The 70,929-nt window shown below is 45.5% G+C and overlaps 3 protein-coding genes across 7 annotated transcripts; all 3 read left to right on the top strand.

The window, feature by feature from the left end:
• The first annotated feature begins 38,153 nt into the window (after positions 1-38,153).
• pias2 (protein inhibitor of activated STAT, 2) lies at positions 38,154-62,691 on the top strand. 5 transcript variants are annotated; one of them, XR_009528034.1, is made up of 15 exons: positions 38,154-38,263; positions 39,455-39,952; positions 40,040-40,127; positions 40,278-40,328; positions 41,329-41,419; positions 41,499-41,633; positions 41,840-41,945; positions 44,471-44,544; positions 44,625-44,785; positions 46,855-46,988; positions 51,224-51,428; positions 59,018-59,385; positions 60,233-60,270; positions 60,604-61,244; positions 61,323-62,691. XR_009528034.1 is itself a non-coding variant. In XM_060064996.1 (14 exons), the coding sequence occupies exons 2-14, from the start codon at positions 39,841-39,843 to the stop codon at positions 60,823-60,825; spliced, it is 1,557 nt and encodes a 518-aa protein (XP_059920979.1). In that variant the 5' UTR covers positions 38,154-38,263; positions 39,455-39,840; the 3' UTR covers positions 60,826-62,691. The 5 variants fall into 5 exon arrangements, 4 of the variants coding, with proteins under 4 accessions (XP_059920979.1, XP_059920977.1, XP_059920978.1 ...); XM_060064996.1 differs by having other exon boundaries at positions 59,018-59,157; positions 60,604-62,691; XM_060064994.1 differs by having other exon boundaries at positions 60,604-62,691.
• Positions 62,692-62,975: 284 nt separating this feature from the next.
• On the top strand, positions 62,976-65,118 carry LOC132467599 (ubiquinol-cytochrome-c reductase complex assembly factor 3). The gene is made up of 2 exons (XM_060065001.1): positions 62,976-63,304; positions 64,519-65,118. The coding sequence occupies exons 1-2, from the start codon at positions 63,188-63,190 to the stop codon at positions 64,639-64,641; spliced, it is 240 nt and encodes a 79-aa protein (XP_059920984.1). The 5' UTR covers positions 62,976-63,187; the 3' UTR covers positions 64,642-65,118.
• A 145-nt stretch (positions 65,119-65,263) lies between these two features.
• On the top strand, positions 65,264-68,251 carry sub1b (SUB1 regulator of transcription b). Its single transcript, XM_060065000.1, has 5 exons — positions 65,264-65,415; positions 66,093-66,162; positions 66,888-67,034; positions 67,534-67,642; positions 67,918-68,251. The coding sequence occupies exons 2-5, from the start codon at positions 66,094-66,096 to the stop codon at positions 67,995-67,997; spliced, it is 405 nt and encodes a 134-aa protein (XP_059920983.1). The 5' UTR covers positions 65,264-65,415; position 66,093; the 3' UTR covers positions 67,998-68,251.
• Positions 68,252-70,929: the final 2,678 nt, after the last annotated feature.

Here is a 70,929-nt window from a genome sequence, read left to right as displayed (position 1 = left end):
ATGGGTTCCAGGCCACTACGGTGCCCAAACCCCCCACGTTATATAGTATACCGGTACATGACAATAATCAGAACTATCCCAATCCATGCAAGCTTGTTGACAGTTTTCAGTTTTTAATTTATTTTAGTTTTTAATTTCTATTATTTACTTATTTTTTGAAATGTCATTTTTTGAGTTTCATATTTTTATGTCATATATTTTGAAATGCTTATTTCCAATGCATGCTGAAAATACTGTGTTATGTGTGAATTCTAGTTAGACATGTTAAACATTTGATAGATCTTTTTTGCCTTAAACCAGGTTGAGACTCCTGAACATGTTTAAAGGTTTTTTAACGATGATCAAATGTAGTGTAGAATATGACCCAAACGACTGTTACGTTTCTGTTATGTTTTTGTTATGATCTTATTAGATCATAAAGGGGGGATGTGTGGTAGAAATTAGTGAGTATATTCTATAGTAAACCATGATTATTAATAGGCTTAATATTTTAAATAGTGGAAAGCACATGACGCCTGAGTCTGGGTTCAGAGCAGATGGTAGGCGCACAGAAATGTCCTGGGAACTGCGGGGTCAAGTCATGTTGACCTCCACCTTTCAGCCTTGGGTCATTTTGGCTAACAAGGCTAATCCCTGCAGACCTCAGACCGGGGCACGGTTGATAACACGCTGAGACGAAGATTGACTAGGCGGAAACCTCATTAGGGACAAGGGAACCTCCATTGTATTAAAGAAGTTCCTGTATGTGTATAAAGGAAGGCTGGGACCGAAGTTCAAGCAGTGACTTTGCAAACCCACTCAGGCTGTTGTCGTTGTTGTTTTTCTGCACGATAAAGTCTTTTGTCAATTCTTGCTCCGGACCCCTCGATTTCTTTTGCACTCTCTCTCTTAAATTAGTCGAAGTGTTTCAAATCTCGATTAATCTACGTTAGGAGTCGCCACAATATTTACCATCTTGTAAACATGTCATTGTGCAGTGCATAACAATTGTAACAACAGCAACAACATTGCTGACATATCTGAAGAGGCCGTGTCAAATTCAACTACGCATAACCTGTAAAAGCAGCTGTGCGGCTTACAACACAGTTCCAACATGGAACTGGGATGAGTCGGTCGCGACCGATTCGATCGAACGAATCCCGAACGTGAACGACAAGAACTGGTTCCCCAAAAAAAGAAGAACTAGTTCCTGTGAGATTCCCTGTCAAATGACGTAATCTGACGTAACGAACAAATCAAAACGAACGAATCAAACAAACGAATAGTTATAGTGAACTGAACTGAAAGAACTAGTTCCCGGAAAATAATCATTTTGCCATCCCTATACGTAGCGAAGACCCACGACGTGCAGGAATTTAGGTGAAACCCCTGAAAATTCCGTTAGGAAACCCTGTTTTTTCCAAAGTGTCGAAATGCGCATGTGCACCGTAGTTGGCCCAGCCTCAGACAGAGTCTGACTTAAACCCGTGTCTTGCTAACAAAGATATTACAGTGAGCCCAACTCTTGACCCAAAACTCAACGTTGCTGGTTGGACTAAATTGCATTGCACAGCTGACATGAATACTGTTTTATATTCATTTTACTCAGAAATCATAATGAGACCAACAATTTTAAGTTTTCGTTTTTACAGTGTATTGCTGTCTGGCATTCAGAAATGTAAAATGGAAGTTTCCAATTATTAAACTTAAAACTTGTTTTGCATTCTTTGAAATGTTTTTTTTTTTAAATGTTATTAACCTTCATTTGAAATATTAAGTTAACAACCCTGACTTACTTTTTGAGTTTTGTAAAATATAAAAATCTTAGTTGGTATAACTCTCACTTTCAAGTTTGTCTAAAGAGGAAAATGTAATTATACAAACAAAATAATATTAGTTGATGGAACTTTTTTAAAACTCAAGATCTTTTGTTGGGCTCAAAACTCAAAAATTGATTGCAGTAAGTTGCCTTGCAATTTTGAGTTTTCTCAACTTTTTGTTTTCCAGCATACCAAAGTGCAGAACAAGTTTGACGTTATGGTCAAACTTGTTCTAACCAACGGACATGCAAGTCTCGGTAACGGTGGCGGCAACACTACACACAATAAACAACACACAAACAATAAAGACCCCAAACCCGTTATACGAATACCCAGACTCCCCGGGGGGTAGGAGTCGCCACAATATTTACCATCTGCAAATTCCGTTAGGAAACCCCGTATTTTCCAAAGTGTCGAAATGCGCATGTGCACCGTAGTTAGCCCAGCCTCAGACAGAGTCTGACTTAAACCCGTGTGTCTTGCTAACAAAGATATTACAGTGAGCCCAACTCTTGACCCAAACTCAACATTGTTGGTTGGACTAAATTGCATTGCACAGTTGACATGAATACTGAATGTTTTATATTCATTTTACTCAGAAATCATAATGAGACCAACAATTTTAAGTTTTCGTTTTTACAGTGTATTGCTGTCTGGCATTCAGAAATGTAAAATGGAAGTTTCCAATTATTAAACTTAAAACTTGTTTTGCATTCTTTGAAATGTTTTTTTATTTTAAATGTTATTAACCTTAATGTGAAATATTAAGTTAACAACCCTGACTTACTTTTTGAGTTTTGTAAAATATAAAAATCTTAGTTGGTATAACTCTCACTTTCTAGTTTGTCTAAAGAAGAAAATGTAATTATACAAACAAAATAATATTAGTTGATGGAACCTTTTTAAAACTCAAGATCTTTTGTTGGGCTTAAAACTCAAAAATTGATTGCAGTAAGTTGCCTTGCAATTTTGAGTTTTCTCAAATTTTCATTTTTTACAATGTGTGAACAAACTGCATATGTGAGCTCCACGTGCCATTTACTGATCTGCCCTCGTATATGGCTCGTCAGCCCGCCCGAGAGGCATCCGTCGAAAGGACCTTCCTCGCCAGGACAGTTCCCATGGTAACGCCTGTAGTCAGAAAGGTCGCGCGTCCCCAAGGGCGCAGCGCCGAGACGCCATGGAGATCAAAACCCGGCGATGGCCATGGCACGTCGGGTTCAGTCTGAGTGATGCAACCCATCGCTGAACCGGCCTCATATGGAGGCGGCCAAGTGGGACCACTACCAGCGCCGACGCCATCAGACCCAACACTGTAAAAAAACAAAAAGTTGAGAAAACTCAAAATTGCAAGGCAACTTACTGCAATAATTTTTTGAGTTTTGAGCCCAACAAAAGATCTTGAGTTTTAAAAAAGTTCCATCAACTAATATTATTTGGTTTGTATAATTACATTTTCCTCTTTAGACAAACTTGAAAGTGAGAGTTATACCAACTAAGATTTTTATATTTTACAAAACTCAAAAGTAAGTCAGGGTTGTTAACTTAATATTTCAAATTAAGTTTAATAACATTTAAAAAAAAAAACATTTCAAAGAATGCAAAACATGTTTTATGTTTAATTATTGTAAACTTCCATTTTATATTTCTGAATGCCAGACAGCAATAGAACAAGCAACATGTAGCTAGTTCAGCAGCAGAGAATCGCTGTCTAAATGCAGGAAACCAAAGTGCAGAACAAGTTTGACATTATGGTCAAACTTGTTCTGCACGAGACGGGAGCCCAGGTTAAACGGTGACGCAACTCTCGTGCGTCATACACCGCACGATCCCGAGAGCTGCCTTTATTTAACACACACCCGCAACACACAGCGCACCGCACACCCAACCAACGGACATGCAAGTCTCGGTAACGGTGGCGGCAACACTACACACAATAAACAACACACAAACAATAAAGACCCCAAACCCGTTAACCCCACTTAACCTAACAGAAACAAATTGACAAAAGGCAATAAACCCCTTTTTCCCAACCGGCATCACGAATACCCAGACTCCCCGGGGGGTAGGAGACGCCACAATATTTACCATCTTGTAAACATGTCATTGTGCAGTGCATAACAATTGTAACAACAGCAACAACATTGCTGACATATCTGAAGAGGCCGTGTCAAATTCAACTACGCATAACCTGTAAAAGCAGCTGTGCGGCTTACAACACAGTTCCAACATGGAACTGGGATGAGTCGGTCGCGACCGATTCGATCGAACGAATCCCGAACGTGAACGACAAGAACTGGTTCCCCAAAAAAAGAAGAACTAGTTCCTGTGAGATTCCCTGTCAAATGACGTAATCTGACGTAACGAACAAATCAAAACGAACGAATCAAACAAACGAATAGTTATAGTGAACTGAACTGAAAGAACTAGTTCCCGGAAAATAATCATTTTGCCATCCCTATACGTAGCGAAGACCCACGACGTGCAGGAATTTAGGTGAAACCCCTGAAAATTCCGTTAGGAAACCCTGTTTTTTCCAAAGTGTCGAAATGCGCATGTGCACCGTAGTTGGCCCAGCCTCAGACAGAGTCTGACTTAAACCCGTGTCTTGCTAACAAAGATATTACAGTGAGCCCAACTCTTGACCCAAAACTCAACGTTGCTGGTTGGACTAAATTGCATTGCACAGCTGACATGAATACTGTTTTATATTCATTTTACTCAGAAATCATAATGAGACCAACAATTTTAAGTTTTCGTTTTTACAGTGTATTGCTGTCTGGCATTCAGAAATGTAAAATGGAAGTTTCCAATTATTAAACTTAAAACTTGTTTTGCATTCTTTGAAATGTTTTTTTTTTTAAATGTTATTAACCTTCATTTGAAATATTAAGTTAACAACCCTGACTTACTTTTTGAGTTTTGTAAAATATAAAAATCTTAGTTGGTATAACTCTCACTTTCAAGTTTGTCTAAAGAGGAAAATGTAATTATACAAACAAAATAATATTAGTTGATGGAACTTTTTTAAAACTCAAGATCTTTTGTTGGGCTCAAAACTCAAAAATTGATTGCAGTAAGTTGCCTTGCAATTTTGAGTTTTCTCAACTTTTTGTTTTCCAGCATACCAAAGTGCAGAACAAGTTTGACGTTATGGTCAAACTTGTTCTAACCAACGGACATGCAAGTCTCGGTAACGGTGGCGGCAACACTACACACAATAAACAACACACAAACAATAAAGACCCCAAACCCGTTATACGAATACCCAGACTCCCCGGGGGGTAGGAGTCGCCACAATATTTACCATCTGCAAATTCCGTTAGGAAACCCCGTATTTTCCAAAGTGTCGAAATGCGCATGTGCACCGTAGTTAGCCCAGCCTCAGACAGAGTCTGACTTAAACCCGTGTGTCTTGCTAACAAAGATATTACAGTGAGCCCAACTCTTGACCCAAACTCAACATTGTTGGTTGGACTAAATTGCATTGCACAGTTGACATGAATACTGAATGTTTTATATTCATTTTACTCAGAAATCATAATGAGACCAACAATTTTAAGTTTTCGTTTTTACAGTGTATTGCTGTCTGGCATTCAGAAATGTAAAATGGAAGTTTCCAATTATTAAACTTAAAACTTGTTTTGCATTCTTTGAAATGTTTTTTTTTTTAAATGTTATTAACCTTAATGTGAAATATTAAGTTAACAACCCTGACTTACTTTTTGAGTTTTGTAAAATATAAAAATCTTAGTTGGTATAACTCTCACTTTCTAGTTTGTCTAAAGAAGAAAATGTAATTATACAAACAAAATAATATTAGTTGATGGAACCTTTTTAAAACTCAAGATCTTTTGTTGGGCTTAAAACTCAAAAATTGATTGCAGTAAGTTGCCTTGCAATTTTGAGTTTTCTCAAATTTTCATTTTTTACAATGTGTGAACAAACTGCATATGTGAGCTCCACGTGCCATTTACTGATCTGCCCTCGTATATGGCTCGTCAGCCCGCCCGAGAGGCATCCGTCGAAAGGACCTTCCTCGCCAGGACAGTTCCCATGGTAACACCTGTAGTCAGAAAGGTCGCGCGTCCCCAAGGGCGCAGCGCCGAGACGCCATGGAGATCAAAACCCGGCGATGGCCATGGCACGTCGGGTTCAGTCTGAGTGATGCAACCCATCGCTGAACCGGCCTCATATGGAGGCGGCCAAGTGGGACCACTACCAGCGCCGACGCCATCAGACCCAACACTGTAAAAAAACAAAAAGTTGAGAAAACTCAAAATTGCAAGGCAACTTACTGCAATAATTTTTTGAGTTTTGAGCCCAACAAAAGATCTTGAGTTTTAAAAAAGTTCCATCAACTAATATTATTTGGTTTGTATAATTACATTTTCCTCTTTAGACAAACTTGAAAGTGAGAGTTATACCAACTAAGATTTTTATATTTTACAAAACTCAAAAGTAAGTCAGGGTTGTTAACTTAATATTTCAAATTAAGTTTAATAACATTTAAAAAAAAAAACATTTCAAAGAATGCAAAACATGTTTTAAGTTTAATAATTGTAAACTTCCATTTTATATTTCTGAATGCCAGACAGCAATAGAACAAGCAACATGTAGCTAGTTCAGCAGCAGAGAATCGCTGTCTAAATGCAGGAAACCAAAGTGCAGAACAAGTTTGACATTATGGTCAAACTTGTTCTGCACGAGACGGGAGCCCAGGTTAAACGGTGACGCAACTCTCGTGCGTCATATACCGCACGATCCCGAGAGCTGCCTTTATTTAACACACACCCGCAACACACAGCGCACCGCACACCCAACCAACGGACATGCAAGTCTCGGTAACGGTGGCGGCAACACTACACACAATAAACAACACACAAACAATAAAGACCCCAAACCCGTTAACCCCACTTAACCTAACAGAAACAAATTGACAAAAGGCAATAAACCCCTTTTTCCCAACCGGCATCACGAATACCCAGACTCCCCGGGGGGTAGGAGACGCCACAATATTTACCATCTTGTAAACATGTCATTGTGCAGTGCATAACAATTGTAACAACAGCAACAACATTGCTGACATATCTGAAGAGGCCGTGTCAAATTCAACTACGCATAACCTGTAAAAGCAGCTGTGCGGCTTACAACACAGTTCCAACATGGAACTGGGATGAGTCGGTCGCGACCGATTCGATCGAACGAATCCCGAACGTGAACGACAAGAACTGGTTCCCCAAAAAAAGAAGAACTAGTTCCTGTGAGATTCCCTGTCAAATGACGTAATCTGACGTAACGAACAAATCAAAACGAACGAATCAAACAAACGAATAGTTATAGTGAACTGAACTGAAAGAACTAGTTCCCGGAAAATAATCATTTTGCCATCCCTATACGTAGCGAAGACCCACGACGTGCAGGAATTTAGGTGAAACCCCTGAAAATTCCGTTAGGAAACCCTGTTTTTTCCAAAGTGTCGAAATGCGCATGTGCACCGTAGTTGGCCCAGCCTCAGACAGAGTCTGACTTAAACCCGTGTCTTGCTAACAAAGATATTACAGTGAGCCCAACTCTTGACCCAAAACTCAACGTTGCTGGTTGGACTAAATTGCATTGCACAGCTGACATGAATACTGTTTTATATTCATTTTACTCAGAAATCATAATGAGACCAACAATTTTAAGTTTTCGTTTTTACAGTGTATTGCTGTCTGGCATTCAGAAATGTAAAATGGAAGTTTCCAATTATTAAACTTAAAACTTGTTTTGCATTCTTTGAAATGTTTTTTTTTTTAAATGTTATTAACCTTCATTTGAAATATTAAGTTAACAACCCTGACTTACTTTTTGAGTTTTGTAAAATATAAAAATCTTAGTTGGTATAACTCTCACTTTCAAGTTTGTCTAAAGAGGAAAATGTAATTATACAAACAAAATAATATTAGTTGATGGAACTTTTTTAAAACTCAAGATCTTTTGTTGGGCTCAAAACTCAAAAATTGATTGCAGTAAGTTGCCTTGCAATTTTGAGTTTTCTCAACTTTTTGTTTTCCAGCATACCAAAGTGCAGAACAAGTTTGACGTTATGGTCAAACTTGTTCTAACCAACGGACATGCAAGTCTCGGTAACGGTGGCGGCAACACTACACACAATAAACAACACACAAACAATAAAGACCCCAAACCCGTTATACGAATACCCAGACTCCCCGGGGGGTAGGAGTCGCCACAATATTTACCATCTGCAAATTCCGTTAGGAAACCCCGTATTTTCCAAAGTGTCGAAATGCGCATGTGCACCGTAGTTAGCCCAGCCTCAGACAGAGTCTGACTTAAACCCGTGTGTCTTGCTAACAAAGATATTACAGTGAGCCCAACTCTTGACCCAAACTCAACATTGTTGGTTGGACTAAATTGCATTGCACAGTTGACATGAATACTGAATGTTTTATATTCATTTTACTCAGAAATCATAATGAGACCAACAATTTTAAGTTTTCGTTTTTACAGTGTATTGCTGTCTGGCATTCAGAAATGTAAAATGGAAGTTTCCAATTATTAAACTTAAAACTTGTTTTGCATTCTTTGAAATGTTTTTTTATTTTAAATGTTATTAACCTTAATGTGAAATATTAAGTTAACAACCCTGACTTACTTTTTGAGTTTTGTAAAATATAAAAATCTTAGTTGGTATAACTCTCACTTTCTAGTTTGTCTAAAGAAGAAAATGTAATTATACAAACAAAATAATATTAGTTGATGGAACCTTTTTAAAACTCAAGATCTTTTGTTGGGCTTAAAACTCAAAAATTGATTGCAGTAAGTTGCCTTGCAATTTTGAGTTTTCTCAAATTTTCATTTTTTACAATGTGTGAACAAACTGCATATGTGAGCTCCACGTGCCATTTACTGATCTGCCCTCGTATATGGCTCGTCAGCCCGCCCGAGAGGCATCCGTCGAAAGGACCTTCCTCGCCAGGACAGTTCCCATGGTAACGCCTGTAGTCAGAAAGGTCGCGCGTCCCCAAGGGCGCAGCGCCGAGACGCCATGGAGATCAAAACCCGGCGATGGCCATGGCACGTCGGGTTCAGTCTGAGTGATGCAACCCATCGCTGAACCGGCCTCATATGGAGGCGGCCAAGTGGGACCACTACCAGCGCCGACGCCATCAGACCCAACACTGTAAAAAAACAAAAAGTTGAGAAAACTCAAAATTGCAAGGCAACTTACTGCAATAATTTTTTGAGTTTTGAGCCCAACAAAAGATCTTGAGTTTTAAAAAAGTTCCATCAACTAATATTATTTGGTTTGTATAATTACATTTTCCTCTTTAGACAAACTTGAAAGTGAGAGTTATACCAACTAAGATTTTTATATTTTACAAAACTCAAAAGTAAGTCAGGGTTGTTAACTTAATATTTCAAATTAAGTTTAATAACATTTAAAAAAAAAAACATTTCAAAGAATGCAAAACATGTTTTATGTTTAATTATTGTAAACTTCCATTTTATATTTCTGAATGCCAGACAGCAATAGAACAAGCAACATGTAGCTAGTTCAGCAGCAGAGAATCGCTGTCTAAATGCAGGAAACCAAAGTGCAGAACAAGTTTGACATTATGGTCAAACTTGTTCTGCACGAGACGGGAGCCCAGGTTAAACGGTGACGCAACTCTCGTGCGTCATACACCGCACGATCCCGAGAGCTGCCTTTATTTAACACACACCCGCAACACACAGCGCACCGCACACCCAACCAACGGACATGCAAGTCTCGGTAACGGTGGCGGCAACACTACACACAATAAACAACACACAAACAATAAAGACCCCAAACCCGTTAACCCCACTTAACCTAACAGAAACAAATTGACAAAAGGCAATAAACCCCTTTTTCCCAACCGGCATCACGAATACCCAGACTCCCCGGGGGGTAGGAGACGCCACAATATTTACCATCTTGTAAACATGTCATTGTGCAGTGCATAACAATTGTAACAACAGCAACAACATTGCTGACATATCTGAAGAGGCCGTGTCAAATTCAACTACGCATAACCTGTAAAAGCAGCTGTGCGGCTTACAACACAGTTCCAACATGGAACTGGGATGAGTCGGTCGCGACCGATTCGATCGAACGAATCCCGAACGTGAACGACAAGAACTGGTTCCCCAACAAAAGAAGAACTAGTTCCTGTGAGATTCCCTGTCAAATGACGTAATCTGACGTAACGAACAAATCAAAACGAACGAATCAAACAAACGAATAGTTATAGTGAACTGAACTGAAAGAACTAGTTCCCGGAAAATAATCATTTTGCCATCCCTATACGTAGCGAAGACCCACGACGTGCAGGAATTTAGGTGAAACCCCTGAAAATTCCGTTAGGAAACCCTGTTTTTTCCAAAGTGTCGAAATGCGCATGTGCACCGTAGTTGGCCCAGCCTCAGACAGAGTCTGACTTAAACCCGTGTCTTGCTAACAAAGATATTACAGTGAGCCCAACTCTTGACCCAAAACTCAACGTTGCTGGTTGGACTAAATTGCATTGCACAGCTGACATGAATACTGTTTTATATTCATTTTACTCAGAAATCATAATGAGACCAACAATTTTAAGTTTTCGTTTTTACAGTGTATTGCTGTCTGGCATTCAGAAATGTAAAATGGAAGTTTCCAATTATTAAACTTAAAACTTGTTTTGCATTCTTTGAAATGTTTTTTTTTTAAATGTTATTAACCTTCATTTGAAATATTAAGTTAACAACCCTGACTTACTTTTTGAGTTTTGTAAAATATAAAAATCTTAGTTGGTATAACTCTCACTTTCAAGTTTGTCTAAAGAGGAAAATGTAATTATACAAACAAAATAATATTAGTTGATGGAACTTTTTTAAAACTCAAGATCTTTTGTTGGGCTCAAAACTCAAAAATTGATTGCAGTAAGTTGCCTTGCAATTTTGAGTTTTCTCAACTTTTTGTTTTCCAGCATACCAAAGTGCAGAACAAGTTTGACGTTATGGTCAAACTTGTTCTAACCAACGGACATGCAAGTCTCGGTAACGGTGGCGGCAACACTACACACAATAAACAACACACAAACAATAAAGACCCCAAACCCGTTATACGAATACCCAGACTCCCCGGGGGGTAGGAGTCGCCACAATATTTACCATCTGCAAATTCCGTTAGGAAACCCCGTATTTTCCAAAGTGTCGAAATGCGCATGTGCACCGTAGTTAGCCCAGCCTCAGACAGAGTCTGACTTAAACCCGTGTGTCTTGCTAACAAAGATATTACAGTGAGCCCAACTCTTGACCCAAACTCAACATTGTTGGTTGGACTAAATTGCATTGCACAGTTGACATGAATACTGAATGTTTTATATTCATTTTACTCAGAAATCATAATGAGACCAACAATTTTAAGTTTTCGTTTTTACAGTGTATTGCTGTCTGGCATTCAGAAATGTAAAATGGAAGTTTCCAATTATTAAACTTAAAACTTGTTTTGCATTCTTTGAAATGTTTTTTTTTTTTAAATGTTATTAACCTTAATGTGAAATATTAAGTTAACAACCCTGACTTACTTTTTGAGTTTTGTAAAATATAAAAATCTTAGTTGGTATAACTCTCACTTTCTAGTTTGTCTAAAGAAGAAAATGTAATTATACAAACAAAATAATATTAGTTGATGGAACCTTTTTAAAACTCAAGATCTTTTGTTGGGCTTAAAACTCAAAAATTGATTGCAGTAAGTTGCCTTGCAATTTTGAGTTTTCTCAAATTTTCATTTTTTACAATGTGTGAACAAACTGCATATGTGAGCTCCACGTGCCATTTACTGATCTGCCCTCGTATATGGCTCGTCAGCCCGCCCGAGAGGCATCCGTCGAAAGGACCTTCCTCGCCAGGACAGTTCCCATGGTAACGCCTGTAGTCAGAAAGGTCGCGCGTCCCCAAGGGCGCAGCGCCGAGACGCCATGGAGATCAAAACCCGGCGATGGCCATGGCACGTCGGGTTCAGTCTGAGTGATGCAACCCATCGCTGAACCGGCCTCATATGGAGGCGGCCAAGTGGGACCACTACCAGCGCCGACGCCATCAGACCCAACACTATAAAAAAACAAAAAGTTGAGAAAACTCAAAATTGCAAGGCAACTTACTGCAATAATTTTTTGAGTTTTGAGCCCAACAAAAGATCTTGAGTTTTAAAAAAGTTCCATCAACTAATATTATTTGGTTTGTATAATTACATTTTCCTCTTTAGACAAACTTCAAAGTGAGAGTTATACCAACTAAGATTTTTATATTTTACAAAACTCAAAAGTAAGTCAGGGTTGTTAACTTAATATTTCAAATTAAGTTTAATAACATTTAAAAAAAAAAACATTTCAAAGAATGCAAAACATGTTTTAAGTTTAATAATTGTAAACTTCCATTTTATATTTCTGAATGCCAGACAGCAATAGAACAAGCAACATGTAGCTAGTTCAGCAGCAGAGAATCGCTGTCTAAATGCAGGAAACCAAAGTGCAGAACAAGTTTGACATTATGGTCAAACTTGTTCTGCACGAGACGGGAGCCCAGGTTAAACGGTGACGCAACTCTCGTGCGTCATATACCGCACGATCCCGAGAGCTGCCTTTATTTAACACACACCCGCAACACACAGCGCACCGCACACCCAACCAACGGACATGCAAGTCTCGGTAACGGTGGCGGCAACACTACACACAATAAACAACACACAAACAATAAAGACCCCAAACCCGTTAACCCCACTTAACCTAACAGAAACAAATTGACAAAAGGCAATAAACCCCTTTTTCCCAACCGGCATCACGAATACCCAGACTCCCCGGGGGGTAGGAGACGCCACAATATTTACCATCTTGTAAACATGTCATTGTGCAGTGCATAACAATTGTAACAACAGCAACAACATTGCTGACATATCTGAAGAGGCCGTGTCAAATTCAACTACGCATAACCTGTAAAAGCAGCTGTGCGGCTTACAACACAGTTCCAACATGGAACTGGGATGAGTCGGTCGCGACCGATTCGATCGAACGAATCCCGAACGTGAACGACAAGAACTGGTTCCCCAAAAAAAGAAGAACTAGTTCCTGTGAGATTCCCTGTCAAATGACGTAATCTGACGTAACGAACAAATCAAAACGAACGAATCAAACAAACGAATAGTTATAGTGAACTGAACTGAAAGAACTAGTTCCCGGAAAATAATCATTTTGCCATCCCTATACGTAGCGAAGACCCACGACGTGCAGGAATTTAGGTGAAACCCCTGAAAATTCCGTTAGGAAACCCTGTTTTTTCCAAAGTGTCGAAATGCGCATGTGCACCGTAGTTGGCCCAGCCTCAGACAGAGTCTGACTTAAACCCGTGTCTTGCTAACAAAGATATTACAGTGAGCCCAACTCTTGACCCAAAACTCAACGTTGCTGGTTGGACTAAATTGCATTGCACAGCTGACATGAATACTGTTTTATATTCATTTTACTCAGAAATCATAATGAGACCAACAATTTTAAGTTTTCGTTTTTACAGTGTATTGCTGTCTGGCATTCAGAAATGTAAAATGGAAGTTTCCAATTATTAAACTTAAAACTTGTTTTGCATTCTTTGAAATGTTTTTTTTTTTAAATGTTATTAACCTTCATTTGAAATATTAAGTTAACAACCCTGACTTACTTTTTGAGTTTTGTAAAATATAAAAATCTTAGTTGGTATAACTCTCACTTTCAAGTTTGTCTAAAGAGGAAAATGTAATTATACAAACAAAATAATATTAGTTGATGGAACTTTTTTAAAACTCAAGATCTTTTGTTGGGCTCAAAACTCAAAAATTGATTGCAGTAAGTTGCCTTGCAATTTTGAGTTTTCTCAACTTTTTGTTTTCCAGCATACCAAAGTGCAGAACAAGTTTGACGTTATGGTCAAACTTGTTCTAACCAACGGACATGCAAGTCTCGGTAACGGTGGCGGCAACACTACACACAATAAACAACACACAAACAATAAAGACCCCAAACCCGTTATACGAATACCCAGACTCCCCGGGGGGTAGGAGTCGCCACAATATTTACCATCTGCAAATTCCGTTAGGAAACCCCGTATTTTCCAAAGTGTCGAAATGCGCATGTGCACCGTAGTTAGCCCAGCCTCAGACAGAGTCTGACTTAAACCCGTGTGTCTTGCTAACAAAGATATTACAGTGAGCCCAACTCTTGACCCAAACTCAACATTGTTGGTTGGACTAAATTGCATTGCACAGTTGACATGAATACTGAATGTTTTATATTCATTTTACTCAGAAATCATAATGAGACCAACAATTTTAAGTTTTCGTTTTTACAGTGTATTGCTGTCTGGCATTCAGAAATGTAAAATGGAAGTTTCCAATTATTAAACTTAAAACTTGTTTTGCATTCTTTGAAATGTTTTTTTATTTTAAATGTTATTAACCTTAATGTGAAATATTAAGTTAACAACCCTGACTTACTTTTTGAGTTTTGTAAAATATAAAAATCTTAGTTGGTATAACTCTCACTTTCTAGTTTGTCTAAAGAAGAAAATGTAATTATACAAACAAAATAATATTAGTTGATGGAACCTTTTTAAAACTCAAGATCTTTTGTTGGGCTTAAAACTCAAAAATTGATTGCAGTAAGTTGCCTTGCAATTTTGAGTTTTCTCAAATTTTCATTTTTTACAATGTGTGAACAAACTGCATATGTGAGCTCCACGTGCCATTTACTGATCTGCCCTCGTATATGGCTCCCCAGCCCGCCCGAGAGGCATCCGTCGAAAGGACCTTCCTCGCCAGGACAGTTCCCATGGTAACGCCTGTAGTCAGAAAGGTCGCGCGTCCCCAAGGGCGCAGCGCCGAGACGCCATGGAGATCAAAACCCGGCGATGGCCATGGCACGTCGGGTTCAGTCTGAGTGATGCAACCCATCGCTGAACCGGCCTCATATGGAGGCGGCCAAGTGGGACCACTACCAGCGCCGACGCCATCAGACCCAACACTGTAAAAAAACAAAAAGTTGAGAAAACTCAAAATTGCAAGGCAACTTACTGCAATAATTTTTTGAGTTTTGAGCCCAACAAAAGATCTTGAGTTTTAAAAAAGTTCCATCAACTAATATTATTTGGTTTGTATAATTACATTTTCCTCTTTAGACAAACTTGAAAGTGAGAGTTATACCAACTAAGATTTTAATATTTTACAAAACTCAAAAGTAAGTCAGGGTTGTTAACTTAATATTTCAAATTAAGTTTAATAACATTTAAAAAAAAAAACATTTCAAAGAATGCAAAACATGTTTTATGTTTAATAATTGTAAACTTCCATTTTATATTTCTGAATGCCAGACAGCAATAGAACAAGCAACATGTAGCTAGTTCAGCAGCAGAGAATCGCTGTCTAAATGCAGGAAACCAAAGTGCAGAACAAGTTTGACATTATGGTCAAACTTGTTCTGCACGAGACGGGAGCCCAGGTTAAACGGTGACGCAACTCTCGTGCGTCATACACCGCACGATCCCGAGAGCTGCCTTTATTTAACACACACCCGCAACACACAGCGCACCGCACACCCAACCAACGGACATGCAAGTCTCGGTAACGGTGGCGGCAACACTACACACAATAAACAACACACAAACAATAAAGACCCCAAACCCGTTAACCCCACTTAACCTAACAGAAACAAATTGACAAAAGGCAATAAACCCCTTTTTCCCAACCGGCATCACGAATACCCAGACTCCCCGGGGGGTAGGAGACGCCACAATATTTACCATCTTGTAAACATGTCATTGTGCAGTGCATAACAATTGTAACAACAGCAACAACATTGCTGACATATCTGAAGAGGCCGTGTCAAATTCAACTACGCATAACCTGTAAAAGCAGCTGTGCGGCTTACAACACAGTTCCAACATGGAACTGGGATGAGTCGGTCGCGACCGATTCGATCGAACGAATCCCGAACGTGAACGACAAGAACTGGTTCCCCAAAAAAAGAAGAACTAGTTCCTGTGAGATTCCCTGTCAAATGACGTAATCTGACGTAACGAACAAATCAAAACGAACGAATCAAACAAACGAATAGTTATAGTGAACTGAACTGAAAGAACTAGTTCCCGGAAAATAATCATTTTGCCATCCCTATACGTAGCGAAGACCCACGACGTGCAGGAATTTAGGTGAAACCCCTGAAAATTCCGTTAGGAAACCCTGTTTTTTCCAAAGTGTCGAAATGCGCATGTGCACCGTAGTTGGCCCAGCCTCAGACAGAGTCTGACTTAAACCCGTGTCTTGCTAACAAAGATATTACAGTGAGCCCAACTCTTGACCCAAAACTCAACGTTGCTGGTTGGACTAAATTGCATTGCACAGCTGACATGAATACTGTTTTATATTCATTTTACTCAGAAATCATAATGAGACCAACAATTTTAAGTTTTCGTTTTTACAGTGTATTGCTGTCTGGCATTCAGAAATGTAAAATGGAAGTTTCCAATTATTAAACTTAAAACTTGTTTTGCATTCTTTGAATTGTTTTTTTTTTTAAATGTTATTAACCTTCATTTGAAATATTAAGTTAACAACCCTGACTTACTTTTTGAGTTTTGTAAAATATAAAAATCTTAGTTGGTATAACTCTCACTTTCAAGTTTGTCTAAAGAGGAAAATGTAATTATACAAACAAAATAATATTAGTTGATGGAACTTTTTTAAAACTCAAGATCTTTTGTTGGGCTCAAAACTCAAAAATTGATTGCAGTAAGTTGCCTTGCAATTTTGAGTTTTCTCAACTTTTTGTTTTCCAGCATACCAAAGTGCAGAACAAGTTTGACGTTATGGTCAAACTTGTTCTAACCAACGGACATGCAAGTCTCGGTAACGGTGGCGGCAACACTACACACAATAAACAACACACAAACAATAAAGACCCCAAACCCGTTATACGAATACCCAGACTCCCCGGGGGGTAGGAGTCGCCACAATATTTACCATCTGCAAATTCCGTTAGGAAACCCCGTATTTTCCAAAGTGTCGAAATGCGCATGTGCACCGTAGTTAGCCCAGCCTCAGACAGAGTCTGACTTAAACCCGTGTGTCTTGCTAACAAAGATATTACAGTGAGCCCAACTCTTGACCCAAACTCAACATTGTTGGTTGGACTAAATTGCATTGCACAGTTGACATGAATACTGAATGTTTTATATTCATTTTACTCAGAAATCATAATGAGACCAACAATTTTAAGTTTTCGTTTTTACAGTGTATTGCTGTCTGGCATTCAGAAATGTAAAATGGAAGTTTCCAATTATTAAACTTAAAACTTGTTTTGCATTCTTTGAAATGTTTTTTTATTTTAAATGTTATTAACCTTAATGTGAAATATTAAGTTAACAACCCTGACTTACTTTTTGAGTTTTGTAAAATATAAAAATCTTAGTTGGTATAACTCTCACTTTCTAGTTTGTCTAAAGAAGAAAATGTAATTATACAAACAAAATAATATTAGTTGATGGAACCTTTTTAAAACTCAAGATCTTTTGTTGGGCTTAAAACTCAAAAATTGATTGCAGTAAGTTGCCTTGCAATTTTGAGTTTTCTCAAATTTTCATTTTTTACAATGTGTGAACAAACTGCATATGTGAGCTCCACGTGCCATTTACTGATCTGCCCTCGTATATGGCTCGTCAGCCCGCCCGAGAGGCATCCGTCGAAAGGACCTTCCTCGCCAGGACAGTTCCCATGGTAACGCCTGTAGTCAGAAAGGTCGCGCGTCCCCAAGGGCGCAGCGCCGAGACGCCATGGAGATCAAAACCCGGCGATGGCCATGGCACGTCGGGTTCAGTCTGAGTGATGCAACCCATCGCTGAACCGGCCTCATATGGAGGCGGCCAAGTGGGACCACTACCAGCGCCGACGCCATCAGACCCAACACTGTAAAAAAACAAAAAGTTGAGAAAACTCAAAATTGCAAGGCAACTTACTGCAATAATTTTTTGAGTTTTGAGCCCAACAAAAGATCTTGAGTTTTAAAAAAGTTCCATCAACTAATATTATTTGGTTTGTATAATTACATTTTCCTCTTTAGACAAACTTGAAAGTGAGAGTTATACCAACTAAGATTTTTATATTTTACAAAACTCAAAAGTAAGTCAGGGTTGTTAACTTAATATTTCAAATTAAGTTTAATAACATTTAAAAAAAAAAACATTTCAAAGAATGCAAAACATGTTTTATGTTTAATAATTGTAAACTTCCATTTTATATTTCTGAATGCCAGACAGCAATAGAACAAGCAACATGTAGCTAGTTCAGCAGCAGAGAATCGCTGTCTAAATGCAGGAAACCAAAGTGCAGAACAAGTTTGACATTATGGTCAAACTTGTTCTGCACGAGACGGGAGCCCAGGTTAAACGGTGACGCAACTCTCGTGCGTCATACACCGCACGATCCCGAGAGCTGCCTTTATTTAACACACACCCGCAACACACAGCGCACCGCACACCCAACCAACGGACATGCAAGTCTCGGTAACGGTGGCGGCAACACTACACACAATAAACAACACACAAACAATAAAGACCCCAAACCCGTTAACCCCACTTAACCTAACAGAAACAAATTGACAAAAGGCAATAAACCCCTTTTTCCCAACCGGCATCACGAATACCCAGACTCCCCGGGGGGTAGGAGACGCCACAATATTTACCATCTTGTAAACATGTCATTGTGCAGTGCATAACAATTGTAACAACAGCAACAACATTGCTGACATATCTGAAGAGGCCGTGTCAAATTCAACTACGCATAACCTGTAAAAGCAGCTGTGCGGCTTACAACACAGTTCCAACATGGAACTGGGATGAGTCGGTCGCGACCGATTCGATCGAACGAATCCCGAACGTGAACGACAAGAACTGGTTCCCCAAAAAAAGAAGAACTAGTTCCTGTGAGATTCCCTGTCAAATGACGTAATCTGACGTAACGAACAAATCAAAACGAACGAATCAAACAAACGAATAGTTATAGTGAACTGAACTGAAAGAACTAGTTCCCGGAAAATAATCATTTTGCCATCCCTATACGTAGCGAAGACCCACGACGTGCAGGAATTTAGGTGAAACCCCTGAAAATTCCGTTAGGAAACCCTGTTTTTTCCAAAGTGTCGAAATGCGCATGTGCACCGTAGTTGGCCCAGCCTCAGACAGAGTCTGACTTAAACCCGTGTCTTGCTAACAAAGATATTACAGTGAGCCCAACTCTTGACCCAAAACTCAACGTTGCTGGTTGGACTAAATTGCATTGCACAGCTGACATGAATACTGTTTTATATTCATTTTACTCAGAAATCATAATGAGACCAACAATTTTAAGTTTTCGTTTTTACAGTGTATTGCTGTCTGGCATTCAGAAATGTAAAATGGAAGTTTCCAATTATTAAACTTAAAACTTGTTTTGCATTCTTTGAAATGTTTTTTTTTTTAAATGTTATTAACCTTCATTTGAAATATTAAGTTAACAACCCTGACTTACTTTTTGAGTTTTGTAAAATATAAAAATCTTAGTTGGTATAACTCTCACTTTCAAGTTTGTCTAAAGAGGAAAATGTAATTATACAAACAAAATAATATTAGTTGATGGAACTTTTTTAAAACTCAAGATCTTTTGTTGGGCTCAAAACTCAAAAATTGATTGCAGTAAGTTGCCTTGCAATTTTGAGTTTTCTCAACTTTTTGTTTTCCAGCATACCAAAGTGCAGAACAAGTTGGACGTTATGGTCAAACTTGTTCTAACCAACGGACATGCTAGTCTCGGTAACGGTGGCGGCAACACTACACACAATAAACAACACACAAACAATAAAGACCCCAAACCCGTTATACGAATACCCAGACTCCCCGGGGGGTAGGAGTCGCCACAATATTTACCATCTGCAAATTCCGTTAGGAAACCCCGTATTTTCCAAAGTGTCGAAATGCGCATGTGCACCGTAGTTAGCCCAGCCTCAGACAGAGTCTGACTTAAACCCGTGTGTCTTGCTAACAAAGATATTACAGTGAGCCCAACTCTTGACCCAAACTCAACATTGTTGGTTGGACTAAATTGCATTGCACAGTTGACATGAATACTGAATGTTTTATATTCATTTTACTCAGAAATCATAATGAGACCAACAATTTTAAGTTTTCGTTTTTACAGTGTATTGCTGTCTGGCATTCAGAAATGTAAAATGGAAGTTTCCAATTATTAAACTTAAAACTTGTTTTGCATTCTTTGAAATGTTTTTTTTTTTTAAATGTTATTAACCTTAATGTGAAATATTAAGTTAACAACCCTGACTTACTTTTTGAGTTTTGTAAAATATAAAAATCTTAGTTGGTATAACTCTCACTTTCTAGTTTGTCTAAAGAAGAAAATGTAATTATACAAACAAAATAATATTAGTTGATGGAACCTTTTTAAAACTCAAGATCTTTTGTTGGGCTTAAAACTCAAAAATTGATTGCAGTAAGTTGCCTTGCAATTTTGAGTTTTCTCAAATTTTCATTTTTTACAATGTGTGAACAAACTGCATATGTGAGCTCCACGTGCCATTTACTGATCTGCCCTCGTATATGGCTCGTCAGCCCGCCCGAGAGGCATCCGTCGAAAGGACCTTCCTCGCCAGGACAGTTCCCATGGTAACGCCTGTAGTCAGAAAGGTCGCGCGTCCCCAAGGGCGCAGCGCCGAGACGCCATGGAGATCAAAACCCGGCGATGGCCATGGCACGTCGGGTTCAGTCTGAGTGATGCAACCCATCGCTGAACCGGCCTCATATGGAGGCGGCCAAGTGGGACCACTACCAGCGCCGACGCCATCAGACCCAACACTGTAAAAAAACAAAAAGTTGAGAAAACTCAAAATTGCAAGGCAACTTACTGCAATAATTTTTTGAGTTTTGAGCCCAACAAAAGATCTTGAGTTTTAAAAAAGTTCCATCAACTAATATTATTTGGTTTGTATAATTACATTTTCCTCTTTAGACAAACTTGAAAGTGAGAGTTATACCAACTAAGATTTTTATATTTTACAAAACTCAAAAGTAAGTCAGGGTTGTTAACTTAATATTTCAAATTAAGTTTAATAACATTTAAAAAAAAAAACATTTCAAAGAATGCAAAAAATGTTTTAAGTTTAATAATTGTAAACTTCCATTTTATATTTCTGAATGCCAGACAGCAATAGAACAAGCAACATGTAGCTAGTTCAGCAGCAGAGAATCGCTGTCTAAATGCAGGAAACCAAAGTGCAGAACAAGTTTGACATTATGGTCAAACTTGTTCTGCACGAGACGGGAGCCCAGGTTAAACGGTGACGCAACTCTCGTGCGTCATACACCGCACGATCCCGAGAGCTGCCTTTATTTAACACACACCCGCAACACACAGCGCACCGCACACCCAACCAACGGACATGCAAGTCTCGGTAACGGTGGCGGCAACACTACACACAATAAACAACACACAAACAATAAAGACCCCAAACCCGTTAACCCCACTTAACCTAACAGAAACAAATTGACAAAAGGCAATAAACCCCTTTTTCCCAACCGGCATCACGAATACCCAGACTCCCCGGGGGGTAGGAGACGCCACAATATTTACCATCTTGTAAACATGTCATTGTGCAGTGCATAACAATTGTAACAACAGCAACAACATTGCTGACATATCTGAAGAGGCCGTGTCAAATTCAACTACGCATAACCTGTAAAAGCAGCTGTGCGGCTTACAACACAGTTCCAACATGGAACTGGGATGAGTCGGTCGCGACCGATTCGATCGAACGAATCCCGAACGTGAACGACAAGAACTGGTTCCCCAAAAAAAGAAGAACTAGTTCCTGTGAGATTCCCTGTCAAATGACGTAATCTGACGTAACGAACAAATCAAAACGAACGAATCAAACAAACGAATAGTTATAGTGAACTGAACTGAAAGAACTAGTTCCCGGAAAATAATCATTTTGCCATCCCTATACGTAGCGAAGACCCACGACGTGCAGGAATTTAGGTGAAACCCCTGAAAATTCCGTTAGGAAACCCTGTTTTTTCCAAAGTGTCGAAATGCGCATGTGCACCGTAGTTGGCCCAGCCTCAGACAGAGTCTGACTTAAACCCGTGTCTTGCTAACAAAGATATTACAGTGAGCCCAACTCTTGACCCAAAACTCAACGTTGCTGGTTGGACTAAATTGCACTGCACAGCTGACATGAATACTGTTTTATATTCATTTTACTCAGAAATCATAATGAGACCAACAATTTTAAGTTTTCGTTTTTACAGTGTATTGCTGTCTGGCATTCAGAAATGTAAAATGGAAGTTTCCAATTATTAAACTTAAAACTTGTTTTGCATTCTTTGAAATGTTTTTTTTTTTAAATGTTATTAACCTTCATTTGAAATATTAAGTTAACAACCCTGACTTACTTTTTGAGTTTTGTAAAATATAAAAATCTTAGTTGGTATAACTCTCACTTTCAAGTTTGTCTAAAGAGGAAAATGTAATTATACAAACAAAATAATATTAGTTGATGGAACTTTTTTAAAACTCAAGATCTTTTGTTGGGCTCAAAACTCAAAAATTGATTGCAGTAAGTTGCCTTGCAATTTTGAGTTTTCTCAACTTTTTGTTTTCCAGCATACCAAAGTGCAGAACAAGTTTGACGTTATGGTCAAACTTGTTCTAACCAACGGACATGCAAGTCTCGGTAACGGTGGCGGCAACACTACACACAATAAACAACACACAAACAATAAAGACCCCAAACCCGTTATACGAATACCCAGACTCCCCGGGGGGTAGGAGTCGCCACAATATTTACCATCTGCAAATTCCGTTAGGAAACCCCGTATTTTCCAAAGTGTCGAAATGCGCATGTGCACCGTAGTTAGCCCAGCCTCAGACAGAGTCTGACTTAAACCCGTGTGTCTTGCTAACAAAGATATTACAGTGAGCCCAACTCTTGACCCAAACTCAACATTGTTGGTTGGACTAAATTGCATTGCACAGTTGACATGAATACTGAATGTTTTATATTCATTTTACTCAGAAATCATAATGAGACCAACAATTTTAAGTTTTCGTTTTTACAGTGTATTGCTGTCTGGCATTCAGAAATGTAAAATGGAAGTTTCCAATTATTAAACTTAAAACTTGTTTTGCATTCTTTGAAATGTTTTTTTATTTTAAATGTTATTAACCTTAATGTGAAATATTAAGTTAACAACCCTGACTTACTTTTTGAGTTTTGTAAAATATAAAAATCTTAGTTGGTATAACTCTCACTTTCTAGTTTGTCTAAAGAAGAAAATGTAATTATACAAACAAAATAATATTAGTTGATGGAACCTTTTTAAAACTCAAGATCTTTTGTTGGGCTTAAAACTCAAAAATTGATTGCAGTAAGTTGCCTTGCAATTTTGAGTTTTCTCAAATTTTCATTTTTTACAATGTGTGAACAAACTGCATATGTGAGCTCCACGTGCCATTTACTGATCTGCCCTCGTATATGGCTCCCCAGCCCGCCCGAGAGGCATCCGTCGAAAGGACCTTCCTCGCCAGGACAGTTCCCATGGTAACGCCTGTAGTCAGAAAGGTCGCGCGTCCCCAAGGGCGCAGCGCCGAGACGCCATGGAGATCAAAACCCGGCGATGGCCATGGCACGTCGGGTTCAGTCTGAGTGATGCAACCCATCGCTGAACCGGCCTCATATGGAGGCGGCCAAGTGGGACCACTACCAGCGCCGACGCCATCAGACCCAACACTGTAAAAAAACAAAAAGTTGAGAAAACTCAAAATTGCAAGGCAACTTACTGCAATAATTTTTTGAGTTTTGAGCCCAACAAAAGATCTTGAGTTTTAAAAAAGTTCCATCAACTAATATTATTTGGTTTGTATAATTACATTTTCCTCTTTAGACAAACTTGAAAGTGAGAGTTATACCAACTAAGATTTTAATATTTTACAAAACTCAAAAGTAAGTCAGGGTTGTTAACTTAATATTTCAAATTAAGTTTAATAACATTTAAAAAAAAAAACATTTCAAAGAATGCAAAACATGTTTTATGTTTAATAATTGTAAACTTCCATTTTATATTTCTGAATGCCAGACAGCAATAGAACAAGCAACATGTAGCTAGTTCAGCAGCAGAGAATCGCTGTCTAAATGCAGGAAACCAAAGTGCAGAACAAGTTTGACATTATGGTCAAACTTGTTCTGCACGAGACGGGAGCCCAGGTTAAACGGTGACGCAACTCTCGTGCGTCATACACCGCACGATCCCGAGAGCTGCCTTTATTTAACACACACCCGCAACACACAGCGCACCGCACACCCAACCAACGGACATGCAAGTCTCGGTAACGGTGGCGGCAACACTACACACAATAAACAACACACAAACAATAAAGACCCCAAACCCGTTAACCCCACTTAACCTAACAGAAACAAATTGACAAAAGGCAATAAACCCCTTTTTCCCAACCGGCATCACGAATACCCAGACTCCCCGGGGGGTAGGAGACGCCACAATATTTACCATCTTGTAAACATGTCATTGTGCAGTGCATAACAATTGTAACAACAGCAACAACATTGCTGACATATCTGAAGAGGCCGTGTCAAATTCAACTACGCATAACCTGTAAAAGCAGCTGTGCGGCTTACAACACAGTTCCAACATGGAACTGGGATGAGTCGGTCGCGACCGATTCGATCGAACGAATCCCGAACGTGAACGACAAGAACTGGTTCCCCAAAAAAAGAAGAACTAGTTCCTGTGAGATTCCCTGTCAAATGACGTAATCTGACGTAACGAACAAATCAAAACGAACGAATCAAACAAACGAATAGTTATAGTGAACTGAACTGAAAGAACTAGTTCCCGGAAAATAATCATTTTGCCATCCCTATACGTAGCGAAGACCCACGACGTGCAGGAATTTAGGTGAAACCCCTGAAAATTCCGTTAGGAAACCCTGTTTTTTCCAAAGTGTCGAAATGCGCATGTGCACCGTAGTTGGCCCAGCCTCAGACAGAGTCTGACTTAAACCCGTGTCTTGCTAACAAAGATATTACAGTGAGCCCAACTCTTGACCCAAAACTCAACGTTGCTGGTTGGACTAAATTGCATTGCACAGCTGACATGAATACTGTTTTATATTCATTTTACTCAGAAATCATAATGAGACCAACAATTTTAAGTTTTCGTTTTTACAGTGTATTGCTGTCTGGCATTCAGAAATGTAAAATGGAAGTTTCCAATTATTAAACTTAAAACTTGTTTTGCATTCTTTGAATTGTTTTTTTTTTTAAATGTTATTAACCTTCATTTGAAATATTAAGTTAACAACCCTGACTTACTTTTTGAGTTTTGTAAAATATAAAAATCTTAGTTGGTATAACTCTCACTTTCAAGTTTGTCTAAAGAGGAAAATGTAATTATACAAACAAAATAATATTAGTTGATGGAACTTTTTTAAAACTCAAGATCTTTTGTTGGGCTCAAAACTCAAAAATTGATTGCAGTAAGTTGCCTTGCAATTTTGAGTTTTCTCAACTTTTTGTTTTCCAGCATACCAAAGTGCAGAACAAGTTTGACGTTATGGTCAAACTTGTTCTAACCAACGGACATGCAAGTCTCGGTAACGGTGGCGGCAACACTACACACAATAAACAACACACAAACAATAAAGACCCCAAACCCGTTATACGAATACCCAGACTCCCCGGGGGGTAGGAGTCGCCACAATATTTACCATCTGCAAATTCCGTTAGGAAACCCCGTATTTTCCAAAGTGTCGAAATGCGCATGTGCACCGTAGTTAGCCCAGCCTCAGACAGAGTCTGACTTAAACCCGTGTGTCTTGCTAACAAAGATATTACAGTGAGCCCAACTCTTGACCCAAACTCAACATTGTTGGTTGGACTAAATTGCATTGCACAGTTGACATGAATACTGAATGTTTTATATTCATTTTACTCAGAAATCATAATGAGACCAACAATTTTAAGTTTTCGTTTTTACAGTGTATTGCTGTCTGGCATTCAGAAATGTAAAATGGAAGTTTCCAATTATTAAACTTAAAACTTGTTTTGCATTCTTTGAAATGTTTTTTTATTTTAAATGTTATTAACCTTAATGTGAAATATTAAGTTAACAACCCTGACTTACTTTTTGAGTTTTGTAAAATATAAAAATCTTAGTTGGTATAACTCTCACTTTCTAGTTTGTCTAAAGAAGAAAATGTAATTATACAAACAAAATAATATTAGTTGATGGAACCTTTTTAAAACTCAAGATCTTTTGTTGGGCTTAAAACTCAAAAATTGATTGCAGTAAGTTGCCTTGCAATTTTGAGTTTTCTCAAATTTTCATTTTTTACAATGCGTGAACAAACTGCATATGTGAGCTCCACGTGCCATTTACTGATCTGCCCTCGTATATGGCTCGTCAGCCCGCCCGAGAGGCATCCGTCGAAAGGACCTTCCTCGCCAGGACAGTTCCCATGGTAACGCCTGTAGTCAGAAAGGTCGCGCGTCCCCAAGGGCGCAGCGCCGAGACGCCATGGAGATCAAAACCCGGCGATGGCCATGGCACGTCGGGTTCAGTCTGAGTGATGCAACCCATCGCTGAACCGGCCTCATATGGAGGCGGCCAAGTGGGACCACTACCAGCGCCGACGCCATCAGACCCAACACTGTAAAAAAACAAAAAGTTGAGAAAACTCAAAATTGCAAGGCAACTTACTGCAATAATTTTTTGAGTTTTGAGCCCAACAAAAGATCTTGAGTTTTAAAAAAGTTCCATCAACTAATATTATTTGGTTTGTATAATTACATTTTCCTCTTTAGACAAACTTGAAAGTGAGAGTTATACCAACTAAGATTTTTATATTTTACAAAACTCAAAAGTAAGTCAGGGTTGTTAACTTAATATTTCAAATTAAGTTTAATAACATTTAAAAAAAAAAACATTTCAAAGAATGCAAAACATGTTTTATGTTTAATAATTGTAAACTTCCATTTTATATTTCTGAATGCCAGACAGCAATAGAACAAGCAACATGTAGCTAGTTCAGCAGCAGAGAATCGCTGTCTAAATGCAGGAAACCAAAGTGCAGAACAAGTTTGACATTATGGTCAAACTTGTTCTGCACGAGACGGGAGCCCAGGTTAAACGGTGACGCAACTCTCGTGCGTCATACACCGCACGATCCCGAGAGCTGCCTTTATTTAACACACACCCGCAACACACAGCGCACCGCACACCCAACCAACGGACATGCAAGTCTCGGTAACGGTGGCGGCAACACTACACACAATAAACAACACACAAACAATAAAGACCCCAAACCCGTTAACCCCACTTAACCTAACAGAAACAAATTGACAAAAGGCAATAAACCCCTTTTTCCCAACCGGCATCACGAATACCCAGACTCCCCGGGGGGTAGGAGACGCCACAATATTTACCATCTTGTAAACATGTCATTGTGCAGTGCATAACAATTGTAACAACAGCAACAACATTGCTGACATATCTGAAGAGGCCGTGTCAAATTCAACTACGCATAACCTGTAAAAGCAGCTGTGCGGCTTACAACACAGTTCCAACATGGAACTGGGATGAGTCGGTCGCGACCGATTCGATCGAACGAATCCCGAACGTGAACGACAAGAACTGGTTCCCCAAAAAAAGAAGAACTAGTTCCTGTGAGATTCCCTGTCAAATGACGTAATCTGACGTAACGAACAAATCAAAACGAACGAATCAAACAAACGAATAGTTATAGTGAACTGAACTGAAAGAACTAGTTCCCGGAAAATAATCATTTTGCCATCCCTATACGTAGCGAAGACCCACGACGTGCAGGAATTTAGGTGAAACCCCTGAAAATTCCGTTAGGAAACCCTGTTTTTTCCAAAGTGTCGAAATGCGCATGTGCACCGTAGTTGGCCCAGCCTCAGACAGAGTCTGACTTAAACCCGTGTCTTGCTAACAAAGATATTACAGTGAGCCCAACTCTTGACCCAAAACTCAACGTTGCTGGTTGGACTAAATTGCATTGCACAGCTGACATGAATACTGTTTTATATTCATTTTACTCAGAAATCATAATGAGACCAACAATTTTAAGTTTTCGTTTTTACAGTGTATTGCTGTCTGGCATTCAGAAATGTAAAATGGAAGTTTCCAATTATTAAACTTAAAACTTGTTTTGCATTCTTTGAAATGTTTTTTTTTTTAAATGTTATTAACCTTCATTTGAAATATTAAGTTAACAACCCTGACTTACTTTTTGAGTTTTGTAAAATATAAAAATCTTAGTTGGTATAACTCTCACTTTCAAGTTTGTCTAAAGAGGAAAATGTAATTATACAAACAAAATAATATTAGTTGATGGAACTTTTTTAAAACTCAAGATCTTTTGTTGGGCTCAAAACTCAAAAATTGATTGCAGTAAGTTGCCTTGCAATTTTGAGTTTTCTCAACTTTTTGTTTTCCAGCATACCAAAGTGCAGAACAAGTTGGACGTTATGGTCAAACTTGTTCTAACCAACGGACATGCTAGTCTCGGTAACGGTGGCGGCAACACTACACACAATAAACAACACACAAACAAAAAAGACCCCAAACCCGTTATACGAATACCCAGACTCCCCGGGGGGTAGGAGTCGCCACAATATTTACCATCTGCAAATTCCGTTAGGAAACCCCGTATTTTCCAAAGTGTCGAAATGCGCATGTGCACCGTAGTTAGCCCAGCCTCAGACAGAGTCTGACTTAAACCCGTGTGTCTTGCTAACAAAGATATTACAGTGAGCCCAACTCTTGACCCAAACTCAACATTGTTGGTTGGACTAAATTGCATTGCACAGTTGACATGAATACTGAATGTTTTATATTCATTTTACTCAGAAATCATAATGAGACCAACAATTTTAAGTTTTCGTTTTTACAGTGTATTGCTGTCTGGCATTCAGAAATGTAAAATGGAAGTTTCCAATTATTAAACTTAAAACTTGTTTTGCATTCTTTGAAATGTTTTTTTATTTTAAATGTTATTAACCTTAATGTGAAATATTAAGTTAACAACCCTGACTTACTTTTTGAGTTTTGTAAAATATAAAAATCTTAGTTGGTATAACTCTCACTTTCTAGTTTGTCTAAAGAAGAAAATGTAATTATACAAACAAAATAATATTAGTTGATGGAACCTTTTTAAAACTCAAGATCTTTTGTTGGGCTTAAAACTCAAAAATTGATTGCAGTAAGTTGCCTTGCAATTTTGAGTTTTCTCAAATTTTCATTTTTTACAATGTGTGAACAAACTGCATATGTGAGCTCCACGTGCCATTTACTGATCTGCCCTCGTATATGGCTCGTCAGCCCGCCCGAGAGGCATCCGTCGAAAGGACCTTCCTCGCCAGGACAGTTCCCATGGTAACGCCTGTAGTCAGAAAGGTCGCGCGTCCCCAAGGGCGCAGCGCCGAGACGCCATGGAGATCAAAACCCGGCGATGGCCATGGCACGTCGGGTTCAGTCTGAGTGATGCAACCCATCGCTGAACCGGCCTCATATGGAGGCGGCCAAGTGGGACCACTACCAGCGCCGACGCCATCAGACCCAACACTGTAAAAAAACAAAAAGTTGAGAAAACTCAAAATTGCAAGGCAACTTACTGCAATAATTTTTTGAGTTTTGAGCCCAACAAAAGATCTTGAGTTTTAAAAAAGTTCCATCAACTAATATTATTTGGTTTGTATAATTACATTTTCCTCTTTAGACAAACTTGAAAGTGAGAGTTATACCAACTAAGATTTTTATATTTTACAAAACTCAAAAGTAAGTCAGGGTTGTTAACTTAATATTTCAAATTAAGTTTAATAACATTTAAAAAAAAAAACATTTCAAAGAATGCAAAAAATGTTTTAAGTTTAATAATTGTAAACTTCCATTTTATATTTCTGAATGCCAGACAGCAATAGAACAAGCAACATGTAGCTAGTTCAGCAGCAGAGAATCGCTGTCTAAATGCAGGAAACCAAAGTGCAGAACAAGTTTGACATTATGGTCAAACTTGTTCTGCACGAGACGGGAGCCCAGGTTAAACGGTGACGCAACTCTCGTGCGTCATACACCGCACGATCCCGAGAGCTGCCTTTATTTAACACACACCCGCAACACACAGCGCACCGCACACCCAACCAACGGACATGCAAGTCTCGGTAACGGTGGCGGCAACACTACACACAATAAACAACACACAAACAATAAAGACCCCAAACCCGTTAACCCCACTTAACCTAACAGAAACAAATTGACAAAAGGCAATAAACCCCTTTTTCCCAACCGGCATCACGAATACCCAGACTCCCCGGGGGGTAGGAGACGCCACAATATTTACCATCTTGTAAACATGTCATTGTGCAGTGCATAACAATTGTAACAACAGCAACAACATTGCTGACATATCTGAAGAGGCCGTGTCAAATTCAACTACGCATAACCTGTAAAAGCAGCTGTGCGGCTTACAACACAGTTCCAACATGGAACTGGGATGAGTCGGTCGCGACCGATTCGATCGAACGAATCCCGAACGTGAACGACAAGAACTGGTTCCCCAAAAAAAGAAGAACTAGTTCCTGTGAGATTCCCTGTCAAATGACGTAATCTGACGTAACGAACAAATCAAAACGAACGAATCAAACAAACGAATAGTTATAGTGAACTGAACTGAAAGAACTAGTTCCCGGAAAATAATCATTTTGCCATCCCTATACGTAGCGAAGACCCACGACGTGCAGGAATTTAGGTGAAACCCCTGAAAATTCCGTTAGGAAACCCTGTTTTTTCCAAAGTGTCGAAATGCGCATGTGCACCGTAGTTGGCCCAGCCTCAGACAGAGTCTGACTTAAACCCGTGTCTTGCTAACAAAGATATTACAGTGAGCCCAACTCTTGACCCAAAACTCAACGTTGCTGGTTGGACTAAATTGCACTGCACAGCTGACATGAATACTGTTTTATATTCATTTTACTCAGAAATCATAATGAGACCAACAATTTTAAGTTTTCGTTTTTACAGTGTATTGCTGTCTGGCATTCAGAAATGTAAAATGGAAGTTTCCAATTATTAAACTTAAAACTTGTTTTGCATTCTTTGAAATGTTTTTTTTTTTAAATGTTATTAACCTTCATTTGAAATATTAAGTTAACAACCCTGACTTACTTTTTGAGTTTTGTAAAATATAAAAATCTTAGTTGGTATAACTCTCACTTTCAAGTTTGTCTAAAGAGGAAAATGTAATTATACAAACAAAATAATATTAGTTGATGGAACTTTTTTAAAACTCAAGATCTTTTGTTGGGCTCAAAACTCAAAAATTGATTGCAGTAAGTTGCCTTGCAATTTTGAGTTTTCTCAACTTTTTGTTTTCCAGCATACCAAAGTGCAGAACAAGTTTGACGTTATGGTCAAACTTGTTCTAACCAACGGACATGCAAGTCTCGGTAACGGTGGCGGCAACACTACACACAATAAACAACACACAAACAATAAAGACCCCAAACCCGTTATACGAATACCCAGACTCCCCGGGGGGTAGGAGTCGCCACAATATTTACCATCTGCAAATTCCGTTAGGAAACCCCGTATTTTCCAAAGTGTCGAAATGCGCATGTGCACCGTAGTTAGCCCAGCCTCAGACAGAGTCTGACTTAAACCCGTGTGTCTTGCTAACAAAGATATTACAGTGAGCCCAACTCTTGACCCAAACTCAACATTGTTGGTTGGACTAAATTGCATTGCACAGTTGACATGAATACTGAATGTTTTATATTCATTTTACTCAGAAATCATAATGAGACCAACAATTTTAAGTTTTCGTTTTTACAGTGTATTGCTGTCTGGCATTCAGAAATGTAAAATGGAAGTTTCCAATTATTAAACTTAAAACTTGTTTTGCATTCTTTGAAATGTTTTTTTATTTTAAATGTTATTAACCTTAATGTGAAATATTAAGTTAACAACCCTGACTTACTTTTTGAGTTTTGTAAAATATAAAAATCTTAGTTGGTATAACTCTCACTTTCTAGTTTGTCTAAAGAAGAAAATGTAATTATACAAACAAAATAATATTAGTTGATGGAACCTTTTTAAAACTCAAGATCTTTTGTTGGGCTTAAAACTCAAAAATTGATTGCAGTAAGTTGCCTTGCAATTTTGAGTTTTCTCAAATTTTCATTTTTTACAATGTGTGAACAAACTGCATATGTGAGCTCCACGTGCCATTTACTGATCTGCCCTCGTATATGGCTCCCCAGCCCGCCCGAGAGGCATCCGTCGAAAGGACCTTCCTCGCCAGGACAGTTCCCATGGTAACGCCTGTAGTCAGAAAGGTCGCGCGTCCCCAAGGGCGCAGCGCCGAGACGCCATGGAGATCAAAACCCGGCGATGGCCATGGCACGTCGGGTTCAGTCTGAGTGATGCAACCCATCGCTGAACCGGCCTCATATGGAGGCGGCCAAGTGGGACCACTACCAGCGCCGACGCCATCAGACCCAACACTGTAAAAAAACAAAAAGTTGAGAAAACTCAAAATTGCAAGGCAACTTACTGCAATAATTTTTTGAGTTTTGAGCCCAACAAAAGATCTTGAGTTTTAAAAAAGTTCCATCAACTAATATTATTTGGTTTGTATAATTACATTTTCCTCTTTAGACAAACTTGAAAGTGAGAGTTATACCAACTAAGATTTTTATATTTTACAAAACTCAAAAGTAAGTCAGGGTTGTTAACTTAATATTTCAAATTAAGTTTAATAACATTTAAAAAAAAAAACATTTCAAAGAATGCAAAACATGTTTTAAGTTTAATAATTGTAAACTTCCATTTTATATTTCTGAATGCCAGACAGCAATAGAACAAGCAACATGTAGCTAGTTCAGCAGCAGAGAATCGCTGTCTAAATGCAGGAAACCAAAGTGCAGAACAAGTTTGACATTATGGTCAAACTTGTTCTGCACGAGACGGGAGCCCAGGTTAAACGGTGACGCAACTCTCGTGCGTCATACACCGCACGATCCCGAGAGCTGCCTTTATTTAACACACACCCGCAACACACAGCGCACCGCACACCCAACCAACGGACATGCAAGTCTCGGTAACGGTGGCGGCAACACTACACACAATAAACAACACACAAACAATAAAGACCCCAAACCCGTTAACCCCACTTAACCTAACAGAAACAAATTGACAAAAGGCAATAAACCCCTTTTTCCCAACCGGCATCACGAATACCCAGACTCCCCGGGGGGTAGGAGACGCCACAATATTTACCATCTTGTAAACATGTCATTGTGCAGTGCATAACAATTGTAACAACAGCAACAACATTGCTGACATATCTGAAGAGGCCGTGTCAAATTCAACTACGCATAACCTGTAAAAGCAGCTGTGCGGCTTACAACACAGTTCCAACATGGAACTGGGATGAGTCGGTCGCGACCGATTCGATCGAACGAATCCCGAACGTGAACGACAAGAACTGGTTCCCCAAAAAAAGAAGAACTAGTTCCTGTGAGATTCCCTGTCAAATGACGTAATCTGACGTAACGAACAAATCAAAACGAACGAATCAAACAAACGAATAGTTATAGTGAACTGAACTGAAAGAACTAGTTCCCGGAAAATAATCATTTTGCCATCCCTATACGTAGCGAAGACCCACGACGTGCAGGAATTTAGGTGAAACCCCTGAAAATTCCGTTAGGAAACCCTGTTTTTTCCAAAGTGTCGAAATGCGCATGTGCACCGTAGTTGGCCCAGCCTCAGACAGAGTCTGACTTAAACCCGTGTCTTGCTAACAAAGATATTACAGTGAGCCCAACTCTTGACCCAAAACTCAACGTTGCTGGTTGGACTAAATTGCATTGCACAGCTGACATGAATACTTAATGTTTTATGTTCATTTTACTCAGAAATCATAATGAGACCAACCATTTTAAGTTTTCGTTTTTACAGTGAATAGTCTGAGGCACGTTCTGAACTTCAACATCGTCCCCCTGCGAAAAAGTGCAGACAAGCCTGAAAGGCTTCCACTCTCTCCGCGGATAGACGTGCTTTGAACGTCACTGAATCGAGGCACAAGCCTATGAACGTTATGCTTTGAGTAGGGACCAAAACACACTTTTGCACGTTTATTGTGAAACCCAGGGACACTAGGTGCGATATGAGCACGCTGGTCTGCGCCTGAGCCTCCCGGGGCGACTGTGTGGCTAGAAGCCAGTCGTCTATGTATGTTGCTAAACGCATTCCCTTCAACCTGAGGCGCGTGATAGCAGCCTCCGTGCATTTCACAAACACCCGTGGACTTTACGAAAGGCCGAACGGGAGAACCAAATACGTTACGCCCTGGAAGGCGAACCTGAGATATTTCCTGTGAGGGGGATAAATGGGGATATGGAAATAAGTGTCCCTCAGATCTATGCTTGTGAACCAGCCTCCCGGGCGCACGAAGCGTATGAGAGCGGCATGTGTCAGCATCCTGAAACTGTACTGTCTCATGTACCCCTCCCTTCTTCGGGACTAGAAAGTACCTAGAGTAAAAACCGCTTTGGTTTTTCTCCGGTGGCACTACCCGAATTGCCCTTTTGTTTCTTAGAGAGGTGATTTCCTCCTGTAAAACATGAGCTTTCTCTCCACGGGCCTGCGACTGCAGTATCCCGTTGAAACGGGGAGGAGTGGACGCAAACTGGAGCCTGTAGCCAGCGGTTACAGTTTTTATAACCCAATCCGACGCACCACATGCCCGCCACTGTTGAGCCCGGCCAGCCAGCGGTCCCAGCGTCGCTGGTTCCGCTGTCGTGCCGGGTCGAACGGGCGTGGTGGGCTGCGCACCGGCGCTCACGCCCACCAGGCACCGTCTTATTACATTCTGTTCCTTTATTATGTTTTCACAAGCAGCTGCGCCCTCGGCTCGGAGCCTGGATGCGCGCTGGCAAACATTTTTAATGAATAATGATTTGGGGAAGGGGGACACATGTGTGATGTTGGGCAATGGCGTGTGCTTATACACATGCATGTGTCTGCGGGACACAGCTGCGGCTCCACCGAGCTCTCTGCAGGTCCGACCCTCTCCTTAGCGCTGTGAAGGCTGGACGGCCTTCTGCACGCCTTTTGCAGGGCTTGGAACACGCCCTCTGTAACCCTTCTTCGAACCGGGTTTGGAACAGAACATCTAGGGGGGACGGCGATGGCGTCTGGCCGGGCCTGCCGCACCCCCCTGGTCGCAGCGCCTCAGGTAGCGCGCCGTTTCTTCATGGCCCCCTGAGTAGCCGAAGGGGCCGCACGGCCACCAGGCGCCACCCCGGGTGCGGGTGGCTTCCTCGCCCACGCGCCACGGTGCTCCGGCGGCTTGTTCTGGCCCTGGGTGAGGCTGACGCTTCTGGCTGCGGTAAGCCGGCGGAGGAGCGCGGGGCCGGGTGAACACCTGGCCAGGTGCGTTGGCGGGGAAAGGCGCTCTTCTGGGAAGACACAGTCGCAGCGCCTCACCCTCCCTCTTTTTCTCCTCCCAGCGTTTCAGCATGACGTCGTACGCCGGGCCAAACAGGCCTTTTGGGTCCACAGGCACGTCGAGGAGTTGGGTTTTTTCCCTCAGAGAGAGACTGGACAGGTTCAGCCACCTCGCCCTCTCCTGAGTGACCATCAGCGCCATGGCCCTTCCGGACGCCTGGACAGCGCTCCTGTGTAGGCGCAGGCACAGGTCCGTCACCACGCACAGTTCATCCCACAGGGCCGGGGTGGGTGACGAGGACATGTCGACCTCCAGCTCAGCCTGGTAGGCCAGCAGCAGCGACGACGCGTTGAGCGCCCTCTCCGTCGTGGCCATCGCCTTGTTGCCCTTCTCGGTCATCGACGACTGGAAGGAGTCGGCTCTGGACGGCAGTGTAGGGCTCGCCGAAGTCATGGCGGACTTCTGCGTGGGGTGGAGGTGCGACGCCAGCAGTGGTTCAACCGGCAGGTGGGAGAACCCCTTTTCCTCCATACCGGCCCAATCCAACCCCGATCCACCCTGGACAGGGATCTTGGCCGAGAGAGGCTTGCTCCAAGACCGGGTCGCTTCATCCAGGCACTCGGGAAAGGCCGGACGTAGCCGGCTGGTTGAGGCCTTCGCTTTTGGGAGTCGCTTGCCCTCGTAGCGAGATGTGGCGGTCTCCACCGGGGGCTCAGGCCACTCGATGTTCAGCCTCGCAGCCGCCCTCTTGCAGGCCTCGTGGAGATCCATGCTGACGGCCGGGATCAGGGAGGCGGTGCCCGTACCGCCGATCACCATAGGCGACGCGGTGCGGGGGGAAAAAGAATCATCATCCTCGTCTTCGTCAGAGCCAAGGCTAATAGATTCCCGCCCCGACTCGGAGTAACCGCCCTCAGCTTCGTCAGGCCCCACCAGCAGACTAGCCTCGATAGCAGGAGGCTAGCCTCGATAGCAGCAGGCTAGCCTCGATAGCAGCAGGCTAGCCTCGATAGCATCGGGTCGAGTCAACTCCAGCGGCTGGGAAGCGTCGGTGAGGTCCACCTCCGATCCCCAGCTGGTTCCCAGTGGAGCGGAGAGCCCCCGGGAACCTCCCGCTAGCTCCGGTAGTGGTGGGTCGGTTACCCCCATTACCGGATCATCTGCCAAGAGCTTCGCCTGCTTATTCAGCCGGCGTTTGCGGGTTTTATTGGAAAACTGCGAGCAATGCTCGCAGGTGGCCGGGAATGCAAGGGCAGCCTTGGCATGTTCCAGCCCAAGGCAGCGAATTCAAGCGGTGTGGCTATCCGCTCCCGACATTTTGTTCCCGCATACGCAGAACTTTGTCGGAGGCTTCCCCGAGCCCTCGGTTAGGGTAGGTTCAACCTCTGACTGCATGGTCTCTCTCCACTTATGCCCAGCTGCTGTTTGGCGACAGGTCAGCTTGGACAAGGGGATCGAAGCTAGTGTGGGTACTAGCGGATAGTGTGGATATTAGCAGCTACTGTTTGTTGACAGTCTAGCTCTTTTTAGCCTCACAGAGGTCAGAGGTAGCGGTAGGCTTAGAGTTCGGCGACCGAGGGGTTAGCTCGCTCTGGGAACTGTATGCTAGGCCGTCTACGACTTCTGTCCGAGAGGTGCTTCTAGGAGCGAGAAGAGGTTAAAGACTGAAGAGATGACGTGACGACGGGAGTTATGTAGTAGGAGGGAGCCCCTCCTCTGCAGGCAGACGTCACATCTGTTGGCCAGTCACGACTGGCGTAGTGTAAAATTGCTTCTGGGGGACAGCGCGAGGGGCGTGTCCCATAGTGAGATACCGAGCGAATATTGAAAGAAAACCGATGTGCTCCCAGCATGCACGGCGCGACGCCCCAGACCTGGTGAGCAGGAGGAGGAGGAGGAGAATGATGATGATGATGATGATGATGTAGTCAACATTATTATAAACTGGTTATATGTTGTATCGTTTATTTTCTTATTTACATCATAATTGATATACATGTTATCCTATTATGCGTTTTCATATTGTTTGCAAATGATTTGGTTAAATCCCTTCTATACCTCACCTACCTTGTTTGAATACCTGTGTACACGATCTAACCCTTGTTCTTATTACGCATACTAGCCCTTATTATATAATTTATCTGTCTGCCCCATATACACCCTAGTTCTTATTATCCATACCAGCCCTTATTATATAATTTCCCTTGCATGTTATGTTTTTGCTTTTCCTAGATTTCTGAGATCTAGTTGAAAGGCCTATAGATTATGTACCAATATGGTATATGCCTTATCTATTTTGTGTATATTCCTTTATATACCTAGAATATTTTTGTATTTCATATTTAATGTGTATTTAGAGAGCTGCCTTCTATCCATATGGTTTTATTCAGATACCTGAAACACAATGGCGCTATGGCTAGATTAAACCTTACTTACAGCCCAATTCACTTTGTTATTTCACATTGAAACAATGATCCATTCCGCATCCCAAATGAAGAGGTTATAAATATGGTTTTAAAATGTCTCATCTGCTATCCCACTTCACGTAAAGGCCCTAGTGGCCATTCCAATAAATTTTATTATATATTATATGTAATTATACTATTAAATAAGCAGGATGTTATCCAGATTTATTTGTGATATTATACTTCATTGGCTATAAAGACCTTTAAGGATCTTTGTGGGTATTTATCGATCATCGATCATTGAGAGAACGGGCTTGGGATCCTGGTCAAGTGACCTGTGTTGCCAGATAGATTTCCCGCCCAATCTGGCAACACTGGTCACATGTCAGGAGAGGATGACGCGGATGACCGCGAAGACAAGATGGCGGATTGTGATGGTGAGTGAGAACAACACCGAGTGTTTGTGTTTAATAACGATATATATATTTAAACTCTCCTTTAACGGGCTCTCGCCGCGGAGGTCGAAGGGCTCAGGGATCGGATCTCTGTTGTTGAACGCTAGCTTCATGTGGCTAGCTGATAGCTTCTGCTAATAGTTCCTATTGAGATATAATTATAATATTAATATAAATAGCTGTATATTCATGTTATATAACCGTTTTAAACGGTGGTCCCGTTCCATTACCTGACAGGCCTCCTACCGCAGGCTGTACCAATGGTAGAGAAAGCCCCAGGAAAGTGAGATTATAGTTTACTTGCACGTTAAACTTGAGCTTCAATCTGTAGTGAATGTTTCCAAGTGGAAGCTGTTGAGGTGTTCAGAGTATCCGTGGATACCGAATGTTATTATCTGTTACTTTAAAGTAAAACCAGATGATGAACATCGTCTAACCCTAATCGTAACTCTGTAGGACTACAGGGAGCTGCCCGGCGGAGGGCGGGAAGGATTTAACCAAAAAATGAAATTAGATTCTAAAGTAAAGCTGAATTTAACGGCTTGTGACACGTTAAGGTCCTGCAATGTGTGTGGTTGTCTCGCCAGGGGACGTCAACATTGTATATGCAGATGTGCTCGTCTTGGTCGCTTGTTGTGCTGGAGGTCTGGTGCTCTGCTGCTCTGCACGGGGAGGACGGCGTCGGAGTCTGATCTCCTGTTGAACTGCTCCACAGAGAAGGGGCAGGGTTGAGGTTACATCCGTCGCCATCATATTTTTGGTTTAACAAACGGCCGGTAGAACCTCATTACCCTAAACAGTCCCACTTTACTTCTACTCCTTTTACTGGAGAATTTGGTCGTAAGGCATTTTGGCCGTAGGACTTATGAACCTACTGAACCATTATGTCCGTCGACAACGGTGTCTATAGTGCTTAGCCACAGCTCTGGCTATGCTGTTCATCTGTTCAGAGGGGCTGAGATAGTCACTCTAGACATCTAGCGGCTCGGTTGACTCCGAGCCAAAGGGTTCTGGTTACCATCCCCAATGTCCGCAGTCTACTTGTAGGCCTGTGCCCACAGGGCCTCAAACCAGCCAAACTACCAAACTACCTCAAAACAACTTCACACACACCCTTATTGTAGCCCTATTGGTTATCGCTATACAGAGATAACGCTCACCCTCTTTCTCCAGAACTCCCGAGCTTCAAGTGTTGTTGGACCCAGCTGGAGTGTTCCTGAACCCTGCATTCTGCTGAGGGACTCGAGGTGTCTCGAGAACCGCTGGAGCCCCCGGATAGTAGCTCACTGCCCCCCTCTCCCCGGGATTAAAGACCAGGCTGACCCTGACCCCATCTGCTGACCCCTGACCCCATCTGCTGACCCCGTCTTCTGACCCCTGCCCCCCCGACCCCGTCTCCTGGCCCGGTTTCAGCTAGGTCCGCAGTGTTCTCCCAAGGAGCTGGGAGTTCAGGGAACCCGGATATTTCTACAGGAGTCCCCTTGTCTCGGTGTTGCTCCAGTGTGACGAGCTGGTGACCTCCTGGTGACCTCCTGGTGACCTCCAGGACCAGCAGCAGGATGAACCTCCAGCAGCCGGCCCCTCTCCCGCCCCCCGTCCACCCTGACGTGCAGATGAAGGCGCTGCCGTTCTACGACGTGCTGGACGTGCTGATCAAGCCCTCCAGCCTGGGTCCGTGTCCTCGTGTCCTCTCAGCAGTGCTGTGGCTCCCTCCTGCTCTCAGGACCCCTTCTTGACCGAGGTTGTCTTTCTTTACAGGAGCGAGCACAGTCCAGCGCTACCACCAAGAGAAGTACTTCATCTTCGCCCTGACGCCGCAGCAAGTACGAGAGATTTGCATCTCCAGGTAGGGCTCACCTTCCTCCGCTCTGACAGAAGATCCTGCGTCATGGAGACCTTCGTCACATGGTTCATGCTGTAGCTGCATCTCCTTCATTTCCTCTGTAGTTCTCCCATTGGCAGAGCCACACTAACAAGCTGTCTGTTGGTTTATCAGAGACTTCCTCCCAGGAGGCCGGCGGGACTACATGGTTCAGATCCAGCTGAGGTGAGTCTTCAGATGGTCGCCCCGTGGGGAAGACACCGGGTGTTGTCCTCCTCAGGGTGTTGTCCTCCTCAGGGTGTTGTCCTCCTCAGGGTGTTGTCCTCCTCAGGGTGTTGTCCTCCTCAGGGTGTTGTCCTCCTCAGGGTGTTGTCCTCCTCAGGGTGTTGTCCTCCTCAGGGTGTTGTCCTCAGGCTGTTGTCCTCAGGCTGTTGTCTTCAGGGTGTTGTCCTCAGGGTGTTGTCCTCCTCAGGGTGTTGTCCTCCTCAGGGTGTTGTCCTCCTCAGGATGTTGTCCTCCTCAGGATGTTGTCTTCAGGGTGTTGTCCTCAGGGTGTTGTCCTCAGGGTGTTGTCCTCCTCAGGGTGTTGTCCTCCTCAGGGTGTTGTCCTCAGTGTGTTGTCCTCCTCAGGGTGTTGTCCTCCTCAGGGTGTTGTCCTCCTCAGGGTGTTGTCCTCCTCAGGGTGTTGTCCTCCTCAGGGTGTTGCCTGCATGACGGTGAACTAGACACGGCTTTAGCATATGGAATCTATGGCCAGAAAAATAACCTCACACGGTGTGTCTTTTTACAATTTATTCGTTACCAGCATTCGTAGTGTTGATCAGCAGAGAAATAGTCCGCCAAAGACGTTGACGTCGCTTAGCAACCGAGGACGCTGGGGTTGACAAGTTACCGGACTACTTCCGGAGTGATACGATAGAAAAAAAGAAATCAACTTTCCTTGACATTGGTCATTATATTCCTAGCAACGGTGAATTATCAAAAAATGATTCACCAGAGGAAGTTGTGAAGGCACATGCGTGTTGTCCTCTGGTGAAGACAGCAGGTGTTGTCCTCTGGTGAAGACAGCAGGTGTTGTCCTCTGGTGAAGACAGCAGGTGTTGTCCTCTGGTGAAGACAGCAGGTGTTGTCCTCTGGTGAAGACAGCAGGTGTTGTCCTCTGGTGAAGACAGCAGGTGTTGTCCTCTGGTGAAGACAGCAGGTGTTGTCCCGTGTCGTCTCCTAGGTTTTGTCTGTCTGAGACCAGCTGTCCTCAGGAGGATAACTACCCCAACAGCCTGTGCATCAAGGTCAACGGGAAGCTGTTCCCCCTGCCGGTGAGTCCCCCCCCCCCACCCCCCCACCTGGCGTTCCTGCCGTCGCTGTTCCCTCATCTTGTGGTTGTTGTGTGTCTAGGGTTATGCCCCGCCTCCTAAGAACGGCGTGGAGCAGAAGCGGCCAGGAAGGGCGCTCAACATCACCTCCTTGGTACGCCTGTCGTCGGCCGTGCCCAATCAGATCTCTGTGACCTGGGCACCGGAGATCGGAAAGGTACGACATCCCATCTGCACCATCATGACCCCGTCTCCACCATCATGACCCCGTCTCCACCATCGTGTGTGTGTGTGTGTGTGTGTGTGTGTGTGTGTGTGTGTGTGTGTGTGTGTGTGTGTGTGTGTGTGTGTGTGTGTGTGTGTGTGTGTGTGTGTGTGTGTGTGTGTGTGTGTGTGTGTGTGTGTGTGTGTGTGCGCACACAGACCTACTCCCTGTCGGTGTATCTGGTGAGGCAGCTGACGTCGCCGCTGCTCCTCCAGAGGCTGAGGATGAAAGGCATCCGGAACCCCGACCACTCCAGAGCTCTGAGTACGCATCACTTCCTCCTCCTAGTAGAGCTCTGAGTACGCATCACTTCCTCCTAGTAGAGCTCTGAGTACGCATCACTTCCTCCTGCTAGTAGAGCTCTAAGTACGCATCACTTCCTCCTGGTAGAGCTCTGAGTACGCATCACTTCCTCCTCCTAGTAGAGCTCTGAGTACGCATCACTTCCTCCTGCTAGTCGAGCTCTGAGTACGCATCACTTCCTCCTGCTAGTCGAGCTCTGAGTACGCATCACTTCCTCCTGCTAGTCGAGCTCTGAGTACGCATCACTTCCTCCTGCTAGTAGAGCTCTGAGTACGCATCACTTCCTCCTGCTGGTAGAGCTCTGAGTACGCATCACTTCCTCCTGCTAGTCGAGCTCTGAGTACGCATCACTTCCTCCTAGTAGAGCTCTGAGTACGCATCACTTCCTCCTGCTAGTCGAGCTCTGAGTACGCATCACTTCCTCCTAGTAGAGCTCTGAGTACGCATCACTTCCTCCTCCTAGTAGAGCTCTGAGTACGCATCACTTCCTCCTCCTAGTAGAACTCTGAGTATGCATCACTTCCTCCTCCTAGTAGAGCTCTGAGTACGCATCACTTCCTAGTAGAGCTCTGAGTACGCATCACTTCCTCCTAGTAGAGCTCTGAGTACGCATCACTTCCTCCTAGTAGTGCTCTGAGTAGGCATCACTTCCTCTTCCTCAGTGTTGTGCGGTCCCGCCCCTCTGTCAACAGCCTACCTGTAGGAATCCTTCAGCAGGACTCCTACCAGCTCCTTAATGACATCAACGCATTCTGCTAGATGCTAACACAGCACACGCCTTAGGTCCGCAATGTTTCACATCATGGATGCTTCCCTCCAAAGTGGTTAACCCAACATGTTAGGGCTAGGGTTAACCCAACATGTTAGGGTTAGGGGTTAACCCAACATGCTAGGGTTAGGGGTTAACCCAACATGCTAGGGTTAGGGGTTAACCCAACATGTTAGGGTTAACCCAACATGTTAGGGTTAACCCAACATGTTAGGGTTATCCCAACATGTTAGGGTTAGGGTTGACCCAACATGTTTCTGCTAGGGTTAGGGTTAACCCAACATGTTAGGGGTTAGGGTTAAACCAACATGTTGGGGTTGGGGTTGACCCAACATGTTTCTGCTAGGGTTAGGGTTGACCCAACATGTTTCTGTGAGGGTTAGGGTTAACCCAACATGTTAGGGTTAGGGTTGACCCAACATGTTTCTGCTAGGGTTAGGGTTAACCCAACATGTTTCTGCTAGGGTTAGGGTTAACCCAACATGTTTCTGCTAGGGTTAGGGTTAACCCAACATGTTAGGTTTAGGGTTAACCCAACATGTTTCTGTGAGGGTTAGGGTTAACCCAACATGTTTCTGTTAGGGTTAGGGTTAACCCAACATGTTTCTGTGAGGGTTAGGGTTAACCCAACATGTTTCTGCTAGGGTTAGGGTTAACCCAACATGTTTCTGTGAGGGTTAGGGTTGACCCAACATGTTTCTGTGAGGGTTATGGGTTAACCCAACATGTTTCTGCTAGGGTTAGGGTTAACCCAACATGTTTCTGTGAGGGTTAGGGTTAACCCAACATGTTTCTGCTAGGGTTAGGGTTAACCCAACATGTTAGGGTTAGGGTTGACCCAACATGTTTCTGTGAGGGTTAGGGTTGACCCAACATGTTTCTCCTAGGGTTAGGGTTAACCCAACATGTTTCTGCTAGGGTTAGGGTTAACCCAACATGTTTCTGTGAGGGTTAGGGTTAACCCAACATGTTTCTGCTAGGGTTAGGGTTAACCCAACATGTTTCTGTGAGGGTTAGGGTTAACCCAACATGTTTCTGTGAGGGTTAGGGTTAACCCAACATGTTAGGGTTAGGGTTGACCCAACATGTTTCTGCTAGGGTTAGGGTTAACCCAACATGTTTCTGCTAGGGTTAGGGTTAACCCAACATGTTTCTGTGAGGGTTAGGGTTAACCCAACATGTTTCTGTGAGGGTTAGGGTTAACCCAACATGTTTCTGCTAGGGTTAGGGGTTAACCCAACATGTTAGGGTTAGGGTTAACCCAACATGTTAGGGTTAGGGTTAACCCAACATGTTAGGGTTAGGGGTTAACCCAACATGTTAGGATTAGGGTTAACCCAACATGTTAGGGTTAGGGGTTAACCCAACATGTTAAGGTTAGGGTTGACCCAACATGTCTCTGTGAGGGTTAGGGTTAACCCAACATGTTTCTGCTAGGGTTAGGGTTAACCCAACATGTTTCTGTTAGGGTTAGGGTTAACCCAACATGTTTCTGCTAGGGTTAGGGTTAACCCAACATGTTTCTGTGAGGGTTAGGGTTGACCCAACATGTTTCTGTGAGGGTTAGGGTTGACCCAACATGTTTCTGTGAGGGTTAGGGTTAACCCAACATGTTTCTGTGAGGGTTAGGGTTGACTCAACATGTTTCTGTGAGGGTTAGGGTTAACCTAACATGTTTCTGTGAGGGTTAGGGTTAACCCAACATGTTTCTGTTCAGTCAAAGAGAAGCTGACCGCAGACCCGGACAGCGAGATCGCCACCACCAGCCTCCGCGTGTCCCTCATGTGCCCGGTGAGTTGTCTCCCCGTCCTTCTGTCGGTCCGTTCATGAGGTCCTGTGTGTGGGAGGTCTCTGACTCCGTCCTCCTCCAGCTGGGGAAGATGCGGCTGACCGTGCCGTGCCGGGCCCTGACCTGCTCCCACCTGCAGTGCTTCGACGCCGCGCTCTACCTGCAGATGAACGAGAAGAAGCCCACCTGGATCTGCCCCGTGTGCGACAAGAAGGCCGCCTACGAGGGCCTCATCATCGACGGGTCAGTGCCCTTTAGATCCTACTGCCCTGTTAGCTCCTACTGTTAGCTCCTACTGTTAGCTCCTACTGTTAGCTCCTACTGCCCTGTTAGCTCCTACTGTTAGCTCCTACTGTCCTGTTAGCTCCTACTGTTAGCTCATACTGTCAGCTCCTACTGCCCTGTTAGCTCCTACTGTTAGCTCCTACTGTTAGCTCATAATGTTAGCTCCTACTGTTAGCTCCTACTGTCCTGTTAGCTCCTACTGTTAGCTCCTACTGTCCTGTTAGCTCCTACTGTTAGCTCCTACTGCCCTGTTAGCTCCTACTGTTAGCTCCTAATGTTAGCTCCTACTGTCCTGTTAGCTCCTACTGTCCTGTAGGGCTGGCCCCAATGCCATTTTTCAGGCTTCGAATACTCATTGGTTTTTCCGAGCAAGTATTTGAATGCTCGTTCCAGAAAAACACACCATCAAAAACAACATTAATAATCCATATATACTCCCTGGAACCGATTATGACAGTATCTGCATATTTTGTTGAAGATTTAATAGCTTTTGAACGTCAATTATTAGGCCTAAGTCAGTTGGAGTTCCAGTTAGTTTTTCCCCGTGGAAGCGAACAGCTGTTGCTCCATTCCAAATCAGCTGTCCTCTGCCATCTCAGCCCTTGCGGGAGCTTTTCAATTCATCCTGGAACGTGCATCTTTTCAGGGAATTTGTACAATAAATCCATAACAAATACCGAATATTGATTGTCTTATGTGTCCATATTATATCCATTATATTGACCGGGTATTCCCAAGACGCTCACGCTCTGCAGCAAGCCAGTCACAGTTGATGGGCGCATAAACAAACAACTAAGCTAAGGTTAGCATTTCGCTAAGCATTTCTTTTCCTCCCGAGATCCCGCTAATGTTGTTATAAAGTAAAGGGAAACGAGATATCTATTCTTCCTCTCCCTCTCGCTTCTCTGCTTGGTGTCGCTTATAGTTAGCCTCCCTCGCTCTGGTAACGTCATGTACGTGAAAAAAAAAAACGAAGCTCCGAATACTGATTTAAGCTTTGAATACTTATTTTCCGAACGAGTATCCGAATATTTGAATAACTCGGTCCAGCCCTACTGTCCTGTTAGCTGCTACAGTCCTCTTAGCTCCTACTGTTAGCTCCTACTGTCCTGTTAGCTCCTACTGTCCTGTCAGCTCCTACTGTCCTGTTAGCTTCTACTGTTAGCTCCTACTGTCCTGTTAGCTTCTACTGTTAGCTCCTACCGTCCTGGGAGCTCCTACTGTCCTCTTAGCTCCTACCGTCCTGGTAGCTCCTACTGTCCTCTTAGCTCCTACTGTCCTCTTAGCTTTTACTGTTCTGTTAGCTCCTACTGTCCTCTTAGCTCCTACCGTCCTGGTAGCTCCTACTGTCCTCTTAGCTCCTACCGTCCTGGTAGCTCCTACTGTCCTCTTAGCTCCTACTGTCCTCTTAGCTCTTACAGTTCTGTTAGCTCCTACCGTCCTGGTAGCTTCTACCGTCCTGGTAGCTCCTACTGTCCTCTTAGCTCATACTGTTCTGTTAGCTCCTACTGTCCTCTTAGCTCCTACTGTCCTCTTAGCTCTTACTGTTCTGTTAGCTCCTACTGTTCTGTTAGCTCCTACTGTCCTCTTAGCTCCTACTGTTCTGTTAGCTCCTACTGTCCTCTTAGCTCCTACTGTTCTGTTAGCTCCTACTGTCCTCTTAGCTCCTACTGTTCTGTTAGCTCCTACTGTCCTCTTAGCTCTTACTGTTCTGTTAGCTCCTACTGTTCTGTTAGCTCCTACTGTCCTCTTAGCTCTTACTGTTCTGTTAGCTCCTACTGTTCTGTTAGCTCCTACTGTCCTCTTAGCTCTTACTGTTCTGTTAGCTCCTACTGTTCTGTTAGCTCCTACTGTCCTCTTAGCTCATACTGTTCTGTTGGACAGTAGAACGCGGGAAGTAATGATGTGGACCTGCCAGATACTGATCTCCAGGTTCTTTGCTGCTAAGAACCTCCTGTCTCATCTCCTGCCAGATACTGATCTCCAGGTTCTTTGCTGCTATGAACCTCCTGTCTCATCTCCTGCAGCCTGTTCATGGAGATCCTGAACGACTGCTCTGACGTGGACGAGATAAAGTTCCAGGAGGACGGGACCTGGTGTCCCATGAGGCCCAAGCAGGAGGCGCTGAAACTGTCATCCCAGTGCATCCCCAAAGTAGAAGGTAGGTCTCGAGCCGACCAAAGGCCTTCTACAGGAGACCTATCTCTAGAAGAGGGTCTGTCTCTACAGGAGACCTATCTCTAGAAGAGGGTCTGTCTCTACAGGAGACCTATCTCTAGAAGAGGGTCTGTCTCTACAGGAGACCTATCTCTAGAAGAGGGTCTGTCTCTAGAAGAGGGTCTGTCTCTAGAGGAGGGTCTGTCTCTAGAGGAGGGTCTGTCTCTAGAGGAGGGTCTGTCTCTAGAGGAGGGTCTGTCTCTAGAAGAGGGTCTGTCTCTACAGGAGACCTATCTCTAGAAGAGGGTCTGTCTCTAGAGGAGGGTCTGTCTCTAGAGGAGGGTCTGTCTCTAGAGGAGGGTCTATCTCTAGAGGAGGGTCTGTCTCTAGAGGAGGGTCTGTCTCTAGAGGAGGGTCTGTCTCTAGAGGAGGGTCTGTCTCTAGAGGAGGGTCTGTCTAGAGGAGGGTCTGTCTCTAGAGGAGGGTCTGTCTAGAGGAGGGTCTATCTAGAGGAGGGTCTGTCTAGAGGAGGGTCTGTCTCTAGAGGAGGGTCTGTCTCTAGAGGAGGGTCTGTCTCTAGAGGAGGGTCTGTCTCTAGAGGAGGGTCTGTCTAGAGGAGGGTCTATCTCTAGAGGAGGGTCTATCTCTAGAGGAGGGTCTGTCTCTAGAGGAGGGTCTATCTAGAGGAGGGTCTGTCTAGAGGAGGGTCTGTCTCTAGAGGAGGGTCTGTCTCTAGAGGAGGGTCTATCTAGAGGAGGGTCTGTCTCTAGAGGAGGGTCTGTCTAGAGGAGGGTCTGTCTAGAGGAGGGTCTGTCTCTAGAGGAGGGTCTGTCTCTAGAGGTGGGTCTGTCTAGAGGAGGGTCTGTCTCTAGAGGAGGGTCTGTCTCTAGAGGAGGGTCTGTCTCTAGAGGAGGGTCTATCTCTAGAGGAGGGTCTGTCTCTAGAGGAGGGTCTGTCTAGAGGAGGGTCTGTCTCTAGAGGAGGGTCTGTCTCTAGAGGAGGGTCTGTCTCTAGAGGAGGGTCTGTCTAGAGGAGGGTCTGTCTAGAGGAGGGTCTGTCTCTAGAGGAGGGTCTATCTAGAGGAGGGTCTGTCTAGAGGAGGGTCTGTCTCTAGAGGAGGGTCTGTCTCTAGAGGAGGGTCTGTCTCTAGAGGAGGGTCTATCTCTAGAGGAGGGTCTGTCTAGAGGAGGGTCTGTCTCTAGAGGAGGGTCTGTCTAGAGGAGGGTCTATCTAGAGGAGGGTCTGTCTAGAGGAGGGTCTGTCTCTAGAGGAGGGTCTGTCTAGAGGAGGGTCTATCTCTAGAGGAGGGTCTGTCTCTAGAGGAGGGTCTGTCTAGAGGAGGGTCTGTCTCTAGAGGAGGGTCTGTCTCTAGAAGAGGGTCTGTCTCTAGAGGAGGGTCTGTCTCTAGAGGAGGGTCTGTCTCTAGAGGAGGGTCTGTCTCTAGAGGAGGGTCTGTCTCTAGAGGAGGGTCTGTCTCTAGAGGAGGGTCTGTCTCTAGAGGAGGGTCTGTCTCTAGAGGAGGGTCTGTCTAGAGGAGGGTCTGTCTCTAGAGGAGGGTCTGTCTAGAGGAGGGTCTGTCTCTAGAGGAGGGTCTGTCTCTAGAGGAGGGTCTGTCTCTAGAGGAGGGTCTGTCTCTAGAGGAGGGTCTGTCTCTAGAGGAGGGTCTGTCTAGAGGAGGGTCTATCTCTAGAGGAGGGTCTATCTAGAGGAGGGTCTATCTAGAGGAGGGTCTATCTAGAGGAGGGTCTATCTAGAGGAGGGTCTATCTAGAGGAGGGTCTATCTAGAGGAGGGTCTATCTAGAGGAGGGTCTATCTAGAGGAGGGTCTGTCTAGAGGAGGGTCTGTCTCTAGAGGAGGGTCTGTCTCTAGAGGAGGGTCTGTCTCTAGAGGAGGGTCTGTCTCTAGAAGAGGGTCTGTCTCTAGAGGAGGGTCTGTCTCTAGAGGAGGGTCTGTCTCTAGAGGAGGGTCTGTCTCTAGAGGAGGGTCTGTCTCTAGAGGAGGGTCTGTCTCTAGAGGAGGGTCTGTCTAGAGGAGGGTCTGTCTAGAGGAGGGTCTGTCTCTAGAGGAGGGTCTGTCTCTAGAGGAGGGTCTGTCTAGAGGAGGGTCTGTCTCTAGAGGAGGGTCTGTCTCTAGAGGAGGGTCTGTCTAGAGGAGGGTCTATCTCTAGAGGAGGGTCTATCTAGAGGAGGGTCTATCTAGAGGAGGGTCTGTCTCTAGAGGAGGGTCTGTCTCTAGAGGAGGGTCTGTCTAGAGGAGGGTCTATCTAGAGGAGGGTCTATCTAGAGGAGGGTCTATCTAGAGGAGGGTCTATCTAGAGGAGGGTCTATCTAGAGGAGGGTCTGTCTAGAGGAGGGTCTGTCTCTAGAGGAGGGTCTGTCTAGAGGAGGGTCTGTCTAGAGGAGGGTCTGTCTCTAGAGGAGGGTCTGTCTAGAGGAGGGTCTGTCTAGAGGAGGGTCTGTCTAGAGGAGGGTCTATCTAGAGGAGGGTCTGTCTCTAGAGGAGGGTCTGTCTCTAGAGGAGGGTCTGTCTCTAGAGGAGGGTCTATCTAGAGGAGGGTCTATCTAGAGGAGGGTCTGTCTCTAGAGGAGGGTCTGTCTCTAGAGGAGGGTCTGTCTCTAGAGGAGGGTCTGTCTCTAGAGGAGGGTCTGTCTCTAGAGGAGGGTCTGTCTCTAGAGGAGGGTCTGTCTCTAGAGGAGGGTCTGTCTAGAGGAGGGTCTGTCTAGAGGAGGGTCTGTCTAGAGGAGGGTCTGTCTAGAGGAGGGTCTGTCTCTAGAGGAGGGTCTGTCTCTAGAGGAGGGTCTGTCTCTAGAGGAGGGTCTGTCTCTAGAGGAGGGTCTGTCTCTAGAGGAGGGTCTGTCTAGAGGAGGGTCTATCTCTAGAGGAGGGTCTATCTAGAGGAGGGTCTATCTAGAGGAGGGTCTATCTAGAGGAGGGTCTATCTAGAGGAGGGTCTATCTAGAGGAGGGTCTATCTAGAGGAGGGTCTATCTAGAGGAGGGTCTGTCTAGAGGAGGGTCTGTCTCTAGAGGAGGGTCTGTCTCTAGAGGAGGGTCTGTCTCTAGAGGAGGGTCTGTCTCTAGAGGAGGGTCTGTCTCTAGAAGAGGGTCTGTCTCTAGAGGAGGGTCTGTCTCTAGAGGAGGGTCTGTCTCTAGAGGAGGGTCTGTCTCTAGAGGAGGGTCTGTCTCTAGAGGAGGGTCTGTCTCTAGAGGAGGGTCTGTCTCTAGAGGAGGGTCTGTCTCTAGAGGAGGGTCTGTCTAGAGGAGGGTCTGTCTAGAGAGGAGGGTCTGTCTCTAGAGGAGGGTCTGTCTCTAGAGGAGGGTCTGTCTAGAGGAGGGTCTGTCTAGAGGAGGGTCTGTCTCTAGAGGAGGGTCTGTCTCTAGAGGAGGGTCTGTCTAGAGGAGGGTCTATCTCTAGAGGAGGGTCTATCTAGAGGAGGGTCTGTCTCTAGAGGAGGGTCTGTCTCTAGAGGAGGGTCTGTCTCTAGAGGAGGGTCTATCTAGAGGAGGGTCTATCTAGAGGAGGGTCTATCTAGAGGAGGGTCTATCTAGAGGAGGGTCTGTCTAGAGGAGGGTCTGTCTCTAGAGGAGGGTCTATCTAGAGGAGGGTCTATCTAGAGGAGGGTCTGTCTCTAGAGGAGGGTCTGTCTAGAGGAGGGTCTGTCTCTAGAGGAGGGTCTATCTCTAGAGGAGGGTCTGTCTCTAGAGGAGGGTCTGTCTAGAGGAGGGTCTGTCTCTAGAGGAGGGTCTGTCTCTAGAGGAGGGTCTGTCTAGAGGAGGGTCTGTCTAGAGGAGGGTCTGTCTAGAGGAGGGTCTGTCTAGAGGAGGGTCTGTCTAGAGGAGGGTCTGTCTAGAGGAGGGTCTGTCTAGAGGAGGGTCTGTCTAGAGGAGGGTCTGTCTAGAGGAGGGTCTGTCTCTAGAGGAGGGTCTGTCTAGAGGAGGGTCTGTCTAGAGGAGGGTCTGTCTCTAGAGGAGGGTCTGTCTCTAGAGGAGGGTCTGTCTCTAGAGGAGGGTCTGTCTCTAGAGGAGGGTCTGTCTAGAGGAGGGTCTGTCTCTAGAGGAGGGTCTGTCCCTAGCAGACGGTCCTATCAGATGTCAGAGATTGGCTGATCAGTAGACATGTGATCAGTATTGATCAGAGATTGGCTGATCAGTAGACATGTGATCAGTATTGATCAGAGATTGGCTGAGCAGTAGACATGTGATCAGTACTGGGTGTTATCCCCCCCCCCCCCCCCCCCAGCGTCGGCCCCCCTGCGGCCCAGCCCGGCGGTGGTTTCGGTCTGCTCGGAGCCGTCCTCGCCTTCCACCAAGAAGGCTGACGTCATCGACCTCACCCTGGACAGCTCGTCCTCCTCTTCCTCAGAGAACGAGGAGGAGGAGGAGGACCCCCCCCCTAAGAAACGCTGCCTCTACATGACCAAGACTGAGGACGTGCACGGCAAGGGGTGAGTCTGCTGCTGGTCACTCTGGGTTTCCGCTGGGTTGTTAAAGGTTTTAAAAGGTAGTAAATGAAATTAGCCCAAATTAAGGCCATTAAAAAGTATTAAAAAGTAATAAACGTCATCTGACGAGGTATTACATTTCCAACAAGGACTATGAGTTTTCAATTTGTGTAATTTAATTTTTGTGTAATTTAATTTTAGACAATGCGGTAATATAGACCGTAGAGTATCTGTGGTATAAAGGCTGGGACGAATTTCGAATTATAAATATGTACAATCCATAACGTTAGCTCTCTGGCTCATAGCTCAGCGGAATAAAATACCTCCCGTTGCCAAGTCGTAGCTACGGTCCGTCCTATTTATGTGAAAAACGTTATATTTTGATTGTAAAACGCATGAAAATATAAATAAATGATCTTCATTTCTTTTCTTTGGCAAGTGACCATGGTATAAGCGGGATAATGCCCTTCGAGGTTTCAAAAACATGTTTGATCGATCGTGATTAAAGGGGACTACTTTTTGAGGGAGATGAACTCAAACAGAGTATACATTTAATAAGCATGCAATACGAAAAAGCATAATTATTAAAGTATTTAAAAAAAATTATGTTGGCAAGCAAGAAGTAGAATAAATGGGATAATCAGTCTTATTAAAACGGTTTGTGCAACCAACGGCACAACAAGACATGATTGAGGCTCTTGTCGCTCTCGTCTCTTTTTGCATATGACATGCTCGTAGAGCGGGGAGTGACGTAGACCCTGGTGTGAATTTGCGCTACGATATGGATTTTGACGTTACCGGGAGACCGGTAGACAGCCGTGTTTACATGGACACTTCTGATCCGGTTAGAAGTGGAAGCACAGCTCAATCAGAATAAAAAAGATCATATATACGGCTCAATCGGAATACAATTCTCTGATCGGATTAGAATTCCATGCAGAATAAAAGAGATGGTGTAGTCCGCTATAATCGACATGTATACTCTTATTCAGATTGGTTTGGGGTGGGTGCTGCTACTTTTTAACTTGGAGAGATGGCATCAGCAGCTGCAGTAGTTCTTAATTGGTCAGTCGGTCCTTTTATGCACACCGAACTCGACAGCTGTCAAGGAACGTGGATTTTTTGCCTGATTCACGCCTTTCTTACACTCCGTGAGTAGTCCGGTAACTTATCAACCCCAGCGCCTCCGGTTTCTAAGCGACGTCAACGTCTTTGGCGGACTATTTCTCTGCTGTTTTGGCATGGAGCCGTGTAATAATGTATAGAACGTCGCCGGTCATTATCGAAAATAATACCCTTCAGGGCGAAGCAAGACACCTCTAGAGAGTGGGTAGGGGTTAGACAGTAACCAGATGGGTCTAGAGAGCGGGTAGGGGTTAGACAGTAACCAGATGGGTCTAGAGAGCGGGTAGGGGTTAGACAGTAACCAGATGGGTCTAGAGAGCGGGTAGGGGTTAGACAGTAACCAGATGGGTCTAGAGAGCGGGTAGGGGTTAGACAGTAACCAGATGGGTCTAGAGAGCGGGTAGGGGTTAGACAGTAACCAGATGGGTCTAGAGAGCGGGTAGGGGTTAGACAGTAACCAGATGGGTCTAGAGAGCGGGTAGGGGTTAGACAGTAACCAGATGGGTCTAGAGAGCGGGTAGGGGTTAGACAGTAACCAGATGGGTCTAGAGAGCGGGTAGGGGTCAGACAGTAACCAGATGGGTCTAGAGATTGGGTAGGGGTTAGACAGTAACCAGATGGGTCTAGAGAGCGGGTAGGGGTTAGACAGTAACCAGATGGGTCTAGAGAGCGGGTAGGGGTTAGACAGTAACCAGATGGGTCTAGAGAGCGGGTAGGGGTTAGACAGTAACCAGATGGGTCTAGAGAGCGGGTAGGGGTTAGACAGTAACCAGTTGGGTCTAGAGAGCGGGTAGGGGTTAGACAGTAACCAGATGGGTCTAGAGATTTGTCGTGGCAATTTCTTTATCAGATATTGCGTCTAAGCAGATGATATATTTAGATGCAAAAAAGCACACAATACTGTTGACAATTAATGATCATATATATTTGTAATAAAAGTACGAACAAAGATACATCACAACATGCATCAACAAACAACATAACAGGCATACATTACAATAATCTGAGGCCTCAGATGGGAGCTCCTCTTTGTGTGTCACTTCATTCTCTGAAGGTACGCTCAGACAAGTCCACTGAGTCTTCCAATCAATGAGTTCTTAAGGCGCGTTTGGGTCCTGAAGGGGGTGGTCCCCCAATACTAAAAGTCTTTGTTCACCAGATTGTTATCTTTACAGTTGAAGCTCCCCCCCCCGAGGCTAAGGTGGGGTCGGCGGCCGTGCTATGTAACAGGCCTGGTACTTCAAAGCATTGCTTGGGAGATGACACACGAGAAGATAGGAACAGGCAGGCAATAAAATGCATCACACGACTCTCAAACGTTCACACTTTAAATGACCCAAAAGGAGAGCAGAAGGCAGACACTATATAAAATGACACAGAATAGCAACAAAACTTAAATTCATATAGACCAAAACAATACAACATGTAGATTTTCCATCACAGATTGGGTAGGGTTTAGACAGTAACCAGATGGGGCTAGAGAGCGGGTAGGGGTTAGACAGTAACCAGATGGGTCTAGAGAGCGGGTAGGGGTTAGACAGTAACCAGTTGGGTCTAGAGAGCGGGTAGGGGTTAGACAGTAACCAGATGGGTCTAGAGAGCGGGTAGGGGTTAGACAGTAACCAGATGGGTCTAGAGAGCGGGTAGGGGTTAGACAGTAACCAGATGGGTCTAGAGAGCGGGTAGGGGTTAGACAGTAACCAGATGGGTCTAGAGATTGGGTAGGGTTTAGACAGTAACCAGATGGGTCTAGAGAGCGGGTAGGGGTTAGACAGTAACCAGATGGGTCTAGAGAGCGGGTAGGGGTTAGACAGTAACCAGATGGGTCTAGAGAGCGGGTAGGGGTTAGACAGTAACCAGATGGGTCTAGAGAGCGGGTAGGGGTTAGACAGTAACCAGATGGGTCTAGAGAGCGGGTAGGGGTTAGACAGTAACCAGTTGGGTCTAGAGAGCGGGTAGGGGTTAGACAGTAACCAGATGGGTCTAGAGAGCGGGTAGGGGTTAGACAGTAACCAGATGGGTCTAGAGATTGGGTAGGGTTTAGACAGTAACCAGATGGGTCTAGAGAGCGGGTAGGGGTTAGACAGTAACCAGATGGGTCTAGAGAGCGGGTAGGGGTTAGACAGTAACCAGATGGGTCTAGAGAGCGGGTAGGGGTTAGACAGTAACCAGATGGGTCTAGAGAGCGGGTAGGGGTTAGACAGTAACCAGATGGGTCTAGAGAGCGGGTAGGGGTTAGACAGTAACCAGTTGGGTCTAGAGAGCGGGTAGGGGTTAGACAGTAACCAGATGGGTCTAGAGAGCGGGTAGGGGTTAGACAGTAACCAGATGGGTCTAGAGAGCGGGTAGGGGTTAGACAGTAACCAGATGGGTCTAGAGAGCGGGTAGGGGTTAGACAGTAACCAGATGGGTCTAGAGAGCGGGTAGGGGTTAGACAGTAACCAGTTGGGTCTAGAGAGCGGGTAGGGGTTAGACAGTAACCAGATGGGGCTAGAGAGCGGGTAGGGGTTAGACAGTAACCAGATGGGTCTAGAGAGCGGGTAGGGGTTAGACAGTAACCAGATGGATCTAGAGAGCGGGTAGGGGTTAGACAGTAACCAGATGGGGCTAGAGAGCGGGTAGGGGTTAGACAGTAACCAGATGGGTCTAGAGAGCGGGTAGGGGTTAGACAGTAACCAGTTGGGTCTAGAGAGCGGGTAGGGGTTAGACAGTAACCAGATGGGTCTAGAGAGCGGGTAGGGGTTAGACAGTAACCAGATGGGTCTAGAGAGCGGGTAGGGGTTAGACAGTAACCAGATGGGTCTAGAGAGCGGGTAGGGGTTAGACAGTAACCAGATGGGTCTAGAGATTGGGTAGGGGTTAGACAGTAACCAGATGGGTCTAGAGAGCGGGTAGGGGTTAGACAGTAACCAGATGGGTCTAGAGAGCGGGTAGGGGTTAGACAGTAACCAGATGGGTCTAGAGAGCGGGTAGGGGTTAGACAGTAACCAGATGGGTCTAGAGAGCGGGTAGGGGTTAGACAGTAACCAGATGGGTCTAGAGAGCGGGTAGGGGTAAGACAGTAACCAGATGGGTCTAGAGAGCGGGTAGGGGTTAGACAGTAACCAGTTGGGTCTAGAGAGCGGGTAGGGGTTAGACAGTAACCAGATGGGTCTAGAGAGCGGGTAGGGGTTAGACAGTAACCAGATGGGTCTAGAGAGCGGGTAGGGGTTAGACAGTAACCAGATGGGTCTAGAGAGCGGGTAGGGGTTAGACAGTAACCAGATGGGTCTAGAGAGCGGGTAGGGGTTAGACAGTAACCAGATGGGTCTAGAGAGCGGGTAGGGGTTAGACAGTAACCAGATGGGTCTAGAGAGCGGGTAGGGGTTAGACAGTAACCAGATGGGTCTAGAGAGCGGGTAGGGGTTAGACAGTAACCAGATGGGGCTAGAGAGCGGGTAGGGGTTAGACAGTAACCAGATGGGTCTAGAGAGCGGGTAGGGGTTAGACAGTAACCAGATGGATCTAGAGAGCGGGTAGGGGTTAGACAGTAACCAGATGGGGCTAGAGAGCGGGTAGGGGTTAGACAGTAACCAGATGGGTCTAGAGAGCGGGTAGGGGTTAGACAGTAACCAGATGGGTCTAGAGAGCGGGTAGGGGTTAGACAGTAACCAGTTGGGTCTAGAGAGCGGGTAGGGGTTAGACAGTAACCAGATGGGTCTAGAGATTTGTCGTGGCAATTTCTTTATCAGATATTGCGTCTAAGCAGATGAGATATTTAGATGCAAAAAAGCACACAATACTGTTGACAATTAATGATCATATATATTTGTAATAAAAGTACGAACAAAGATACATCACAACATGCATCAACAAACAACATAACAGGCATACATTACAATTAGGGAAGGGCATAATTAATCGATGCTCGATAATTGATCGTTAAGAAATGCGTCGATCAATTTATATTGTTATCGATTAAAAGGACGTTGTGTTGCATACTGTGAGTCTTGAAGCATTTAATTTAATATAACCCTGCCGACTGGTGGAAAGTGAATGGAAGAAGGTTCCCCAGGCTGTCAAAGTTAGCGCGACAATACCTCTGCATCCCCGCAACTTCGGTCCCGTCAGAGCGGGTGTTTTCTGCTGCTGGACTGACAGTTACAAGGCTGCGTTCGCGTCTGACCCCCGAGCATGTTAACATGCTTATATTCCTAAACAAAAATATGTAGGCTGGAGTTACTGTATGCTATGGACGACAGTCACCACCGTATGTGAGTCGCTCTTTTCTTTCTTAATGTGTTGACTCTCGCTCCGCTTGGTGCCTCTTGGAGTCGTTACATTTTGCCAAAACTGTGATATTTTAGCAACAAGTCCAGCCTTATATATGTTCAATAAGGTATTACTTTTAGATAGACTAGTTCATGCAATTGTTTGTAAATGGGTGGCTCATCTTTTTGTTGCGAGCCTTTTCCGCGCGCCGGCTGCAGGCATTATATGTCGGCCTTTCCCCCCCCTTTTTTTTCATAACAGTTATACAGTTTAATGCCCACTTTTAGCCTACTGCCTTTGTTTGATTATTGTTGTCCGATAAGTTCGCTACTTATTGTAATTGGAATAGGCTACAGATTTAGTCTTGTTGAATCGTTTCCAAACCTTTAAGAGCGCCTGTAGGCGCATTGTTTTACGAGCGCCGCATAGGCCTATAACCTATAATGCCTGTATTTATTATTTTAAAACTGTTAAACAGTTGTAGGTCTTCAAGTTAACTGTATTGTATTAATTTTGGCCCATACATTATTGTTGGAATAAAGATTTCATTGATAAAAACATTAGAAAAAAAACATAGAAAAAAGTTAATGATTAATCGATAATTGATCGATAACTCTAGCGATGCTCGATCAAGAAAATTTCTTCAAATGCCCATCCCTAATTACAATAATCTGAGGCCTCAGATGGGAGCTCCTCTTTGTGTGTCACTTCATTCTCTGAAGGTACGCTCAGACAAGTCCACTGAGTCTTCCAATCAATGAGTTCTTAAGGCGCGTTTGGGTCCTGAAGGGGGTGGTCCCCCAATACTAAAAGTCTTTGTTCACCAGATTGTTATCTTTACAGTTGAAGCTCCCCCCCCCGAGGCTAAGGTGGGGTCGGCGGCCGTGCTATGTAACAGGCCTGGTACTTCAAAGCATTGCTTGGGAGATGACACACGAGAAGATAGGAACAGGCAGGCAATAAAATGCATCACACGACTCTCGAACGTTCACACTTTAAATGACCCAAAAGGAGAGCAGAAGGCAGACACTATATAAAATGACACAGAATAGCAACAAAACTTAAATTCATATAGACCAAAACAATACAACATGTAGATTTTCCATCACAGATTGGGTAGGGTTTAGACAGTAACCAGATGGGTCTAGAGAGCGGGTAGGGGTTAGACAGTAACCAGATGGATCTAGAGAGCGGGTAGGGGTTAGACAGTAACCAGATGGGGCTAGAGAGCGGGTAGGGGTTAGACAGTAACCAGATGGGTCTAGAGAGCGGGTAGGGGTTAGACAGTAACCAGTTGGGTCTAGAGAGCGGGTAGGGGTTAGACAGTAACCAGATGGGTCTAGAGAGCGGGTAGGGGTTAGACAGTAACCAGATGGGTCTAGAGAGCGGGTAGGGGTTAGACAGTAACCAGATGGGTCTAGAGAGCGGGTAGGGGTTAGACAGTAACCAGATGGGTCTAGAGAGCGGGTAGGGGTTAGACAGTAACCAGTTGGGTCTAGAGAGCGGGTAGGGGTTAGACAGTAACCAGATGGGTCTAGAGAGCGGGTAGGGGTTAGACAGTAACCAGATGGGTCTAGAGAGCGGGTAGGGGTTAGACAGTAACCAGATGGGTCTAGAGAGCGGGTAGGGGTTAGACAGTAACCAGATGGGTCTAGAGAGCGGGTAGGGGTTAGACAGTAACCAGATGGGTCTAGAGAGCGGGTAGGGGTTAGACAGTAACCAGATGGGGCTAGAGAGCGGGTAGGGGTTAGACAGTAACCAGATGGGGCTAGAGAGCGGGTAGGGGTTAGACAGTAACCAGATGGGGCTAGAGAGCGGGTAGGGGTTAGACAGTAACCAGATGGGTCTAGAGAGCGGGTAGGGGTTAGACAGTAACCAGATGGGGCTAGAGAGCGGGTAGGGGTTAGACAGTAACCAGATGGGTCTAGAGAGCGGGTAGGGGTTAGACAGTAACCAGATGGGTCTAGAGAGCGGGTAGGGGTTAGACAGTAACCAGATGGGTCTAGAGAGCGGGTAGGGGTTAGACAGTAACCAGATGGGTCTAGAGAGCGGGTAGGGGTTAGACAGCAGGTAAACATTGTGGACCTCAGTGGAAACAGCGGTCGGAGGTCTGAGGACGTCCTCTGGTCGGTCAGAGGCCAGCCCAGCCCAGCTGTGATCTGATGGTCTGTGTGTATTTGTGTCCTGACTTCTGTCTCCTTTGTCTCCCGTCTCAGAGTGTTGACCTACCAGCCGTCGTCGGTGCGAATGCCCACCGTGCCCAGTCTGGACGCGCCCTACCTGAGCTCCACCCTGGCCGACTACGCTGTGCCCTTCCACCACTCCTCCCTGGCCTCCATCCCCACAGACATGCAGAGTAGGCCTACAGCCTTCCACCACTCCTCCCTGGCCTCCATCCCCACAGACATGCAGAGTAGGCCTACAGCCTTCCACCACTCCTCCCTGGCCTCCATCCCCACAGACATGCAGAGTAGGCCTACAGCCTTCCACCACTCCTCCCTGGCCTCCATCCCCACAGACATGCAGAGTAGGCCTACAGCCTTCCACCACTCCTCCCTGGCCTCCATCCCCACAGACATGCAGAGTAGGCCTACAGCAGGGATGGGCACCTTTCATGATGAAGAGGGCCACAATCCTTCATCATCACCATCAGAGGGCCAAGTGACTGTGCACTTCAACTAGACGTAAACTGAGAGTAGCTACACATTTTTGAATTTGTTGGATATGATATCCTGTATTCTGGTGCATTTTGGGGATGGCCACTACCTACAAAATCTTCCAGAATCATAACCTATGATATGTTGATTGAACCAACATACATTCATTTCATGTTTTCCATGCTCAAACAGCCACATGATTGGTTAGTATTTTGATCAGTGCAAGGGGCTCACATATTATTCTTATTATTATTACATCATCATTCAATGATGTCACAAAACTGAAAAACAGTGGCCCAACATTAAGTGCAACAACTCAATGAACTCAAACCCAACAAGCAGTTGTAGTAGTTGTAGTGGCGACTTAAGTGGAAACCTTTCATGACTGATATCGATCCAAGCAAACTAGACACATGGGTTTGTGCGGGCCTGACTGAGTGAGGATGCGGGCCGTAGGCGGTCCGCGGGCCGCAGGTTGCCCATCCCTGGCCTCCAGCCTTCAGGCCCAGCGCAGCTCTTCTCTCAGGAGCTCTAGCTCCTCTAGTCCTGGAAAGGCCCAGGGGTCTTCAGGGGCTCACTGTGGCTGTAGAACCCAGAATAACACAACTGCTGATGTTAAATCTAAACTGATAACAGGAGATGTCATTTGTTAACAGATGACAATTCATTAATCATCAAATATTTTCTGTTTACTTATGAATTGACTTGTGAGTCAACATTACTCTTGGTATATATTCTGTATTAGACTTAAACATCTCTCTACTTTATTCACAGGTCTGGATCTGTTCTCCCTGATTCAAGCAGATTCCCAGGTACAACACTAATACACACATACTCTGTGTGTAGCTCCGTGTGTAGCTCCGTGTGTAGCTCCGTGTGTAGCTCCGTGTGTAGCTCCGTGTGTAGCTCCGTGTGTAGCTCCGTGTGTAGCTCCGTGTGTAGCTCCGAGTAGCCATGTTGAACGCCCCGGCTACATGGCTCACACACTTCTCATGCTGATGATGTCTTATATTTAAATGACGTGTGTGTGTGTGTGTGTGTGTGTGTGTGTGTGTGTGTGTGTGTGTGTGTGTGTGTGTGTGTGTGTGTGTGTGTGTGTGTGTGTGTGTGTGTGTGTGTGTGTGTGTGTGTGTGTGTGTGTGCAGCACTACCGGGCCCCCATGTTCCTGGACACCCTGTCCGGGGGCCTACCCGGCGGGGGGGCCAGCGGCTCGGCCCTGGTGACCTCGTCCAGCACACGCTACGAGCCCGGCCTCCATGGGGGGGCGGGGCTCCACGGGGCGGGCCCCCCCCCCCACGAGACCTGCGTCATCACCGGGGGGGGCGGGGGGCCTGGCAGCATCTCAGACATCATCTCCCTGGACTGAGCCGGACCCCCGGGCCCGGAGGAGAGCTGGGACTGGGCCCTGGACTCACCCAGACCCCCGGGCCCGGAGGAGAGCTGGGACTGGGCCCTGGACTCACCCAGACCCCCGGGGCCCAGAGGAGAGCTGGGACTGGGCCCTGGACTCACCCAGACCCCCGGGGCCCAGAGGAGAGCTGGGACTGGGCCCTGGACTCACCCAGACCCCCGGGGCCCAGAGGAGAGCTGGGACTGGGCCCTGGACTCATCCAGACCCCCGGGGCCCGGAGGAGAGCTGGGACTGGGCCCTGGACTCACCCAGACCCCCGGGGCCCAGAGGAGAGCTGGGACTGGGCTCTCTGAACCTCCGGTGGGCGGGACTCCGGACCCACGGCAGCAGGGCGTGTCCCAGCGCTCCCATTGGCTCCCTGAGGAAGGCTAAAGGTCCCAGCGCTCCCATTGGCTCCCTGTGGAAGGCTAAAGGTCCTAGCGTTCCCATTGGCTCCCTGTGGAAGGCTAAAGGTCCTAGCGTTCCCATTGGCTCCCTGAGGAAGGCTAAAGGTCCTAGCGTTCCCATTGGCTCCCTGAGGAAGGCTAAAGGTCCTAGCGTTCCCATTGGCTCCCTGAGGAAGGCTAAAGGTCCTAGCGTTCCCATTGGCTCCCTGAGGAAGGCTAAAGGTCCTAGCGTTCCCATTGGCTCCCTGAGGAAGGCTAAAGGTCCTAGCGTTCCCATTGGCTCCCTGAGGAAGGCTAAAGGTCCTAGCGTTCCCATTGGCTCCCTGAGGAAGGCTAAAGGTCCTAGCGTTCCCATTGGCTCCCTGAGGAAGGCTAAAGGTCTTTTCTGTATCCCAGAGCAATAACAGATCAGTCCTGTGTTGCATTCAAATCCCCTTTGAAGTGTAGTTAAAAGGGCACATGTCATTTCACTGTGCCTGAAAAAAAGTCTATTTGTGATATCCAATCAAAGGTCCAATTTAATACCGTTGAATAATTGTTTTTCTTTAGTTTGATTGGCCGTTAATTGAATAAGGGCCCAACATCGCACCGTCACATCGCAATCCCGCCTTCGGTTTGGGAATCAGAGGAGCATGGGAGGTGGGTTGTCATGGTGATAGTCATGGGAGGTATGTTGTCATGGTGATAGTCATGGGAGGTATGTTGTCATGGTGATAGTCATGGTTTTGGGGTCATTGCTTAATTGTTTGGGAAATGATATCTATTTGGGAAAAGCCCCTAACCCTAATCCTGTTCTTCAAGAAGGTATCTTTACGTTGGTTTGAGCCCTGACAGGAGACCTCTCTAGACGCCTCAACGTGGCCGCCAGGGTCCTACAGGACCTCCCAGGACGCGCTCTGAGGGCGCTCTGTCGGGAGCGGGGATTGTTTTTAATCGTATGGGATTCCCTCTGGTCCGTGTCGTGTGAGGACCACATGTGATGTGACAACCACAGAACTTGAAGATGTTCCAGCGTCTGCCACGATTATTCTGTCCCGTCGTGTTCGGTTTCTTAATTCCTCCACAGAACATTTCTTCCCTTGTTGGATGTTTTATTTCAGGCTGTGATGGACGTTGGAAGGATTTGTTTTGATGGTATTCTGTTTTAATATTTGATACCGTGGGACCAGAAACACATTTCCTCAGACGCGCCTCCGCTCCACTGACAGGCGGTCTGAGGAAACTTCGGGAAACCCCTGCAATAGAACCCGGATCGGGGTCTATTGGAGGACCCGGGGTCTGGTGTGGTGGTAGGGTTGTAACTAGGGGTTGAACGGTAGGTGGTCCTGGCAGAACCCTGGGACGATGTGCGGGGGGGGGTGGGAACGAAAAGCTGTGAAAGCTGTCTGATCCTTCCGGTCTGATCTGAACTCTATGAATAAAATGTGTTTTTGTATTAACGTGTCGTTTGAATGACCCCGTCACCCCCAGCATTAACATGCATTAACATTAACACTGGTGCCGGTTAATATGCTAAGGCACTCTCTTTTTGTAATCCTCCATGAGAAGCTAATTATGCATTTTATCATGAGGTGTGGATTTGGTGCCCTCTTGCGTAAAGTGCATGCATTACACCAAAGAAAAGGCATAGAATCTAGGTATATATAAAAGGGGTGTATCTGTCGTATATGACGGATATATCTTTACTTAGTTCCCCATCAGCCTCGTTGTAAGGTTGTGTTCACTGTATTCTTGTGCGTGGTCGAGGATATCGGGAAGGACGACCGGATATATAGCGCCTGACCCACAATGCATTGCACACACGACCGTGGATACGTAACCAGACAACAACGCTGCACAAAAAGTTGGTGCTATGTGTTGACACTTCCCCGGTGCCTCGCAGCGCGTTTCGGTCCACTATCTGAATTCAGCCGTTCACTCAAACAGAAGGCATGAGCGCGCTTCGCAAGGTGGTGAGCTACGCGTGGTGCGCGCTGGCAGTGGGCGGCGGGCTGGGACTGTGGTACATCGTGGTACCGTCCGAGGAGCGCAAGAAGGAGATGGTGAAGGTGATTATTGATTATGGGTCCGCAGGAGCAGGACGGTATGTTCGTAACCCAGGAGCCGTAGGTGTAGTCGTGGTGGTGTAACTACACCTAAAGGACGTTTGTACAGCAGGGGGAATTATTTGCCGTAAGGCGCAGCGGCAGGACGCGCGGCGGTGAGATCTGAGTTTATAGAACGCCATGTATTCATGTCGTTTGGAAAAGCCTAGCATTAGGGGGTGTTCAGACGATATTTCTGACCATGTCAGTATTGGAGTAACCTTATTGATTTTCAGACGTTACACCCCCTATACGTTCACATGAACTTTGAACCTCGCGTCACGTCTCAGCTAATTGTAGAGGCCAAGATCGGCCTGTTAACCACTAAAGTGAACTGGATAAAAAGCACCTTAATGCTTACATTTATCAAGGGACTCAATTTGTCGTATTTATTCATTTATTTGTATTTGTTTACATCTTGCCCTCTCCTACATGGCGGCGTCAGGACGCCCTCTCCAGCATGGTGGAGCCCCACGCAGTGCGGGTCAAGGCTGTCGGGGCGCGTTTAGGTGTCAAATCCTTTCTGTTTGGCATTTGGAAATACCCGTGGGGTAGCTTAAGATGTCCCTCATCAAACCCCCACAATACTTCACTCAGGAGCAGTCATTTTAATTGCCTTTTTGGCCCAATGGTGTTGAAGTGAACTATATTAGTTAGAACCTGATGTAAAACGGGTTCACGTCATAAAGCAGGGGTTCCTGTCTTGCAGGGGTTCACGTCGTAAAGCAGGTGTTCATGTCTTGCAGGGGTTCACATCGTAAAGCAGGGGTTCATGTCGTAAAGCAGGGGTTCACATCGTAAAGCAGGGGTTCCTGTCTGAACGTGGTGTCTCATGTTGCTGTGTCGTTGATGTTGATGTTGAGTTCCTCGCTCTTCTTCAGAGGAGGTTCCTCTCTGGGCCTTTGGAGAGGTGGTGCTCCCCCTCATCCTACTAGTGTACCCCCTCCACAGATTCTCCTTTCTCCTCTTTGTTTAGATTTCAACCGGGAATTATAAATGAGTTGGCTTTCTTTTAAAGTAGTATCTCCTCCTGAATGCCCCCTGCAGTGCTCCAAAGTACCCCTAGGGGCATGCAGACCCCCCATCTGAGAACTACTGCCCCAGAGGCTCTGGGGTCACTAGGGGTACCCCGGAGCTGTGCTGAAGGACCAGTGACGTGACGGTTGTTGTCCCCTCAGAACCTCCCGGAGGCGAACCCGCTGCGGGCGGAGGAGACGCGCCGGCGGAACGCGCTGATGATGCAGGTCCTGAAGGAGGCCGCCGAGACCGACGCCAACCTGGCCCGGGGCATCGGGAGGTGAGAGGACCGGGGAGCCCCAGGTCCACCTGCCCCCCGGACCTGCTGGGACCCCCAGAGCCACCTGGACCCCCTGGGCTGAGCAGGGCGGGGCCCTGGCTGTCCTTCACCCACATCATCTCACCCTGTTGCTGCTCTGCTTGAAGCTAATCAGAGCTCCAAGAGTCTTGATGCTGGTCAGAGGGTTGACCCTGGATTAAACTGGTTTAAACTGGACTGAAGCCCTCTCTAGGTGTTCTAGAGGGTTTAAACTGGTTTAAACTGGACTGAACCCCTCTCTAGGTGTTCTAGAGGGTTTAAACTGGTTTAAACTGGACTGAACCCCTCTCTAGGTGGCTGTGTTCCTCTGATGTGAGGACGTATGATAATATAGCATAAGAACCATAACCATATCAACCGGCACTGTGAGGAATATTTCAACATGTTTGTGTGTTTTGGTTCAGTTTTATATATGTCATTAAAAGAACATCTGTCAACTCCAGCCTTTTCTTGCAGAAGCATCTGATTTAAAATACAAACTGTCAATAAATAAACACTGTCAAAGAAGCTGAAAATTAAAGAAACAAAAATATGCAAATGTTGACCATTACTGGCAAAAGGTTTTTACGAATTTATCAGAATTAGTAATTCATTCTAAGGACCACACTACACGTACACGCACGCGCACACATCATGTCCGACACTTACACGCGCATACAGCTGAGCTGCGGTTTCTTTAAGTCCGTCCTCGTCTCGAGCTGTCGCTTCCAGACCTCTACAGCCTCGCGACCAGACACAAGTAAGAACTCACCGCACGCGCTATGCTACACAGCTTGATGCTACACTGATGTTTTCCGCAGGATGAGGCTAGAAGAGCGTTTGATAACTTAGGATAGGAAACCAGGTAGAGGAGCTAGCTGTTAGCTCAGTGGCTAGGCTAACCACTGGCTAGGCTAGTCTTCCTGGCTAGGATGCTTCGCTAGCTAGGCTAGTGGTGGAGCATCCTAGACAGGACGAGCCGTGGGCTCTCCTAGTCGACATTATGCTACTGCCACGCGCTCTAACCTCGAGGGCAGGTGAACACGAAGTGCACGTGCTGCTGAAAGCGCGCATTGTTGAGCGCAGTGGGAACGAGCGGCCATTGAGGTGGTCTTCACACATGCGCAAGCACAGCCTACACATACACAAACACAAACAGCCTGTATACACGCACAGCCTACATATCCGCACGCACAGCCTACCCACACAGCCAGCAATCTGTGTGTAGCTCTGTTTTGATTGTAGGCTGACGGTTGGGTGTGTGAATTATTTGTGTATTGTTGTGTGTGTGACTTCAATTGTGGCAATGTATTTCCTTCTCCCCAAGCTATTCAGCTAGTAGTAATGATACGTTCGAAACCCTTAACGTGTGTCCACTCAGGGGGCGGGGTCGGGGTCGACCTTTCTTCAAACCTCTATCCACATCTGTTGTTTCAGGATGCCGAAATCAAAGGAAATCCTGTCGTCCACGTCGGCCAGCGACTCGGACAGCGAGGTAGAGACCAAGGTAAGACTCACCTGGTCAGCTGACCCCGGCCTGAGTGACGGGTAGAGCCACGTCCTGAGTGACGGGTAGGGCCACGTCCTGAGTGACGGGTAGGGCCACGTCCTGAGTGACGGGTAGGGCCACGTCCTGAGTGACGGGTAGGGCCACGTCCTGAGTGACGGGTAGGGCCACGTCCTGAGTGACGGGTAGGGCCACGTCTGAGTGACGGGTAGGACCACGTCCTGAGTGACGGGTAGGGCCACGTCTGAGTGACGGGTAGGACCACGTCTGAGTGACGGGTAGGGCCACGTCTGAGTGACGGGTAGGGCCACGTCTGAGTGACGGGTAGGGCCACGTCCTGAGTGACGGGTAGGGCCACGTCTGAGTGACGGGTAGGGCCACGTCTGAGTGACAGGTAGGGCCACTTCTGAGTGACAGGTATGACAGCGTCCGACTAACTTTGCTGTGCCTGTTTATGTGTAGGCGTCTGCTTAATGACAAAATAATGACTTGACAACTGCGTAACTAACGACCAATAGCTGAGAAGTGTCTGTATGTAAGGACCAATAGGAGACGGGTTCTATCTGTGATGACCAATTAGAGCAGGGTTTTATCTGTGACCACCAATAAGGGACAGGTCATATCTGTGACAGCCAATAGCTGAGAAGGGATCCTTATGCAAGGACCAATAGGAGACGGGTTCTATCTTTGACCACCAATCAGCTGACGGGGTGGTGTGTTGCTAGGCGAAGCGGAAGAAGCCGAGCGCTCCGGAGAAAGCGGCCAAGAAGCCGAAGGGCGGAGGGCCGTCGAGAGCGGGCGGCTCAGCCAAGAGCGGCGGCGGCGGCGGCGGCGGCGGCGGCGGCGGCGGCGTAGAGGACGGCATGTTCCAGGTAGGAGGGGCCAGGGGGCGGGGCTCCAGGTGGGAGGGGCAAGGGGGTGGTGCTCTAGGTGGGAGTGGCCAGGGGGCGGTGCTCTAGGTGGTAGGGGCGGGGCTCCAGTTAGGAGGGGCTCCAGGTAGGAGGGGGCGGGGCTCCAGTTAGGAGGGGCTCCAGGTAGGAGGGGCGGCTCTCCAGGTAGGAGGGGCGAGGCTCCAGGTAGGAGGGGCTCCAGGTAGGAGGGGCGAGGTTCCAGGTAGGAGGGGCAGGGCTCCAGGTAGGAGGGGCATTTGGAGCTTTGCGATGGGTGTCTGCTAGCATTTAGAGCTAGCAAGGGGCGTCTGCTAGCATTTAGAGCTAGCGATGGGCACCTGCGCCTGCTAGCATAGCAGGCATGGGGCTCTTCCATGTTGCTAGGCAACGCTCCAGGCCCCAGCTGTGGTTCCAGTTTGGGATCAGTGTTCAATGTCTGGAGGGAGGAGGCTCTGTTGTTGACCTCCTGTCTGTGTCTCAGATCGGGAAGATGCGGTACGTGAGTGTCAGGGACTTCAAGGGCAAAACGCTGGTGGACATCAGGGAGTATTGGATGAACCCGGACGGAGAGATGAAGCCCGGGAAGAAAGGTACAGAACTCCACCTCCTATTGTTCAGCCACGGTCATATCACTGCTGGTTAAACATGTCCTGCTGTCTCCTCCCTTTTTACGCTCCTCCTCCTTTTGACCCTTCTCCTCCTCCTGCTCCTCCTGCTGCTCCTCCTCCTCCTCCTCCTGCTCCTCCTGCTGCTCCTCCTCCTCCTCCTGCTCCTCCTGCTCCTCCTGCTGCTCCTCCTCCTCCTCCTGCTGCTCCTCCTGCTCCTCCTGCTCCTCCTGCTCCTCCTGCTCCTGCTGCTCCTCCAGGGATCTCGCTGAACGCCGAGCAGTGGAGCCAGCTCAAGGAGCAGATCAGTGACATCGACGAGGCGGTGAAGAAGCTGTAGGCGGGCTCCTCCTGCCTTTCTTTTTGTTAAACGACTTCTTGACTCCTTTTGTTTTTTATAGTCGACTAGATGAACTTTGTGTTGTATTGGACCAAATATTTCCTGCATGTGTTTGGTAGTTTGTGTTGTTGATGACCCGCAGAAGCGGCGTTTCCTACCTGTTGGGCTGATAGGCCCTGTGTGTGTGCGTGCGTGCGTGTATGTGTGTGTGTCTGTTTTCTTTGGGATATTGACAATAAAAAGACTGACCCAGATGATTTGTTTTCCGTTGGTCTCTTTGGGGTGGTGGGGTAGGAGTAGGCCACCAGGGGGCAGGCTCGGGTCACACTCTGGGTTAATTCTGTGAGTTGGCCACCAGGGGGCAGGCTCGGGTCACACTCTGGGTTAATTCTGTGAGTTGGCCACCAGGGGGCAGGCTCGGGTCACACTCCGGGCTAATTCTGTGAGTTGGCCACCAGGGGGCAGGCTCGGGTCACATATTGAAACATAGGCAGTCATGTTAATTTCTTTACGGACGTATGCTGCTTTCCCAATTAGTGTTTCTATCTCGCTCCAATCTAAATTAGGCTTCATATTCTCAAAGAACATGCAAACAAACTATTTAAGCGGCCTCTCACACTAGGGCCGCAGCCCCGTGCCCGAGCTCATTTGCATACTAAAGTCTAGAACGTTTGGCTAGTGTGACCACGCCATCCGCATTCCAGCACGGAACAGCCCCTTGGCCACGGCACACTTGGGAGAGGTGTGCCGTGGCCAAAGTACAGAAGCTAATTAGATGACACGCGCGGATATGCAACGTGAGCTGGATGACGTAGTCCTTGCGCGACCCTTCTTTCTTTATAGTTCCATGCCCTTCTTCCCCACAACAATCATTTAAAACAATGGCGGCATGCGGTTCACGAGTGGGTTTACGTTGGTGCGATAGTGAAGTCGAGTGTTTACTTGAAATGTGGGCCGACGACAGCATTCCCGTTGTTGTTCTCCATCGTTGTTATGGCGGTGAGGAGGCTTGGTGATGACGTATTTATCGTATTACAACGTGATGACGTACGTATGAAGGAGCAATCGTGCCCAGGCCACGGCCTTTGGGAGCAGTGTGACCACGGGCCAGCGGGGGGAGTGGGGAGGGGGGGAACCGTGCTGGATCTTCCTGCAGCACGGAAAAGGCAAACGGCCCTAGTGTGGGAGCGCCTTTATGCCACTCTAACTCGAGGCCTGATCACGTACCGACTGTTCCTGTCCACCTCTGAGACGGTGGACAGGACAGCGACACCCTGACCACTCTTCTCCAGCCTTTGAAGGAAAACCATGATTTGGGGTTCTAAAATTGAGGGCTCCTGATTGGTTGAGCTGCTGGTCGTGGTCTCATCCAGGACGTCCTGTTACCGGTCTGGTAGGAATGGTCAGAGAGTCATGTGACCTGAACCAGTCCCCCTATACTGGGACCTGAACCAGTCCCCCTATACTGGGACTGAACCAGTCCCCCTATACTGGGACTGAACCAGTCCCCCTATACTGGGACCTGAACCAGTCCCCCTATACTGGGACCTGAACCAGTCCCCCTATATCACACTCTATCAATGCGCTCTTCTGTCATCACAACACCATCAACTATCATGTCAACACTGTATGATCACTAGTATATGACCGACGCAGTGAGAACCAACGCAGAACCAACGCAGTGAGAACCAACGCAGAGAGAACCAATACAGAACCAACGCAGAGAGAACCAATACAGAACCAACGCAGAGAGAACCAATACAGAACCAACGCAGTGAGAACCATCACAGAACCAACGCAGAGAGGACCAACGCAGAGAGAACCTATACAGAACCAACGCAGTGAGAACCATCACAGAACCAACGCAGAGAGAACCATCACAGAACCAACGCAGAGAGAACCAATACAGAACCAACGCAGAGAGAACCAATACAGAACCAATGCAGAGAGAACCAATACAGAACCAACGCAGAGAGAACCATTACAGAACCAACGCAGTGAGAACCATCACAGAACCAACGCAGAGAGGACCAACGCAGAGAGAACCTATACAGAACCAACGCAGTGAGAACCATCACAGAACCAACGCAGAGAGAACCATCACAGAACCAACGCAGAGAGAACCAATACAGAACCAATACAGAACCAACGCAGAGAGAACCAATACAGAACCAATGCAGAGAGAACCAATACAGAACCAACGCAGAGAGAACCAATACAGAACCAACGCAGTGAGAACCATCACAGAACCAACGCAGAGAGAACCAATACAGAACCAACGCAGTGAGAACCATCACAGAACCAACGCAGAGAGAACCAACGCAGAGAGAACCTATACAGAACCAACGCAGTGAGAACCATCACAGAACCAACGCAGAGAGAACCATCACAGAACCAACGCAGAGAGAACCAATACAGAACCAATACAGAACCAACGCAGAGAGAACCAATACAGAACCAATGCAGAGAGAACCAATACAGAACCAACGCAGAGAGAACCAATACAGAACCAACGCAGTGAGAACCATCACAGAACCAACGCAGAGAGAACCAATACAGAACCAACGCAGTGAGAACCATCACAGAACCAACGCAGAGAGAACCTATACAGAACCAACGCAGTGAGAACCATCACAGAACCAACGCAGAGAGAACCATCACAGAACCAATGCAGCGAGAATCAACGCAGTGAGAACCAACACAGAACCAACGCAGAGAGAACCAACACACTGTTAGAACAACACACAGAACAGACTCACACCTGCTGATTGGAGGGAACCTTGTAAATGTCGGCCAATGAGTCGCGGCTCGCTGCTGAAGGGCGGACCAGTAGGAGCAGGCTGTGAGGACGCGTGACGGAGGAGAGGCTGACGGAGGAGAGGCTGACGGAGGAGAGGCTGACGGAGGAGGGCCCTCAGTCAACACAGAGGTT

Source organism: Gadus macrocephalus, chromosome 11, assembly GCF_031168955.1.
Source record: "Gadus macrocephalus chromosome 11, ASM3116895v1".
NCBI classification, from domain to species: Eukaryota; Metazoa; Chordata; class Actinopteri; order Gadiformes; family Gadidae; genus Gadus; species Gadus macrocephalus.
The sequence above is the reverse complement of the archived record's forward strand: the minus strand, read 5'-3'. Positions and strand labels throughout refer to the sequence as shown.

Bases quoted from the DNA above. Each gene is read 5' to 3' on its own strand.
- pias2 (XM_060064994.1), top strand. From the start codon at position 39,841: ATGAACCTCCAGCAGCCGGCCCCTCTCCCGCCCCCCGTCCACCCTGAC. The intron at 40,329-41,328 runs GTGAGTCTTCAG...GTCGTCTCCTAG, and splicing joins ATGGTTCAGATCCAGCTGAG to GTTTTGTCTGTCTGAGACCA. The intron at 44,786-46,854 runs GTCAGTGCCCTT...CATCTCCTGCAG, and splicing joins GAGGGCCTCATCATCGACGG to CCTGTTCATGGAGATCCTGA.
- LOC132467599 (XM_060065001.1), top strand. From the start codon at position 63,188: ATGAGCGCGCTTCGCAAGGTGGTGAGCTACGCGTGGTGCGCGCTGGCA. The intron at 63,305-64,518 runs GTGATTATTGAT...TTGTCCCCTCAG, and splicing joins GCAAGAAGGAGATGGTGAAG to AACCTCCCGGAGGCGAACCC.
- sub1b (XM_060065000.1), top strand. From the start codon at position 66,094: ATGCCGAAATCAAAGGAAATCCTGTCGTCCACGTCGGCCAGCGACTCG. The intron at 67,035-67,533 runs GTAGGAGGGGCC...TCTGTGTCTCAG, and splicing joins TAGAGGACGGCATGTTCCAG to ATCGGGAAGATGCGGTACGT. The intron at 67,643-67,917 runs GTACAGAACTCC...CTGCTCCTCCAG, and splicing joins GATGAAGCCCGGGAAGAAAG to GGATCTCGCTGAACGCCGAG.